Source organism: Alnus glutinosa, chromosome 14 (assembly GCF_958979055.1).
Source record: "Alnus glutinosa chromosome 14, dhAlnGlut1.1, whole genome shotgun sequence".
Lineage (NCBI taxonomy): Eukaryota > Viridiplantae > Streptophyta > Magnoliopsida > Fagales > Betulaceae > Alnus > Alnus glutinosa.
Genome location: NC_084899.1, coordinates 10,317,988 through 10,386,527, shown reverse-complemented (window position 1 = coordinate 10,386,527; position 68,540 = coordinate 10,317,988). Strand labels below are relative to the sequence as shown.

Genomic DNA, 68,540 nt, shown 5'->3' with positions numbered 1-68,540 from the left:
CAAAAATGACCCTAATTTTTTTTTTCTTTCAATTTGACAAAAATTTCTTTATAAATTCTGGAAAAAAAATTTAAAAAAAAGAAAAAAAGAAAAGAAGAAGTAGAAGAAAAAAAACCAGTTTTTAATTTATTTTTTTTTTAACTTTTTGTTATTTTAGATTTTTTTTCAATAATTTTTTAGTTTTTTTAAAAATATAATAATAATTTTATGTGAAGGGTATTTTTGTGATTAGAGGGAAAATTAACATGTTTCGGTAGTTTTTTTTTTTTTTTTGGGTGGGGACATTGACACAATTAGTAGTTTGGGAGGATATTGATAATGAGATGATAGTTTGCGAGGGGTTATGTGTATTTTTCCATTTAAATTTTTTATGAAAAGGTTATAGGCTCTAAAATTAAATTTATACTGCAAGGAATCTCTTATGGATTTTTTTTAGTATACATATCATCTCACTAGTTTGTCAATGGTTTCAATTTGGTTTTGTTATTGAATGACCGAGTTCTGAACATAATAGAGTAACGAAAAAACCCTATTACAGATTTTTGAATTAATCAACATGAAGACAAGTAGAATAGATATCATGTTCCAGCCAGAATGTTTTTATCGATTTCTATAGTTTTATGCTTTCTTGAAGAACAACTTTGTAGATACTATGTTAAATACTTCAAGGAAAAAAAGAATTAGAATAAATACCATGCCTAACTCGTTGCTTAAGAAAATCAATAGCTTTAAGAATAGATATCATGCCCTTGTGGCTGATAAATATTAAGCATCATGTTATAATTGTAGTATTGTGCATAATGTGAATCTTATTTGAGTATGATTAGCGGTGGATATCGAAGCCTTACCTTTTTCTTTTAATCATTTCAATTTAATATTTTATCTCATCTTATTCAAGATTTTTATTAAGGAAAATGTCTTTAAGCATAGTTTATATCAATCCTTATGGGAATGATCTGTATTTGCATTCTATACTATTGTTTTGATCTTGTGCACTTGAGTAAAATGTACAATTATTTACCTATTTATTTAGGTAGATATTTACACGACAGATGCTTAGGGAGATCAATAGCCTAAAGAGTAGATGTCATGCCCTTACGTTAGCAAACATTAAGAATCATGTTATGGTTGTAGTATTGTGCATGTTGTGATTCTTAATTAAGTATGATTAGTGGTGAATATTAAAGCCCTACCTTTTCTTCTTATTATTTCAAATCAATATTTTATCTCATCTCATTCAAGATATTTATTTAACAAATTCTCTTTAATTATAATTTATATCAATTCTCATGGGAATGATTTCATACTTGCTTTCTATACTATAGTTTTAATCTTGTGCATTAGCGAGTCAAACGTACATTTATTTACCTATTTATTTAAGTAGATATTTGAACAAGAAGTTTTTTGCGCTATTGCCGGAGATTGTGTTGGATTATGTTTAGAAGTTTTTCCTTTTATTTATCTATTTTTGCTTAAATTCAAAAATAGTCTAATATTTTTATTTTATTTTTCTGCAGAACTTTGATTCTGGTCTACAATAGTGCGATCAAGCGCACATCCATATACGCTCGCGCGCACCCCATCCACACAGCAGCACTAAAGTTGTTGTCCACTACGACAATATTTTATGCATATGCAAGGTCGTCGATTTCATAATTTAGACATCATTCCATACGATCCAAAGATCAAACACACTATTCGACAACCTCGAAGACAAAGAGACAACTCTGAAACAGAAAACATATTCGAAGTAAAGGAAAGATGGCAGAAGCACGTGTAGAGAATCAGCCCGAGCAAAAAGCCGATGAAGAGTTCCTTCATACCACAGAATCTAAATCAACCACTGTTCATTGCTTTTCTAGCCAAATGTGCAAAGCAATTTTAAAAAGTCTTTTCACTTGCTTAATATGTTTCCACACTATAAAGGCACACTTACAAAGGATCCTTATCTACATATTCGGGACTTCTCTGACCTTTGCAAAACGCAAAACATCCATGGCTTAAACGCGGAAGGAATCAGGTTAATTCTCTTTCCTTTTTCATTAAAAGATAATGCTAAGCTATGGTTGAATTCTTTGGCTGCGGGGTCTATTCACAATTATGAGGAGTTGGACACAAAGTTCTTGAAAAATTTCTTCCCAACCCAAAAGACTAGGTAATTAAGGAGAGAGATTCAAACCTTCCAACAAAAAGATGGAGATCTATTCTTTGAGGTGTGGGAGCACTTCAATGAGATACTTCTAAAATGCCCACATTATAACCTATCTCAAGATGATCAAGTACAAGCCTTTTATGAAGGTTTAAATAATTCTAACAAAATTCTTGTAGATTTAGCTTGTGGAGGCATGCTAATGGAGGAGAATAGTGAGGAGGCCATAGAACTATTTGAGACTTTAAGTGAAAACTCCCAACAATTCTCATCTCGAGGGAGGCAATGACTCAAAGAAAATGGCGTATATGAAGTGAAAATATGGTGGAGTTCAAACTTATATGGCTACCATGGAGAGAAAGCTGGATATGCTAGTGAAAGCCATAACTATTCATAACATCTCTCCCATTCAACAGATTGCACAAGTTGAGATATGTGCTATATGTTCCCATTCTGACCACACCACTAAGACTTGCCCTATGTTTTCATTTATAGATCAGGAGCAAGCAAACTATGTGGCCAGAATAACTATCTTCTGAAAAACAATCCATACTCCAACACTTACAATCTAAGGTGGCTAAACCACATCAATCTTTCATGGAGTAACAATCAGAATGTGCAGAATCCGCAAGGGCAGCAAAGAAATTTTCAGTATGGAATTGACTATCAAGCTCCACCACAAGCAGTCCAACCAAATCCAGAGCCAAAGAAAAATGACCTCGAATGTGCTATACTCCAATTTTTTACAGTGCAACAACAGACCAATGCTCAGACTAGTCAAACCATTCAAAGATTGGAGGCCATTACAAGTCAAGCTATTCAAAGACTGGAGGCACAAGTGGGGTATGTGACGTCCCACATTGCTTGTGTATGGGAATGAAGATGTGCTTATATGTATATTCGCACACTTCTTGACACAACGCGTTTTAAAGCGGTGATGGTCATAAACCTATTAGAACTCTGCAGTTAAGCGTGCTTCTGCGAGAGCGTTACCGAGATGGATGACCTCCTAGGAAGTCTCGTTTTGGGGAGCCAAAAGCAGACAATATTGTGTCATTGGAGGCGCGTCATTACAAATGGTATCAAAACCATTGCCCAGCCTGAGATGGGGGGAGTGTGCACAAGCTTATGAGGGTTGCTAGTGGGCACTCGTTGGGACGCCAAGAATGGGGTGATCTCATGAGGGTCGCCAGCGAGGACGCTGGGTCCCAAGAGTGGGTGATTGTGACGTCTCACATCTCCTAGGTATGGGAATGAAGATGTGCTTATATGTATATCCGCACCCTTCTTAACACAACTCGTTTTAAAGTCGTAATGGCCATGAACCTATCAGAACTCCGCAGTTAAGCGTACTTCTGCGAGAGTAGTACCGAGATGGGTGACCTCCTAAGAAGTCTAGTTCAAGGGAGCCACAAGCAGACAATATTGTGTTATTGTGGATGAGTCGTTACTGGTAGATGGCCAAAGAACTAAGTAATAGAAAGATGGGCGAATTTCCATTCCAAACAATACCCACCATGAACTTTTTGTAATTATAGGGTGGGCCGTTACAGGGCAGATTCTGTTAACTTAGTGGATGGAAAACGGATTCAGGGAATGATTTGTAATTATAGTTTACCACAAGGACCCTCCATGAACTTTTTGTACCACGGGGAGTGATTCGTAATTTAGGCCAGCCACCAAGGACCATTGGTGCAATTATCCTTTTTTTTTTTCTTTATTTCTTTCTTCTAGAACAGCATAAATCTAAAGTCTACTTTTAATAGGAGTGTTATATATTACAATTTTTATTTTGCATAAACTCTACTTATAATTTTTTTTTTTATCATTTTTATAATTAAAAATAGATGATGTAGTTTTTTCAATGGTCAAAATCTAATTTTAAGTGTTTTATAAAAAAAAAAATAAATAAATAAAGTTAAATGTTAACCATTGAAAAAATTATAGATTCCTTAAATAATTAAACACTATCTATTTGATGTCTCTTTAAAAAGAGGACGTCCCCTTCCTAAATTTCATTGTCTATTATTATATGTATCGGTTTACTGAATTTGGCTGCACTGTAGTTGTCAAAAAAAAAAAAAAAAGGCTGCGGTGTAAAAAAGATTATAATTTATAGAATTTGAAACTTTTTTTAACGGTTTATATCTAATTTTAAATTTGAGAAAAGTACAAACTACCATCTCATTGTCAATGTCCCCGAAACTACCAATTGTGTTGATGTCTCACGGCAAACTATTAAAAAATGTTAATGTCCCCCCTAATGACAAAAATGAGCCCTAATTTTTTTTTTTCAATAAGACAAATTTCTTTATAAATTCAGGAAAAAAAAAACTAAAACTAAAAATCAATAAAAAAAAAAATTATAAAAATAATGAAAAAAAAAAGAGAAGAAAATTATAAAAATAACTAAAAAATATAAAAACAATTAAAAAAAAAAAGATGAAGAAGAAGAAGAAGAAAAAGAAAAACCAGTTTTTATTTATTTTTTTTATAACTTTTTGTTATTTTAGATTTTTTTTAATAATTTGTTAGTTTTTTTTTAAAAAAATTAAATAATTTTATGAAGGGTATTTTTGCCATTAGAGGGGAAATTAACATGTTTTGGTAATTGTTTTTTTTTTTGGAGGGGAGGGGAGGGGGGCGGAGACATTGACAATGAGATGGTAGTTTACGGGGGTTATGTATACTTTTCCATTTAAATTTTGGGTTAAATACACCTTTGGTCCATGAGTTTTGACAACTTTATTTTTTAGTCTCTGAGTTTCAATTTGTATCACAGATGGTACATCAATTTTAGGAAAAGACCAAATTGGTACTTCAATCAAATTTTCCATCTCAAAACTAACAGCTCGCCACATGTCAACTTCTGAGGTTGACATGTAGCACTACATAAAAAAAAATTAAAAATTAAAAAAAAAATTGAAAAAATAAAAAAAATAAAGGGATGGCTTTTGGCCAAAATGGGAGTGGCCAGCCACCCCCTTGTTTTTTAATTTTTTAATTATTTTTTAAATATTTTTAATTTTTAATTTTTTTTATATAGTGCCACATGTCAACCTCAGAGGTTAACACGTGGCGGACCGTTAGTTTTTAGACGGAAAACTTAATTGAGGTACTAATTTGGTCTTTTCCCAAAATTAAGGTATCATCTGTAATGCGAATTGAAACTTAGTAACTAAAAAATAAAGTTGTCAAAACTTAGGGACCAAAAAGGTGTTTATCCCTTAAATTTTTTATGAAAAGGTTAAAGGCTCTAAAATTAAATTTATGCTACAAGGAATCTATTATGGGATTTTTTAGTATAGATTCCATCTCACTAGTTTGTCAATGGTTTCAATTTGGTTCTCGTGTTATTAAATGAAAGAGTCCTAGACATAATAGAGTAACGAAAAAAATTCCGTCATAGGTTTTTAGATTAATCAACATGAAGACAAGTGAAATAGATATCATGTTCCAGCCTGAATGTGTTTATAGATTTACATAGTTTTATGCTTACTTAAAGAACAACTTAGTAGATATCATACTAAATCCTTCAAGGAATAAAAGAGTTAAAGTAAATACCATGCCTAACTCGTTGCTTAGGAAAATCAATAGCTTTAAGAGTAGATATCATGCCCTTATGGGTGATAAACATTAAGCATCATGTTATGATTGTAGTATTGTGCATATTGTCATTCTTATTTGAGTATGATTAACGGTGTATATTGAAGCCCTACCTTTTTCTTATTATTTCAATTTAATATTTTATCTCTTCTTATTCAAGATCTTTATTAAGGAAAATGTCTTTAAGCATAGTCTATACCAATCATCGTGGGAATGATCTAGTATTTGCCTTCTATACTATTGTTTTGATCTTGTGCACTTGCGAGTAAATCATACATTATTTAACTATTTATTTATGTAGATATTTGCACAACAAGTTTTTGGCGCCGTTGCCGGGGATTTTGTTGGACCATGTTTAGAAGTTTTTCCTTTTATTTATCTATTTTTGAATTCAAAAATAGTCTAATCTATTTTTTTATTTTATTTTTTTGGATTTTCTGCAAAACTTTGATTCTAGTCTATAGTAGGGCGATTGAGCGCACATCCATATACACTCGAGCACACCTCTTCCACACATCAGCACTGAAGCTACTGTCCGCTACTACAATATTTTCTGCATATGCAAGGTCGTTGATCTCAGAATTTAGATATCATTCCATACGATCCAGAGATCGAACGCATTATTCGACAATCTCGAAGACAAATAGACAACTCCGAAACAGAAAACATATTTGAAGTAGAGGAAAGATGGCAGAAGAACGTGTAAAAAATCAGCCTGAGCGAAAGCCTGAAGAGTTCCTTCATACCACAGAATCTAAACTAGACATTGTGCATTGCTTTCTAGCCAAATGTGCAAATCAATTTTAATTTGTCTTTTCACTTGCTTAATATGGTTCCAGACTATAGAGGCACACCTATAGAGGATCCTTATCTACATATTCGAGACTTCTTTGACCCTTACAAAACGCAAAACATCAATGGCTTAAACGCGGAAGGAATCAGGTTAATTCTCTTTCCTTTTTCATTGAAAGATAATGCTAAGCTATGGTTAAATTCTTTGGTTGTGAGGTCTTTTCACAATTGGGAGGAGTTGGCCACAAAGTTCTTGAAAAGGTTCTTCCCAGCCCAAAAGACTAGGAGATTGAGGAGAGAGATTCAAACCTTCCAACAAAAAGATGAAGACTTATTCTTTGAGGTGTGGGAGCACTTCAATGAGATATGATTAGTGCCAAATATTGTATATTTGGACCCCTTAATTTGTACTTGTTAGGCCTTTAGCTTTGTTATTTTCTTATGTATTTTGTAGGTTTGGTGTTTTAGCATCTTGCAGGTCATTAATGCTCCGTTTGTTTCGGCATAAAATGATTTCTGGAAAATGATTTCGGCATTTTCCGGTATTTGGTAGGGGCGAAAATAATGGTCAACGAAAATCATTTTCGGTTTGACCGTAAAAGCTTCTTTAATTTTCGGAAAACGATTTACGATTTTTAAAATCGTAAATCGTTTTCCAAAATGAAACTCTTCGTCCTTACACGCATGTTTGATATCCGATCGTCAGAATTTAACAATTATCGGTCATCGGAATTCGGTCGGCGTCGGAGTCCAACAACATCCGGTCGTCGGAATCCAGTCGGCGCCGGAGTCCGAGAACATCCGGTCGCCGGAATCCGGCCACGGGATGACCAAATTCCGGCCGGAATTTACCGGTTTCCGGCCAAGCCAGCCGGATCTGGTCAAAACGGCTGGGATCCGGCCGGATCTGGCCAAAACAGCCAGGATCCGACCATTGATCCAGCCGGATCTGGCCAAAATGGCCGGGATCCGGCCGGATATGACCGGATCCGGCCATTTATCCGGCCGGATCCGGAAGATTCCTGCCGAAATCCGGTTAATTTTTCGCCGGAATCCGGCAATCGGACGTTGCCGGATTCCGGCGACATTTGCCAAACTCTGATTTTTTCATTTCGTAATTTTTTTCGTGCGAACTAAACACCGAAAAATATTTTCAAGAAAATCATTTCTTTTTTAAATAATTTCGTCGAAATCATTTTACGACGGAAATGATTTTACGTTGAAACAAACGGAGCATAAGTGAAAAATGGAGGTTTTGATACAAAAAGGCTGAAAATTCGAATTTTCTGGAAATGAGCTCAAGCTCAGCACTATTGGGCTCTAGCGCACGTGCCCCTCAACAGCTCTCAGCCCGTTACGATGTGTAGCAAAGGAGCCTTTCAAGCGAATGGGCTTAAGCTCAACCCTGTTGTGCTCGAGCGCATCGAGCACAGCAGCCATCTGCGCACAAGGATGCACCGTAGAGACATACAAGCCGAGTGGGCTCGAGCGCACTTTGCAGAACTAGCCAAAAAGCAGACTCGTACCATAACTCCAATCAGACCATTTCTCATGCCAAAAACACATGTTTCTCTGATTTTTGCAGCAGGTCACGCTGCATTTGTGTTTTTGGTTGTCTCTTGCAAGAGAAGAACCCTATAGAGAGGTAAGGGAGTCTTTTTACATGGCCATCAAAACCTTAATGCTCCTCTATAAAGCCATAGCATTCCTCCTTGTAAACCAACGAATTAAAGCAATAGCTAGGCCATTTTCTCTGCTGTTGTAGCTTAGTTTCAGAAGCTCTTTTCATTTTGTAACCCTTTTCTTTTTAGTGTCCTTTAATTTCATGTTATTTCTTCAAGTTTTTGTGGTGTTTTTAGTCATGGGAGGCTAGAACTCTCAACTAAGGTTGAGAATGAAACCTCACCATTGATAACACTCACACTCTTATTATGTTATTTGTACATTCCAACTTTTATTGAAATACTATTCAAGTTTTATTCTCTTTATTGCTTATACCTTAGAGTGAATGTGCATTTATTGAAGTAGTAGGGCATTTATGTGTTTCAACCGATGGATACATCGAGTTATTGGATTGAAAGAGGGTATCCATTGTGATTTGTTCTTTGAATGGATACAATGAATGATTTGATTTTCAATGGGTACTCTTTGTGATTTATCTTTGAGTTGGATTCATTAAATAGTTCTAACATATATGGTTAAGTACTTGAATAACAATGCAAAGCTTAAATGTTCTTTTGGTGTTTAAATGGAAAACAAGAGTGTGTGTTGTTGGATTTGGTTTGGTGGATTCTTAAGCCTTAGTTCTTTTTATATTTTGTTTTTTCATCATCTTCAACTTAGTTGTTATTTTGCATGTTTGAACCTCAACATTTGGAACTAAGTTAAAATGAGATTAGTTAAACAAGAAATTGATTTTTTACTATTTCTCTGTGGGATTGACCTTGCCTTACAATACCCTTTATTGCAAACAATTCGTGCACTTACGAGTTAATAAAATTTGCACAACAAAATACTTCTAAAATGCCCACATCATAACCTATCTCGGATGATTAGGTACAAGCCTTTTATGAAAGTTTAAATGATTCTAATAAAACTCTTGTAGATTCAGCTTGTGGAGGCATGCTAATGGAGAAGAATAGCGAGGAGGCCATAGAACTATTTGTGACTTTAAGCGAGAACTCTCAACAATTCTCATCTCGAGGGAGGCAATGACTCAAAAGAAATGGCGTATATGAAATGAGTATAAATGGTGGAGTTCAAACTCATATGGCTACCATGGAAAGAAAGTTGGATATGCTAATGAAAGCCATGACTACTCATAACATCTCTCACATTTAACAAATTGCACAAATTGAGGTATGTGCTATATGTTCCCATTCTGACCACACCACTGAGACTTGCCCTATGTCTTCATTTATAGATTAGGAGCAAGCGAACTATGTGGGCCAGAATAACTATTCTCCGAAAAAACAATCCATACTCCAACACTTACAATGCAGGGTGGCGAAACCACCACAATCTTTCATAGAGTAACAATCAGAATGTGCATAATCCACAATGGCAGCAAAGAAATTTCCAACATGGAATTGACTATCAAGCTCCACCACAAGCGGTCCAATCAAATCCAGAGCCAAAGAAGAATGACCTCGAAGGTGCTATACTCTAATTTTTTTATTGTGCAACAACAAACCAATGCTCAGACTAGTCAAACCATTCAAAGATTAGAGGCCACTACAAATCAAGCTATTCAAAGACTGGAGGCACAAGTGGGGTATGTGACGTCCCACATCGCCTGGGTATGGGAATTGAGATGTGCTTATATGTATATTCGCACTCTTCTTAATACAACTCGTCTTAAAGCCGTAATGGCCATGAACCTATAAGAATTCCGCAGTTAAGCGTGCTTCTACGAGAGTAGTACCGGGATGGATGACCTCCTGGGAAGTCTCATTCCTGGGAGCCAATAGCGGATAATATTGTGTCATTGAGGGTAGATCGTTACAAATGGTAACAGAGCCATTGCCCAGCTTGAAATGGGGGGAGCGTGCACAAGCCTATGAGGGTCGCTAGTGGGCACTCGCTAGAACTCCAAGAATGGGGTGATCTCATGAGGGTCGCTAGTGGGGACGCTAGGTCCCAAGAAGGGATAATTGTGACGTCCCACATTGCCTGGGTATGAAAATAGAGATGTACTTATATGTATATGCGCACCCTTCTTGACACAACGCGTTTTAAAGTCGTGATGGCCATGAACCTATCAAAACTCCACAATTAAGCGTGCTTCTGCTAGAGTAGTACCGGGATGGGTGACCTTTTGGGAAGTTTGGTTCAAATGAGCCAAAAGCAGACAATATTATGTCATTGAGGGTGGGCCATTACATGGTAGATGGCCAAAGAACTAAGCGAGAGAAAGAGGGCGAATTTATATCCCAAACAATACCCAATCCAAGAGGTCACGAGCAACTCATGACTCTGACAACCCTTAGAAGTGGGAAGACCATTGATAACAAGGTGGGAACTGATGAGACAATACCAGCATCTCCTGGAAAGTTTGGTTCAGGGGAGCCAAAAGCAAACAATATTGTGTCATTGGAGGTAGGCTGTTACAGGGTAGATGGCCAAAGAACTAAGTGAGAGAAAGAGGGGCTAATTTCCATCCCAAACAATACCCAATCCAAGAGGTCACGAGCAACTCATGACTCTGACAACCCTCATAAGTGGGAAGACCATTGATAACAAGGTGGGAACTGATGAGACAATACCAGCATCTCCAACTAAAGCCACAACTTCCAAGATAAGTGAAAAGGAGAAGGTGAATGCATAGCAACGCCAAATAAAGAAAAGCAACTTCTGGATATTTTTGAGACTTTGAGAAAAGTTGAAATAAACATTCCTTTATTAGATGCAATTCAACAAATTCCTTCTTATGCTAAATTTTTAAAGGACTGTTGCACTCATAAAAGGAAGTTTCAGGATCATGAAAAAGTTGCTTTAATAGAAGAGGTAAGTGCGTTGCTATTGAGAAAGTTGCCACCAAAGCTGAAAGATCCAAGTGATTTCACTATTCTTTGCAGGATTGGTGACCAACTTTTTGATCTTGCATTGCTAGATTTGAGAGCAAGTATCAATTTGTTGTCATACACTGCATATGAGACATTGGGTTTGAGGGAGTTCCAACCAACCTCAATCACCTTACAATTGGCAGACATAAGCATTAAAAGACCAAGAGGTATCTTAGAAGATGTCCTGGTAAAGGTAAATCAATTTATCTTACCTGCTGATTTCATTGTGCTAGATATGGAAGAATTCCCTATGCCATTGCCTTTACCTATTATTTTGGGAAGAACCTTTATGAGAACTGTAGATACTAACATTTGTGTGAAAAATGGTACTGTGAGTATGAAGGGAATGGGGAGAAAATAGAGTTCAAAGTTTTTAATGCATTAAAATTACCTCAAGATACTCTTGATTGCTTTAATGTCTGTATAATTTAAAATGTTGTGGGAGAAGTTTTTTAGGTCCATCATATTGATCCAATAGAGGCCACTCTCACTCACAGTTTCACGAGGCAAGACATTGAGCCAGCTTTTGAGGATATTACTGATGACACCATTGAAGCTGTGCAATTCCTTGAAGCCTCTCCACCTCATCCAAATGAGTCTCCACCTCCCTTCGAAATGCTTGTGCCAACTAATACTACTCTTGTTCCATCTATTGTCCAGACACTAGTTTTAGAGTTGAAGCAGCTTCCAGCCCTTTGAAATATGCCTACCTAGGAGACAATCAGACACTACCGATGATAATTGCTTTAGAATTAAGTTTGGGGGAAAAAGGAGAAGCTTTTGAGTGTTCTCTGAGATCATAAAATTGCACTAGGGTGGACTATTGCAAACATCAAAGGTATAAGCCCATCCAAATGCATGCACAAAATTCTCCTTGAGGATGAAGCAAAGCCAACCAGGGATTGTATTGATTATCGAAGGCTCAATAAGGAGACCCAAAAATGGGATCTAGGCTCAACACTTACCATGGTGGTCAAAAACTACACGTCCTGCACTCGAGCACGATTCAATCTAGGCTCGAGCTCATCTGCCTCGATCAGTGGTACTGAGGCCACATAATGCACTGAAACTACCATATCCTTTAAAATTTTCTGTTGGTTTTTTATTTTTGTTTTACTTTCTATTTTCTATTTTGTTTTCATATTTGTAGTTTTCCTTTGTTTTGCTTTCACAGTTTTGTTTGTCAGGAAAAGTATGTTTGCATTCAAGTTTGGGGATATGCTACAAGCCATACCTAGTCCAACCAGTTTTCTAATCTCTCTGGTATGGTCTTTCTATTTTCTCTACATATTGAGGACAATATGTAATTCAAGTTTGGGGGTATGGGAAACACACACACACACTTTGTCCAATATTTTTTAAATTGCATTTTCATGTTATTTTTAAGACTTTTGTTGATCTAAAAACTGTGATTTGAATTTCATTGGTGAGCTTAGAATGTTGAAAACATTATCATTTAAAAAAGATTCTAAAGTCCTACTACTTACTTTTGGCATCTAAGGATTCACTTGTTTCAATTTAAACTATAACGAACACATTAACACATAGTTTGTGAGGTATGACAGGTGAACCTTGATTGTGTATGTTTCAATGTCTTGGGTGAAGCTGGGTAACTTGTTGAATGCATAACTTGGATCACCATTTTTGAAGCTTTCACTGAGTAACTTAACTTCTTGCCTTACTAAGCAAAGAATGTTCACGTCAAAAGGTGAAAATTTTAGATTGGTTAAAGTCATGACTAGTTTAATTTTGTTGCCTTTTTTACTCAAGTTAGTAAGTTCATAAGGGGGTTTTTACACCTAGTACCTTACCTTAAAACTATCTGGTTTGGGAAGCAATGGACTAACACTCGCTACATGGGTCAATTAGAAAGCTTAAAGGAACTAAATATTGCACAACCTAACTAAAAAGAAAAAGGGAAAAAATAAAGAAAAAAATGATCTCATTGTTATGCAATGGTTGTTAAATCCGATGGGGACCTTAATAAACTTTGAGATATTAAGTTAGAGCACGTTAGAATTAATTTGAAGCCTTATGATAATGTGCTAGTTCACCTTACACTGAATTGAACTTGTGATATCTCAGCCAGTCATTTGTAAGTGATTAGACTTTGGAATTCCATTTCATTTTGAAGATGGAGTTTATCCTTTTAAGCTTTCTAATGAATGAGAATCATAATTTTGGTGATACTTCACTCATTTTGGATAACATGATTTGCATAATGTTTGTGGGTATCATTCTTGGCAAACCCTCATGATAATTCACTCGTCCACTAGGGAGTCCTAGGGTTTTAAAAGGCTTATTGCATATGCTAAATGCAATCGTGTTTCCCGCAACAGAGGAGATAGAGTACTTATTGTTTTAGTTTTTATTTTTAGTTTTGTATTGCTAAGAGACTAGCAATATGTAAGTTTGAGGTTGTGATAAGTGTTGAATGTTACACATTCATACCTCTTAATTCACATATTATAATATCTTTGTTTTGTTATAGTTTGATGTTTTGTGTTGTTTTTGTGTTTTCTTGCATTTTACAGGTTTCAGAAGAGATCCTATCAAATTCCAAGCTTAGAACAAGTCTGCTAGAATATTGAAGTTGACAAACTCACTTTTAGAAAGATCCAACTCCAAATCAATTTTGAATTGTTTGCTGCAAAAATGAGAAATCAGCAAAAATCTGTTATTTTTGGAAAAATTCTAGAATGAGCATATCTCTATATTTTAACCATAAATTTTTTGCTCAACTATCAAAGTGCAGTGAAATTAGTAGTGTTGGACAGCTAATAAAAAAAAAAAAAGACAAAAATGTCTGAAATAGGTTTTTCCTAATTCAGATGTTTACTATGACAAAATTGCCCTACAATATAGGACCAAAAATTTGGATGAATTTGGAATCATTTTCCTTCTTGGATTGGATTTTTAGTCTCCTACTAGGACTAGGAGACTAACTTCGAATATTTCTGGGATTTCTTAGGCTTCGAGGGTTCTCACAATCCCTATAAATAGGCATCTAAACATTGAAGACAAACGCACAAGGTATGGGAAGGATCAAAGGCTACTTCAAGAAGGGTTTTTTCTAGTTTTTCTCTTTTTCCTTGTTATTTTCTTATGAGGATGATTTTCATCCAAATTCTATGTAGCTAATACTTTAGTTAGGCCTCGATTGAAACCCTAATTATGTTTGTTTAAGTTTTCAATTTACCTTGCTACAATTCATATGTTGATGCTTAATTTGATTACTTTCGGTTTTATTAAATTCCTTACATGTATGTGTTTGATCATCATATGCATGTGGTATGGATTTGTTATTTATGTCAATTTGGATGGTTGAGTCAAGGGCATAATAGAATAATGAAAGAACCCCATTACAGGTTCTTGGATTAATCAACATGAAAACCGGATGTAGATGCCATGCTCTAGGCTTCATGTGTTTGTCGATTTCCATAGTTGTATGCTTTTTAAAGAACAACTTAATAGATGCAATGTTAAATCCTTTGAAAAAATAAAAATAAAAAAGAATTATAATAGATGCCATACCTAATTCGTTGCTTAGGGAGATCAATAGCCTAAGGAGTAGATGACATGCCCTTAGGCTGGCAAACATTAAGTATCGTGTTATGATTGTAGTATTGTGCATGTTATGAATCTTAATTGAGTATGATTAGCGGTGGATATCGAAGCCCTACCCTTTCTTCTTATTATTTCAAATCAATATTTTATCTCATCTCATTCAAGATATTTATTTAGGAAATTTTCTTTAAGCATAATTTATATCAATCCTCGTGGGAATGATCTCATACTTGCTTTCTATACTATTGTTTTGATCTTGTACACTTGTGAGTAAAACTTACATTTATTTACCTATTTATTTAGGTAAATATTTGTACAACAGCTCCTTCTCTCTCTCTCTCTCTCTCTCTCTCTCTCTCTCTCTCCAAATCACTCTCTCACTCGTACAAAGTCTTTGGGATTAGAGGAAACTAAATTTGAGCTTAAAGGGTCGTGGGAGGGGTATTTATAGGGGACCAAGGGGCTGAGGATAAGGATAAGCTAATTTACACACTACTACCACTTGCCTTACATTCAAGGTGTACCATCGGACGTTCAATGTACTTTAGGCAAACGTTTGATGTATTGTTTGGACATAAGCCTACACGCCTGGTTTGTACTTTCCCGACGTACGGTCGATTGTATGTTCTGCACTACCCGACATACGGTCGAACGTTCTACATATACTGTCGAATGTTCGGATCTAGGGTTACTGGTGTTGTGCAAATATCTACCTAAATAAATAGGCAAATACTTGTACGTTTTACTTGCAAGTGCATAAGATCAAAACAATAGTATAGCAGGCAAATACGAGATCATTCCCACGAGGATTGGTATAAATTGTATTTAAAGCGAAATTCCTAAAAGCGATATGTTGAATAAGACTGGATAAAAGATTGAATTAAAAATACTATGAAGAAAAGGTAGGGCTTCGATATCCACCGCTAATCATACTCAAATAAGATTCGCAATATACACAATACTACAATCATAACATGATGCTTAATGCTTACCAGCCACAAGGGAATGGTATCTTCTCCTAAAACTATTGATTTCCCTAAACAACGAGTTAGGCATGGTATCTACTCTAACTCTTTTCTTCCTTGAAGGATTTAGCATGGTATCTACTAAGTTGTTCTTCAAGAAAGCATAAATCTATGGAAATCGGTAAACACACTCAGATTGGAATATGGTATCTATTCCAATTGTCTTTATGTTGATTAATCCAAGAACCCGTGTCGGGGTTCTTCCGTTACTCTATTATACCCAGGACTCGGTCATCCAAATTGACATAAATAACAAATCCATACCACAAGAATATGCTAGCTAAACATAAACATGTGAGGAATTCAATAAACTAGAATTAATCAAGTTAAGCATCAATATATAAATTGTAGCAAGGCAAATTGAAAAACTTAAAAAGACATGATTAGGGCTTCAATCGAGCCCTAACTAAAGTATTAGTTACAACTAATATAAACTAAAATTATATACATACAGAAAATAAATAAAGGAAGAAAATAAAAACTAGAAAGAACCTCCTTGATGTAGTCTTTGATTCTTCCTCAAAGCTTCTGTGTCTTTCTTCAAAGGCTAGAGTCCTATTTATAGGGATTAGAGAAGCTTTAGAAGCTCTAGAATTCCTATTACAATTCTAAGTAGGTTTTCTAGTCCAAAAAGAATAATTACAAGTCTTCTCATTTTCTGAAATTTCTATCCAAGTAGGAAAAGGATTCCAAAATTCGTACAAATTTGCGGTCTTTTATTTCGGGGCAATTTTGGCATGGAAAACGTCTGAATTAGGAAAAACCTATTTCTAACATATTTGTTGCCTTTCTTATTAGCTTTCCAACGCTATCAATTTTGTTGCAATCTGATACTTGAGCCGAAATTTATGATTAAATTACTGAGACGTGCTCATTCTGGATTCTTTCCAAAGATAACGAATTTTTGCCAACTTCTCTTTCCTTAAATTCAAAATTGATTTGGAGTTTGAATCTATCCAAAAGTGAGTTTGCTGACTTCATTATAATCTTGGAATTTGATCGGTTTTTCTTCTAAAACCTGTAAAATACAAGAAAACACAAAAACAACACAAAACATCAAATTATAACAAAACTAAAAACTTAACATATGTAAATTAAGGGGCTTGAATGTGTAACATTCAGCACTTATCAACTGGCAAACGCGCCGCATTAGGATTTGACTCGAACGTTTAGCTATCCCACTTCGAACGTTCGTCCATGAACAAAAGTAAAATTCTCACTTCCAACAATCTCTAATGAACTTTATCAAACCCATTAGCCATTTCAAAGCTCAATTAACCCTATATAATATTTTGGAGTATTACAGTAAACATGCTTACTACATTAAAGGAAACAAGATTAAGGCATAAGCTTTACCTCTCTTAAAGGTATGGACCTCAACCTTAAAAAAAAAATCCCTCTCTCTCTCTCTCTGTGCCCTCTAGTGTTTTTGACTGAGGGGAAAAAATGAGGGTCAAGGGTCATCTTTAACCCTTAAATAGGCTCACTCTTACACGCAGATTGCACTAATCGATTGTTTATACAATTGTTCAATCATTTTGTTTAAAGTCATACCGATTAATCATTTTAGGCAACGATCGATCGTTAGGGTTTTAATCATTACCGAACGATCGTTATGTAGACCAATTGATCGTTTTTGTACAGAATTTCCTAAGTGTCCATAACTCCCTTTTTTCTCCCATTCTAAGTCTTAGTACCAACCCCACACATACTTAAGCCAAATCACAACACTCTTAACCCTAATCTTAGAGTAGGGTGTTACACTTCTGGTCAGATCGTGATTCCCAGAGATCCACCTCAAGGTATGTCTTTACCTTGGGTGGTGGAGCCATTAAATGGATGAGTGTCAAGCAATCTTGCATTGTTGATTCCAACATGTAAGTTAAATATGTTGCAGCCTGTGAAGCGGCAATGAAAGTTATACTAGTTCTTGATGGATCTTAGTGTTATGAGGATGGAGCAGTCAATTATTACGTTGTTTGGTGACAACAGTAAAGCTGTTAGGGGTGGGCACAATCTGTCCATACCCGCATACCCGCCCCGCAAGTACCAATTTTGTGGTACAAAAATTATGACACAGGCTTACAAATGTTGAAACCGAGTAGTACAGTGCAGGGTGCAGGAATGGGTTTTTCCAAAGCCGCCCTGCCCCAATGATGGTGGTGGTATATTTGCATATTTTTCCCAACCGAGAAGAACCCAACTCATATTCCTCGCTACAGTTTCTTAAATCTAGTTTATATGCATTATCAAAAAACTAGGTTTCTTGGAATACCTCACAAGAAGGTAGAAGCAGATTTTTTGTCGCAACTTCTAGAACTAGAACTAGTAGTATTACTACTAGAGCTGCTAGTAATTGTGGAAATGGTGGCATCTACGTTAACCTGTTGTTCTTTGGCTTCTTTTTTGTTTTGTCCCTAATCTAATATGCACTTCTTCATGTTACTCAGACGGCGCATCCTGAAAATCAAGATGCCTGAATTGTGATCTTTCATCTTTCAAATTCCAATTTTCATCACCTTCTTTCTTATACGGTTTAGGGTTTCAAATGGGTTCTTCAAAAGAAGTTTCACCGTCGGCACAGGTTTCTCTCTCTCTTAGTCTCAAAAGTTCCAATTTCCATCCCCTTATTTCTCTCTCTCTCTCTCTCTCTCTCTCTCTCTCTCTCTCTCTCTCTCTATGTCGGTCCAAGTTTCTCTCTCTTCGTTGGTACAGGTTTCTAAGGTTTAACAGAGACTGTTTCTAACGATCCGAACTTGACCCCAAACGTGACCCCGCCCCACCAAACCCGAAACCTTGCGGAAAGAAGGGGTATGTTGGGGGTAACGGGCTTGAATTTTCCAACCCGATGACCCCAGGGCAGGTTGGGACCCGTGCCCACCCTTAAAAGCGGTTGCATAATCCAAATAATCGAGAAACCATAAGAGAGAGAAACACATAAAGCATAAGTATCATTTCATTAGAGAGATAATCTCACAAGGAGATATAGTTGTGGCAAAGATCACCTCGATTGAGAATTTGGCGGACCCTTTCACTAAGACCTTGCCTCAGAAGACTTTCAAGTCTCACTTAGAGAGAATGAGCTTCAAATGTATGCTAAATTGGAATTGAGGGAAAGTGGAAGATTGTTAGGTTTATGCCACAGAGTCCAATTATTTTGTATGCCATTTTAATTTTATTAAATAAAATTGTTTATTTGTTAATTTATTTCAAAAAAACATTAGGCATATTACTATTTACATGTATGCATCTATTGATTATTTATTTATTATATACATGTAAGTCCATAAGTTAAATTGAACTTTAAAGTGTGTTAATGAGATTATCACACGGAATATTTTAAACCATAAACCTTATAACATATAAATTGAAGTTCAAAGTTGGTAATTGAATTAGGCATTCCATTTGATAAGATTATAGTATGTCAATCATGATGATCTTTTTTGATCATGTGAAGTGAAGATTTCTAATTGACAGGTTTGTACAGATACAATGCATTGAACAGACCACGTGAGTTATTATTCTTTTATAACTATTGTCAAAAGAATAAGGGAAAATATAAAAAAAATCCCATAAATTAACAACTGATTTTAAAATATCCCCCTGAATTAACAACCGATTGACGGATTCTTTTAGTGTGCCACGTCAACACCAATAAAATGACGACACATGTCACTGTTAATAAATAAATATATATTTATTAAAAGTTTTAAAAAATATATTTTAAAAGAAAGGAATTTTTAAAAAAATTTAAGTTTTTAATAATTTCTTTAACTTTTTAGTTTTATATTAATTATTTTTAAAAAAAAAAATAGTTTTTTTTATTTTTATTTTAGTTTTTAAGAGAATAAGGGTATTATAGGAATATAATAAAAAAAAGTGGCATTTTTGGCACACTTTGATAGTTTGATGGGTCACATTAATACACTTGAAAATTCAGGGGGCTATTTTAAAATCAGTTGTCAGTTCAGGGGCTTTTTTATATTTTTTCCAAAGAATAACTTGAACTCACAACTAGTTATATCATTGACTCTCAATCTTGAGATGGATATGAACTCAAATGTGAAATGAATATCACTTTGATACATTTAGGAGTGAGATCTTTCACGATCAAAATATATGTGTGTTGGGTGATCACATATAGCATTGTGGAAATACTACTCATAAGATGAAATCCATAATCCTTTCATTTAATCAATATAAAATATCCCCATGAAATATATTTAATGGAATTGATTATTCTAAATCTAATACGGAAATAATAATTAAAGAATTAAATTGGATACTCAAGGATAAGAGGTTGTAAATTAAAGCGACAATTATTTTATAACTTTAATTTGACTTCGAATTATTTCATTGAGGAGTCAAATGCAAATATATGAAGTCGTTGGGAGTATTTGAATAATTCGAAAATAAATACCAACTTTTAATTACAATTATTTAGTGGAATTAATTGTAATTTATAATAACCTATCACAAGTCATGAGATGACAAAGAAATTATTATTATTTTAAAAAAAAAAAAAAAAAAAAAAAAAAAAGGAAAAATTAATTTATTTATTTTAAAAAAAAATTATAAGGGTATTTTTGTTTTATTAAAAAAAAAAATTATGTGGTCATTTTTGTCTTTTTGCTGGCCTTGGTGTATACATTGACAATGTTTTGGTAATTTGAGGAAGACATTGTCTCAATTGAAAGTTTGGAGATACTGTCAATTGGGTGGTAGTTTGAGAGGGGTATGTGAACTTTTTCCTTTCATTTCCTTTCTAGGTTCCTCCCCAAGCTGACTATTATCCATATTGGGTTTGACCTAATGCACAGCACTCTAACCCTAAGTGGTCGTGTATGTAGAACGTGGCTAAGCTTTTTCCAAAGCTTTACTTCTCATAAGTTGCATGAGCCTATAAATAAGGAGCTTATGTAGGCATAAGGTGCACACAACTTTAGAGCTCATAGTCTTGGTCTTTTAATCAGCTATTAGGAAGAAAATTTAGAAGTCTCAAACCCTAACCCTACACGTGCATGGTATGAAAGAGAGAAAAATCAAATCAGCGTCCATCTCCAAGTGGTAACGGATTGCTATGTGAGTATGCCTCTCATGTGTGTGTGTGTGTCTATATATATATATATGTATATATAGATATATCCATGCCATTTTCTCTTGAAACTAATTCGGGATTTTTCCGCTATATTTTATACACATAATCCCAACAGTCTTCTAAACAACCAGTTTTGAACTCTCTTATTTAAACGCATCATCTTTCTTGTCTATAATAACTACTATCTTAAGTCAATGTAAAACAATAAAGTGATTAATTGCTAAGGTCGTTTTCTTTTTGGCAAGGCACCAAGCAATGAGTAAAATATCCTCAAAGCATGAGATTTGGGTTTGAAAATGATTTAGGAGAACCCTTTAATCAAATGCTATTTGTTATCAATCACAGTGTCCTAAGCCTTTAAGCTTTAGGGTTTATGGTTAGTTTAAGATCTATAAATTATATATGAAGTTAATTAGATTGTGATGCAAACATGAAATTACGCTCAAGTTGCTGTGTTTAGACTTATTATTAGGCTTGGCTACTTAGACATGAAGCATGAAATTACGCTCAAGTTGCTGTCTTTAGACTTGTTTTTAGGCTTGGCTACTTAGAGTTTTTCATGTGAGAGGCTCACATTTAACATCAGATTTAGACAAGTTTTGTATAGTTTTGAAGATCAAGGCATATGAGTATGTGGTTAAAAAAAAAAATTAGATTAAGAAGTTGTAGGTTTTTATGTGCAGGGAGCATATCAACTTATGTTACAAGGAGCTCTAGGAATTTTGAATAGTTCTTTGAACGAGTTACATTTACGAACCGTCAATGCTAATATTGGCATGTTTGGGACGTTGACCCAGCTACTTATTATTTGAAGAAACACTCCACTTCAATTGGAATAGAAAGGGAATAAAGAAGATATTAAAATGAAATAGAAAAAGATTGAGAGAGTTTCAATAGAAAAAAATTGAGTTTTCTAATTAAAATTTGGCTAGATAGCTAGGAATGCTCTTAGTGAGCTCCTCTTCCTACTCCTCCTCTTCTTCTTCTTCTTCTTCTTCTTCTTCTTCTTTTTTGCACTTTAACCCCTCTCCACTAATTAAGTCAAATTTTGCATGCCTTTTAGACCTTTAAAAATCATCAAAGTTGGATTGCTTTCAAAAACTCCAACGTCCCATTATTGCCAATAGGTGGGCTTTCCCTTGGGCCTGAAGACCAATTTTCGGCTCATTAGTCACTCCTCCCATATTTAAATACGAAAGGCCCACTTTCTTACTTAGCCCAATACTAACTCTTAGCCCATTTTTCACTTTAGCCCTATTTTATTGCAATCAAATGCAAAAATATAAATCCAATAATCCACCTTAGCTTATTAATAAAAAATTTAACAACTTTAAATCCTCCTAAATTTAAGGGTTTGTTTAAGTTTGAGATTTTAAATTGTGCGATTTGAAAATGTAATTTTTAAAAACGCAGTTAAGCATTTGACAAAATCGCAGTTTGGCTTTTAAAATTGCAAGTTAGTATTTAAAATTTTGCGTTTTCAAAAAAGCAACACATTGCCTGCGATTTGAAAAATTAGTTTTCTACGTTTTAAAAACACAATTTCCAAACGATTCATTTTTTGCGATTTGGTTTAAAATCGTTTTTTTTTTTTTTTTCTACGAAATCGCAATTCTAAATGCATCCTATATGAAGACCTGCTAACAATTATCTCAATAAATCATAATTTCCTCCTAATAATCCTTGTTCACTACCTAGGAAACTAAAATCATCAAACATAATAATATTATCCTAAAAAATTCACAATTTTCAACCCTACAATCCTTATTAATTTAATCAAAGACCTTATAATTAATTAGACCCAATCCAAAGATAATTATCACAATAATATGTGTACTTGATCCAAATCTGCAAGCGTTTGATGATATATATGTTGGGTTTTGATGATTTTGAGTGTAACTCGTGCGGCAATAGCGTTGTCATTTGCAGAAAGATATATAGTTGAATTTTGAAATTACATATTGGTGGTTTTCTTAGGGTTTAAGCAATTCATGGCATGAAGGGGATGATTGATGATTGCGGTGGTTCTCCATAATGGCTATTCGATTTTAAACAAATTTTTAATAGAAACCTGATTTATCACCGACTGTTGAAATTAATTGCAAATGCAAGAAACAAATTTATATACTTTGAGTCGAAATTAATTTTTAGAAAGAAAATATCGTTGAAAATAATTTTTTGCTTTTGGCTTGTATGGAAAATCAGTAACCATGGACAATGATTAGTGACTTCCAACAAGGGAAAAAACTGCCGGCGACTTTCGTCGAACACCGGTAGTGGATTTCTGGCAAACTTTGGTGTCGCAGCTCGCAATGGCCAGAGGATTCAAAGATCAGTAGCTGTTTGTGGCGACTTTTGGAGGCGATTTTTGGAGAATTTCGACAGTAACGGAGATTGAATTTCGAGAGAGCGCATGCAAAAAAAAAAAAGTTTAAACTCGAAAAATTGTTTAAAGTGTTAAAAAACAAAAATCATTTGACCGAAATTAAAGAAGGTTTTTCTATTCTACTAAAAATATTTTCGATTTGATCACAATTTTCAATCGTACTAAATACCAAAAAATTTTAAAAACCGTTTTGCAGAAAACATTTTTTTAGGTCGAAACAAACAAATATGAGTTAATAATATTTGTAAAACCTTTCTTAGTTTATTCAATTTGTGTGATTCTTTCTTGTGAACCAAATCTCTCGTGTCTCTCAATATATTCTCTTTATAGGCAAGGTTCTCCACTTGTCCCTCAAATCTCTTTCCTTTTACCTCTCCATCGGCCTATTTAATTAATTTCTCAAATATCTCTTCTTAAAGGAAAGGTGAATATATATCACTCCAGATCGAGCCCTTTTTTATCCCATTTACCCCCTCCAATCTCCATGCTTTATCAAACCACACTTAATTGTTAGATGAAAATGCATTCAAAAGGGGTTTAAAGTGAGACCTGTTGGGGAGGGACACGTATAAGCTTGAGTTGTCTCTGTCTCAAAAGAAAAACAACAAGATTTGAAGGCTGAAGCAAAACAAAAGAAGACACCACCATTCTGTTACTGTTTTTTTCTGTGTCATAAAAAGAGAGAACATATACGCAGGGATATTCATTATTCACAGCCTCTATCTGTCTTTAGCTTTTGCATTAAACGCATTTTTTCTCGATGGGTTTTGTTTCTTAAAATTAAATACAAAAACAAAATTTATTAAAGAGAAAAACACCAAAAAGAATGGGATACGTGGTATGTTATGTTGTAGGGGGATCAGCTTTTGATGAATGACAACCTCGCTCGCTGTTGGATCACTTTCAATTTTCAAACGGGCAGTCCCAAAGTCATCATACCCTTAGTGGAGGGTTCCACATGTTCAACGGCTCAGATGGGGAGATACAGCTGGACAAATGACAACGAGCATGAATGCTCAATGGATCCTAGGTGTGCAATACATAATCAACGTTTTTATTTGTCACTTTTTTTCCCTAGTTGGCCCCGATACTCACACTATTCAAGTACAAGTAGGCCCCCCCCCCCCCCCCCCCTTCACACGAATCATTCCCACTACCCACCAACAACAAATTAACAGAAATGCCATTCCTCAATCAAATTGAAAAATTCTCAAAAGAAAAGGCCGGCAAATACGGGGCGGGTATGATTGATTTCCACACAACGCCGTTACAAAGGTAAAGAGGAAAGTGTTTACAGATTGGAAATTGGTTAGTCATGGGGTCCCACGTAATGGAGTAGTGATTAGCTGGCAAATATTTTGAAACCTTTGACAGACAGTGACACTCTGCTCCTCCCCTACACTCTTTAAAACTCCCATATCCCACGACCATTTTCCCACAACCCACCATCTTCTCTCTCTCTCCCTCTAGCAGTTCAGTTCAAGTCTTCTACTAGAGTAGAAACTGAAGAATCATTGTTGATAACAAGAACAACATATTCAGGCATGGCTGAGGAAGTGCAAAAGCAAGCCCAAGAAGAAGTGGTGGTGGTCACTGATGTTCCACAGCCTGAGAAACCTACTCCGGCAGTAGAGAAAGGCCTACCGACGGAGGAGCCCACAAAGCCCAAGCCCATTCAAGAAGAAGAAGAGCCTGCTGTGGTGGAGGCTGAGATTTCAAAATCCGGGGCTGACAGTGATGAGAAGATCCCTCAGTCCGGTTCATTCAAGGAAGAGAGCACCAGAGTTGCTGATCTTCCCGACACCGAGAAGAAAGCGCTTGAAGAGCTTAAACTGCTTATCCAAGATGCGCTTAGCAAGCATGAGTTCACCAGTCTGCAGGCTTCGCCGCCCAAAGAAGAAGAACAAAAGCCAGCGGCCGCTGAAGAAATTCCATCCAAAGTGATTGCTGACGATGATCCTCCGGTGGCGGCGGAAGAACCCACAAAGGCGGAATCCGAAGCTTCAGTAGAAATGAAGGCGGAGGCAGACGATGAAGCCGCAGAACAAACAACAACAACAACAGAAACCGTGGTGGTTACGGCGGTTATTGAAGAGAAGGTGGCCTGTAATGCTGTGGATGATGACGGCGCAAAGACTGTGGAAGCCATAGAGGAGACCATTGTGGCGGTCTCTTCTTCAGTCTTGCAAGACCAGCCTCCTCCGCCTCCAGCAACAGATCATGAGGAGGATCAGAAGGCTGCCTCTGCTTCACCTCTGGAGGCGGAAGAAGAAGATGCCAAAGCCGACTCTTCCGCTCCTCTGCCTCCGGAGGAGGTATCCATCTGGGGAATACCACTCCTGGCCGATGAGAGGAGCGATGTGATTCTCTTGAAGTTTCTCCGCGCAAGAGACTTCAAGGTGAAGGACGCATTCACCATGATCAAGAACACGGTGCGCTGGAGGAAGGAGTTTGGAATCGACGAGTTGCTTGAAGAAGAAGAACTGGGTAGCGATTTACAGAAGGTGGTGTTCATGCACGGCTTTGACAAGGAAGGACACCCGGTTTGCTACAATGTGTACGGGGAATTCCAGAACAAGGTGCTGTACCAGAAAACATTTTCTGATGAAGAGAAGAGGCAGAAATTCTTGAGGTGGAGAATTCAATTCCTGGAAAGGAGTATCCGGAAATTGGATTTAAGCCCTGGTGGTATTTGCACAATTGTCCAGGTGAATGATTTGAAGAATTCTCCGGGGCCTGGTAAGTGGGAGCTTAGACAAGCAACCAAACAGGCCCTCCAATTGCTCCAAGACAATTATCCTGAATTCGTAGCCAAACAGGTGTTTATCAATGTCCCTTGGTGGTACCTGGCGGTGAGTAGAATGATAAGCCCATTCCTGACGCAGAGGACCAAAAGCAAGTTTGTGTTCGCCGGCCCTTCCAAGTCTGCGGGGACCCTTTTGAGGTTACTACTATTTTATATAACGAATCTTTCATCTCCCTCGATCTCCTCTTATTTTTATTCATCTGTGATATTTTTATTTACCGTTTGGTTAATTGGCTTTTGAAATGCAGGTACATAGCTGCCGAGCAGTTACCAGTCAAATATGGAGGACTGAGCAAAGACGGTGAATTTGGCACAACAGATGCTGTTATTGAGACTACTGTCCGGCCGGCAGCGAAGCACACGGTGGAATTTCCTGTTACTGAGGTGAATTTCTCTATTTCCTTAATGGTTGGGAGTAACAATTTTTGTTTGATTATTGGGTCGTGTCGGGCCATTGATACAAGTTTTATAGATCCAAAAGCTTATAGGTTAATAGGTGAGGTTTAACAATTTAAAATATTTAATTAAAATATGAGAAAAACAATTTATAACTTTTACTCGGATACCGTGTATTATTTATCATAAAAATCTAAACAAATAAAAATAAATAAATTTAATTATTTAATTTATATTTTAACCAGACTAATAATTTTAATTCCGAACCTGCATAAAGTGGGGTCAAGGATTGTGTTTGAGAATTAAGGAATAGAAAACTATATTCCATCATTTACATCTTTGTTTTTTTTGGTATATATATATATATATATATTTTTTGAATCTTTTCTTTGGATTCTCTGAACGGTCTGCAGTGACATTATTATACACCGTTGTGTGCATGATTTGCTTTTCCTCTGCTAGTACTATTTTTAACTAGGGACCAGCTGGGAACTTATATTTTGTAGCCTAGGTAAAATAAATAAGAATTAAGAATATGTTTTGATGAATAATATTATTATGCAGTCGTGCCATCTGACATGGGAGGTGCGAGTTGTGGGATGGGATGTGAGCTACGGTGCAGAGTTTGTGCCGAGTGCTGAAGAAAGTTACACCGTGATCATACAGAAGGCTAGAAAGGTTGCCTCATCGGCAGAACCAGTTGTTTGCAATAGTTTCAAAATTGGTGAACCTGGGAAGGTGGTGCTCACCATTGACAACCCCACCTCTAAGAAGAAGAAGCTCCTTTACCGCTTGAAGACCAAATCCTCCTCTGATTGAAAAAGGGAAAAAGAAAGCTTGAAGAATATATGGGGTTTGTTGATTATAGATAGGGAACCAAATATATTTGTTGAAAGTGGTTTGTGTATCTTTTCCTAAATACATTTAATTTGTGCTTCTTTATTAATTATGAATATGTTTTTTTTGAAAAGAAATTTAATTTGTAATTGGGGTTGGTATGTGAAATACTACTGATTTTGGGGAAGAACTAAAGTCCCAATGCCTGCATGGATGTTTCTTTGGGACCCGTGAAATACTCAATTGTCTTTTTCTTTTTCCAGCACTGATTTTCATCCTTAAACCAAACCCACTTTGCTTTGTATTTTTATATAATCCTTTTGATTATGCTTTAAACACATGAACTCCCCTTTTGGGGCTTTTTAGGCATGAAGATTGAAAAAGAGGCGTGATTTCTTTATCCTGTAAAAGCAGTGGATGATCATCATATAGACTACTACTACTACAACTTTACTGAAAGTGCATGGTTGTTTTCCTTTCTTTCTTTTACTTTGATAAAGAATGTGAATACGCTATAGCTTTGATCAAGATTGCCCCAACATATTATTATAAAAACCAATTTCGATCTCCAAACCCACCAGAATTGTACCTTAAAACTGTGGATGTCTGTCGCATTGGATGCCCCAGATGGTCCAACCCTGTCCCATGGCCCTTCTCTTTGGCTTGTTTTGTTTATGTCCAATGAAATGACAAAAGATCGTTCTCTGATCTGGCAAAACTGAAAGGGGGCATGCACACAAGTTCATAATGTGGTCGGGGGGTGGTAGAAAGAGCAGAAATGCAGCGGCTGCGGCTGCAAACAAGCATGTACATTCAGGTGAGGTGGGCATCATTATTTTGTGTTGTTGTGGTCCAAATTTGCAGTCCTCTCATGCCCCATGTGCTGTCTCATGCTTTGCCTCAACGTTCTTTCCATGCCCTACTTTCTCCTTATCCTCTATTAATCGCGCCGTTTCGAATTGCTAATAATTTTAAAAGAATTCATGTAAAATTTATTTGTCCAAATAAAGTAATGATGAAAAGAAGATTCATATTTTCCTTATGTCTTTTCAAAAAGGCTCAAGAAAACATAAATCTTCTTTATTGCCATTATTCAAATTACATTATTTATTTAAATTGCTAGTTATTTAAACTAATAATTATTTAAAACCCATAAGCATTAAACGGGGGCCACCTTTAATTCCTTTAGTTAAAGAAGTGTAGGTTCATCAACTAAAGAAAGTGGACTGTCCATCCCTGAACCCGGGCCTGTTGACGCCTTTCTTGTCGATTTCTTTGGACAGAGTGATAATGGTAAATGTGGGAAGAAGATCTTGAATTTAAAGCGTGGGAGATATGGTTCAGAACCCAACATTTTTCTTTTTCCAAATTTTTTTCTTTTTTTTTTTCCGAATTTAGTTCAACATAAAGGGCCCTTTGTCAGAAAATAATTTCGGCTGAAAAATCTTTTTAAAAATTGTTTATTTATCATTCTGAAAATAGTTTGAAAAATAACTTTTTGACTTGTGGCTCCTATGAAAAATTGTTAAATTTTTTTATGTTTTTATATAATTTGAGAAGTTGTGAAAAAAGAAAGACAACGAAAAGGAACTATGAAAGGAAAAGGAATTATGAAAGGAAAAGTGTATAAGAATAGAAGGTATTTGAGGTGAGATTGACACCTACTGCAATTGTTTGCCCATAATGCTTACAATTTGAGAAGATTTAAAAAATAAAAATAAATAAATTTTAAAAACAAAGGAAATATAGAAAATATTAAAAAAAAAACAAAATAAATAAAAGGGTTGCTCAACGGCCGGTCTATTAGTAAAATGGCAATGTTTTTTTCTCTCATATTCTTAATAACCAAACAGAAGGTTGGACAAAATGTTGCCTAAACAGTGACATATGTCATAAGATTAAACATTCGTGATGTAATCTTCGAACGTTTGGTGTACTATTTTATCGAATGTTCGGCATCCCTCGCCGAACGTTCAACTATGACAAAATAATAATAAAAAAATTCTTCCTTAACCAAACCTAATACCTTATTAACATTAATTAAGGGGGTAATTACCTTTTCTCCCCATGAACTACCAAAAAATGCGCGATGGCCCCATGAACTACCAACTCGACAAAAAAAAAAGCATTCAACCACCACAGTTACATGATTTGCCCATTTCTGTTAGCCTAACTCGTGAAAATACTTAAATACCCTCACTCAATTTCAAAAATGACCTAAATGCCCTCAACTTAAATAAAATAAAATAAAGGAGAAGGGGTGCTGCCGGAGGGGTGGCTGCGAGCCACCCCCAGAGGTGGGTCCGGCCACCTCTGGGGTGGCTCACGGCCACCTCGCAACCTGGGGGGCCGCGCGGCCACCCCAGTTTTTCTCTGGGGTGGCCACGAGCCACCTCGGCCTAAGGGGTGGCCATGCAGCCGCCCCAAAAAAAACCTAGAGTAGCCACACAGCCACCCCAAAAAAATTTTAGTTTAGGTATTTGAGTCTTTTTCACGAATTTGATTGATGGAATAGGGTTTCGGTATGTAAATAGTAGTTCAATGCTCTCTTTTGGTTGATGTGTCAGTTCGTGGTGATATATTGATAATGACCGGTAGTTGATGGGAGGGAAATGTAAGTACCACAAATTTTTAATTTCGCATTATATTGTCATACACCTATTCAACCCTCCTTCTAAGTGTTCTTTGGAGTTTGATTTATATTTTCATTCTTATTATTTGATTCACTAGTAAACATTTTTTGGTAAGTAATTTACTAATAGATATAGATTGTTGATCGGATGAGGATCTCATGCAATATTCAAACTGCCTATTGAGTATATTTAAACATATTTTCATATCAATTGCTTCTATTTTTTTAAAGATGATAGCTAGGATCAGTTTGGAATGGTTGTGTTTGAAAAAAAAAAATTAGAAATTCCCCTACTTCCAAAAACTAATAATGTGATTGCTTCTAAATGTGAAGCGTATCAAATCAGATTATTTGGCTAATTGCCTAGAAAAAAATAAATAAATCAGATATCTTTAGATTATGTTTGTTTGTGTTTTTGTTTTCTAATTTCATTCACACTTTAAATTAACAAACAACCAAAAACACAAAATATTTTCCGACACATATTTAGGTTAATGAATGATCCTAAGTGCATTTATTGAAAAATTCTTTTAAATACACTAATTTATGTTTTTTTTTTTAAAAAAAAAATCTTAATTGTAATTAATCGTGTTCTAATTTTAACTTCCTAGAACGTTTTGGAAATGAGTAGAAATAATATGAATAAGTTCATAGGTACTAGCGCCAACACACATTTGGTTTAGATCTTTCATTATGAAAGAAAGATGGCTACATATTAGCTGCTCTATACAATTTGTACTGATATTATTTGTACCAATTTACCATATGTGATTTTGGAATTTGTTTTTGTTTTTTGTGGCCCCTCTTCGTTCATTGTAGATGTCAAAATTGTCATCATCCTTGTCCGCTCACAACCACGGTGCGACGCGAACATGCTTTTGTGGTTTGACGTGTTATATGCAAACCTCGAGGACATAAGCAAACCTGGGAAGACGGTATTTTGGGAGCTCAAAATTTAGGTTGGGAACACATTGCAAGTTTTTTGTATGGGTTGACAATTCGATAGATGATCGTAGCCCTCAGCTCCTACTGGAGTTGAGGGCAAGGAATATCTGGTTGGAAAGAAAACTACGTAAAAAATAGGCAAATGAGAGGCTATTATATTTCCTTCTAACTGCATTATGTGGCATATGCTTTGGACTTGCAGTAATGCTGATGTGTCTTCTTGTTATATCACCTTGAGGTATTTATCAAGGGATTCTGCCCTTTTAGAGATAGGTTTCGAGGCATTTTCTGAATTTTGTATAATATTAACCATTTTGTAATGCAACTTTGTCTCTAATTTGCGCCGATGCTTTATATTATGTGTTATTGGACATTAAATATTCCTTTATAGCGTTTTGTTTCTATTATTTAGTTGGTTTTTTTTATGAGGCGAATTAGAGATGTATAAATTTGGTTAAAATATTGTTATAATTTCTTCAGTTTTTTATGACTTTTAAATTTTTTAATGCCATGTAATATGCTGAAAATAAAGTCATTTACTGTACAAACGACACAAATAGTGTAGTGTTGTTTCGACAGTAAAAGGACACTAAATTGTAGTTTCGGGAAAAAAAAAAAATTAAAAAGTTAAAGTTCTCTGTTTATTTATTATTTTATTGCTACCCTTGGGTAGCAAGAGAGTCCTGTGCAGTATAAAGAAAACTCATTCAGCTTTCACTCATTTTGTCACCTTGTACCAGTGAGTGATCTACTCCTTTGTTTGACCTTGTAGCCGAGCATTTAAAGACACGTGGATTTCACGAGACTTACTATTTAGTATATTTTGATTTTTTTTTTCCCTCCATCTTCTCATTTTAAAAATTAATTATTTAATTTGTATGATCTATACAAGACTCAAGTCCTACATAGGTTTTATAAATTAAATGATTGATTTTCAAAATAATAAGATAAAAAAAATAATACAAGAATGCATTTATTAAGTCCTTTTTCTCCTCTTTTTTTTTGTTGAGTTTTTTGTTTTAAAATTTTAGATTTCTTTTTTCTTTCCATTTTTACTTTTTTTTTTTTTTTTTTTTTTTTTTTTTTTTTTTTTTTTTTTTTTTTTTTCCAAGTATACTCAATTCAACTCATAATTTTAAAGAACACATATTCTCTGTATCTACATGTAGCTTTCTTCAATTTTATATTACATCAAAATAATTTTTTAACAAAAACTGTAATTACCACCATTAACAATAAAACCATATGCAACTAGTTCAAGATGAAAACGTAGAAAGCAAGGGTCCTACCAATAGAATCAAAACTGTCATTTCTTAAATACGATGAATTATACAACAATTGACATTTGAGCAAATTCCAAGTAATCCATCGGGAAAAGAAACAACAAATAAAGAACAAAGTTTGATTGCCAACACTCTGTTACAACAAATTTAAGGTTTACATCCCATTAAGCACCTGCCACATGTCATTGCTCATTGTATTTCGGCATGTCCACATGAATATTGAGCTTTCTTGTGATTGGTTAGGTCATTGTCCAAATGATACATACGTTACAACTAGTATATCAACCCATTGTGAGACATCAACCAAAGATTCCCCGTACATCTCTTCTAGAGCCTCTTTAAATAATGGATCAGTGTCTCCACAGTCCCTACGAATAAAGTTGTGAATGGTGCAACATGCAATGACAAATAAGCGTTGGTACGAGATCGGGTAAGGGGGCATATTGTTCATAGTAGGGAACCAATTCTTCATAATACCGAATATTCGTTCCACAAACGATCGCAGTGAGAAGTGTCTATAATTAAACACCTCTTGAACAGTTATAGGTTCACCTCAACTGCCACGAAAGTTATCTAAATGGTATCGTTCGTTAAGATACAGGGCTAGGAACCGCTTGTACTAGCCATATCCTGAATCCACCAAGTAAAAATAACCTACAAATTTAGAAATCGTATATGAATATTTCGTTGCATAAAGAAAACACATGATTGTTGTTGTAATAATACCTTTGGCTAGTGTTGGGAAGCGCATCTCGAAATCGTTAATACACTATGTAAAAAAAAAAAACGTGAGTCATGCACGCTGCCCTCCCAACCAGTGCAAACATACGTGAAACAAAGGTCTAGGTCTGTCACCAACATGGCATTCTGTGTGGTTGTTGATTTTCGACCTTGGTGAGGCACAAAGTTAACACTTGACGTTCCAGCGACATCCATATTGAGTACCCTAAATGAATAATAGCATCTGCATAAGTGTTTTAATAAGTGAACTATGGAAAGGGTGTCAATGAGTCATTAGTACAACTATTTTCGAAAAAAAATAGCACAATGTTTAAAATGGAGCATAAAAAGTAAATATCGTTAGTATGCAAACTTTTAGCGAACCAATGTAAAACGTGTTACTACTAAACCATTAGACATAATAAAATAAGGAAAAATTACACTTTACCCCCTGAAGTTTCACCCAAATTGTAATTTGCCTTCAAAGTGAAAAAAGTTGCAATCAACCCCAACAAAGTTTCAAAAATTTGCAATGTAGCCATTTTGTCAGCTTATTCCGTCTTCCCTGACGGAAAGTTCCACACGTGCGCTTTTTGGGCCAAACTTGACGGAAATGCCTCAAAATTCCACCCCTTGCCTTTTTGGAAAAAAAACACCAACTTAAAATTGCCGGCTTCTTCGCCATGCAATTTGCCGAATTTTGCATAACCACTTGGATCACTTTCGGCCCGTAACCAACCGCGCAAAGAAAGTTCACATAATTATCGTTGGTGATGTGGAACACCAACCCCGGGTCCATCGCACGGTTGTCCATGACACTAGCTCGTAATCAGATTCTCTTTCTTTGTTTGGTTGATTTTCTCTGCAGCAATGTTTTGTGGCTTTTCTTTGGTGTATTTTCTTCTTCAATGCAAGTTTCTTGAACTTTGAATCTCAAGTCTCAACCTTGTAATCTTTGAAACCTCAATCTTAGCCGTCCTTGCACCCAATTGCAAAAACCCCTTCCTAGCTATCTCTTCCCAGGACCCCTTCCATGACTCAAAAACCAGGCCTTTGACCACTCTCTGACTGTTTCGCCGAATTTCGCATAACCACTTGGATCACCTTCGGCCCGTAACCAATTGCGCAGAGAAAGTTCACATAATTATCGTTGGTGATATGGAACACCAACCCCGAGTCCATCGCACGGTTGTCAACGACACTAGCTCGTAATCAGATTCTCTTTCTTTGTTTGGTTGATTTTCTCTGCAGCAATGTTTTGTAGCTTTTCTTTGGTGTATTTTATTCTTCAATGCAAGTTTCTTGAACTTTGAATCTCAAGTCTCAACCTTGTAATCTCTGAAACCTCAATCTCAGCCGTCCTTGCACCCAATTGCAAAAACCCCTTCCTAGCTGTCTCTTCCCAGGACCCCTTCCATGACTCAAAAACCAGGCCTTTGACCACTCTCTGACTATTTCCTCTTTCGTAAAGGCACAACTAGGCAAAGAATACACAGGACTTGCCTGGATAAATCAGAGGGTACATTTTGCCATTGAGTGGCACTCCGGCATAGAGCGAAAGTTCAAGGGGAGGAATTTTGAGGGCATTTCAGTCAAGTTTGGTCTGAAAAGTGCACGTGTGGTGCACATGTGGAACTTTCTGTTAGGGAAGATAGAATAAGCTAACAGAATGGCTACATTGCAAATTTTTCAGGCTAATTTGGGGTTGATTGCAACTTTTTTTACTTTGGAGGCAAAATCGCAATTTGGATGAAACTCCCGGGGGGGGGGGGGGGGTAAAGTGTAATTTTTCCATAAAATAAATATCCTTACAACGATACAATCAATCTTAGAATATTACAAATTAATGGGGGTAAAAATAAAAGAAATAGTATAATAGTCAACATAAACACAATGATCTCAATCAGAACCGGAGTAAATGAAAGACATGAGCCAATGGCGTCGCACCGCATCCATCATTTTGAGGACTATCTGTTGGGACTGGTGTCAAAAACTCCAATTACATTAATGTTGTTTTTCTATAAATTGTATAATATTGAACATTGGATATATATTATTGCTTTACATGTACATATATGTTTGAATTATTCTTTATCGCTTTGTTCCATGACAAAAGATTTGGATTCCTTCTTGAAGTGAAGGTGTTCCCTCAATGCTACATGCAATCACCCAATACACAGAAATGTTGACCAGCAATTTGATCTCATTCTAGTACATCAAAATGACCTACATTTTATATCTGAATTCCTAATCTTCTTAAGATTTAAAGTAACTGTTATAAGTCGTAGTGTACGTACATTATTCTTAATTACATTGTTGAAAGAATGATGACTCACGTAATCTATTCGGTGCATGGCACTATCTTGCTCTTACATCAACATATAAACTCGAAACCCTTCCTGCTACTTTTAATCAAGATAAATCGTTAAGGTTGACATGTTATAGTTTAGATGAATTTCCCAGTTTCATTTATGACCACGAACAATCTTTTATAAATTACGAGAACCTATGACTATGATCTTCTATGTGGTAATCTCATTACTCACACCTTAGTTAAATACAATATAACTAGGAACCTTACATGTATATCATATGAAATCTTTGATGTAGATTTAATTAGATTGATTATCCTAAAGCTCGGGTTTGAGTGTTTTAGTGGTATTTACTGAAACTTTATTTTGTGTAAGGTGAGATGAAAAACTCACAAGGTACAAAATGATAGATCATGTAATTAAATCAGTAGTATTAAGGAAAAGAGGTAGTGAACTAAGTAACGGTGTATTGACTTTGGTTTGACTACTAAATGATTCCGTGGAGGGGTAATATGTAATAAATAAGTATGTCACGGGGATTGATTCAATAATTTGAAAATACATTTTAGAGCGTAGTCTCATTTGTTTAGTGGAATCAATTGTGATTAAATAGGGTCGTGTGATATTATCATAAATCTATTTAAAGCTAATTGTATTTTTCTCTTTAGGTCCCTCTTTGAGTTGATGTAAATTCACCATATGCTATGATCTTCGGTTACGTATTTATTTATTTTGAATTGTTTTTTTTGATAAAAAGATATGATCTTTTGTTACTCCAAGACACAACTCTTGACTACCTTGTTCATGTGGCAAGATGGTCCTTTAGCTAGCTTTAGATGTTCTTTTCCAAAAAAAAGAAAAAAGAAAAGTAAAAGTAAAAGTAAAAGTTGCCACGCGGGCAAAGGTGGTCAGAAGTTATGTCTTGAGGTATCAATGTATCATATCTCTTTGATAAAATATGGCAAAAGGAATATGATTCCTAAGTGGCTCATTACTTAGAGATGATTGGGCTTAAGAAGTAATTTCTTATGGGCTTCAGCAATTAAATAGCTATCAGCTTAAGGAATTCATTTCCTATAGGCTTAAGTATTTAAGAGTTATGGGCTATTGGAATTAATTCCAAAAGGCTTAAGAAAAGATTAAGGAGCATAGGGCTTAAGGGATAAAATTAGTAGCAATTGAGTTAGGATTAAAATCCTAATCCTAGATGCATAGGATGGACGTGCGGTGCATGACCAAGGGGAGTGTTTCACTCCCACTTGGTCTTGCACCCTACTGGGAAGGAAGGGACCTATGACTCAAATCCTATCTATGCTACCTAGATAGTAGAGATTGTAACTGTAGTTCTTCTATGACTCCAATCCTATCTATGCTACAACTCTTTCTTATCTCCTAACCCTATCATAAGTGTAAATCCAAGTCTATAAATAGAAGGTCATAGTTAAGTATTATTTACCAATTCACTGCTTCAAGTTGTGAGTCCACACTAAAGTCATATTCAACGTTAAAGAGAAGATTTGGAGGTTGAGTCAAGAACACGAAGAATTCTCTCTTCAATATTCAACATGCAAGGAGCAAATCAACCAAAGTCAACTGGCCCTAATAGCCTAGGAGAGGTCGATTTCAATTGTAAGTACCCTGAACATGCTAGTTTAATTAATCTAGCTTTGTTTATCTTGAAGAAATTTTTTCTAAGATCGGTATTCCACTACGCATATTTTGATTAGCGCATGATCCCCAATACTATCTTCACCAAATTTGGGTCGACCACTGCTTTACATGCTTCGATATGCGGATCCATAGGCAATGAGAGCTTAGTAGCTAGGACATTTATTACGTCCATTGCAGCGTTCACAAGGTCCGAGCCGATAGGGTGGTGAATGGAACCCGCATCCCCCATTGAACCTAAGGTCACGTTGGTCTTCAAACGATCGAAGATCTGCCTCATGTCGTAGAATTTGTTTGATATTTCATCAAAAACTGCATCCCTTTTGGATGAGAACTTGCTGGACCGCTCCGATTGGGCTGCCAAGGAAGCTTGCCTCTTTGATTTCTTTTTGTGGTTCTGTGCGGGCGGACACAGTGGCTATGTGAGATCTATGATTGTTGGGGGGAGATTCAAGTCAACACAATGTTCTTCATTGTCAGAGTTTGGAAGGTCTTGTGTGCTAGCATGGCAGTACTGACCCGTTGCAGTTGTGCCCATAAAGATGAGGCACAAGTTTAAGTAGTTTGTGAGTGCGCCGTTTTGAAATCTGCAAAACATATGTGGGTCATAGTGCTGCAAAACATTATAAACGTGGATGTGAATGAGTAAGTTCATAAACTACATAGTTAGTACGAAGAGAATGTTGCGAGGGTTACCAATTTCAGTTGTTGCCATTGACGTTCATGTAGCGAGACCGTATTTGTAACATCATCCCAACTGACCCCGGTAGCTATGTTGCTGCTAAGTAGTTCAATGAAATCCTTGTACGCTGTTTTTAGGTGGTCAACCTTCCTTGACACTTGATCTTTAATGTACTGCATGCCATCTTTAATACGGTTATTCAAATCCTTGGTGATGGTCTTGTAATGGTTTTTGAAAGGTGGTCGAACACCTTCTCTAATGAGATCCGTAAGAATGTAAACCGATATCAACTCATGATCGGCGGTCCAGTTTGCTTGATTGGATTGACGAGGTACTTGTGTAGGGGATGGGGTACATTCTGTGCGCTTTCGGTGAGACTTTCGTGGTGTGGTGAAAATTGACATCTATGAATACGGGTAAAAAGAATGTACAACAATATTCCGAAACATGTTATGGTATAAATCAAGAAACCTAATTACAATGTTCACATTAATGTAGTTGTAAATAAATGAACCAAAAACGGCCATTGAAAGATAGAAAAGCATCATACCTTTCACTTCGCTGGTTGTGGTCGTAGAAAGTACCCACCGTGCTATCAAATTAATTAGTTGTATCTGTTTCACATTTTCTTTTGTAGGTTTAATCGAAAAATACGCATATGATATAAATGTGGAAAAATGTAAATGCCAGGAATATCATAATCTAAAAAACATAGTAGAGAACATGCCAAAGACTTAAAGACCATAGGTTTCATTCAATTGTTTAAATATGATTTTGGTCGTAGAGTATTTTTTTTACTACTTTTTTATGCTTGGGTGTAATTTTGTTCACAACTCAAAATATTTCTACCCGCCCCAACATTTTTCAATCCAACTCAAAAAATTCCAACTTAAAAGAAAAGAAAAAAACCGAAAAGTTCTTATTGAAGCAAATTAGAGCTTGTATAAATATAGTTAATTGTTAATCCAAGAGGAAATGTAAGTATACAATCAAATAGAACAAAGCTTCATGATAAAACATGCTACATTTGTTTCCCCTTATTTTCTCCTATTTTTAAAACCTTATGCTCCTATTTAACAAAAATCGCAACCCCAAAATAAATCATATGCTAATTCGATGAATAAAAGCTTCAATATAACATTCCCAACCATACCTTTCCCCCAAAATAACAAATATGTGTTTTCCCAAAATATGAAATGGGTCAATTCGTTCAAAAAAAAAAAAAAAATCGTCAAAACTTTTTTTATTTTCCTAAGCTTCCATTTGTTGTTTCATGCCTACCATTTATGTAAGCTATTTTTCTCTCTTCCCTTCTCTTTATTGTCTTCTTAGGAAAAAAAAAAAAAAAAACAGAAAAAAAAACTATTATGGTCTCGGTGTCTAATGTCGTTAGATTGATTTTCAAGCAGAAAATCGTGGTGTCCTTTTTAGTTTTGATGTTGACAAAAGTAACAGGATTGATTCAGGATTCTTCTCTACTTTTTTAAAAAACAAATCATATTTTATTTAACTTTTTTAAATTTTTTTAAATTTTATCTCACAAAATCAAACCTTAAAATTTGCACAATAAATTAAAATTAAATTCGAACTTAAGAAAATTCAATTCCCAAACACCATCAAACGTCTAGTTTCAGCTTCCCGTTTAATATTGACCTCTTTAACCGACATATGCTGGTGAGTGATGCAAGCGTTTTGGCAACAGCTTTCGGCACACAGCATTTTGGTTTGATTTCTTAAAGCACTTTGGTCCCATCTTTATTTAAACGGAGCGTTTTAGTGTTATCTTAAACGAGCGTTTGGACCATCGTCTTCCTTTTTTTTTTTTTTTTTTTCCATTCATGTTCTTCATCTAACCCAAATTCTTGAAACAACGAGAAAAAAACTAAATACAGATTAGACGTCAGCATGAAGGCGTCTAGTTTAAAATCCAGTTGTCCAAAAATATATTTGCCCTTGATAAGTAATTGAGGGTGGGCAACTTTTAATGGGCTTAAGGCAAATTTTTGGGGGGGGGGGGGGGGAGGGGGCATTTGCCCCCACTCGACCCCCTTCCATTTGAAAAGTCATTACTTTGCTAGTGGGTAGGAGACAGTGGCAAGAGGAGAGTTGGTTTGAATGAGTCTTACCTTGAGCAAAGAAAAGTTCCAGGAAGCAAGAGGGACATTGGGCAGGGCGTGATATTTGCGGGAGGAGTCGGTGCACAGCAGATTTGAATCGGCTAGCCTTGAGCAGTGTTTGTGTCACAAATATTGGGCAATGTGGAGACGTGCTCGAGTAGACGGAAGCAGAAGTAAAAGTAGATACCTGGCATGAAGTTGGGATACAGCTAAGCAAAACACACCGTTTTGTATTTTGGAAGTGTAATTGTGCACTTCAATTTTTCTTTCTTTCATGGAGTTACCGTAAGTGAAGGTGACAAATTGCTGAAGTCACGACAGTAATTTTCCTTTTTACCCCATCTTGTGGGCAAGGTGCTTTGAATGGGTGGGTAATGTAAGGGATATAATTGTAATAATAAGACTTTAGACTTTTGTTAGTTAAATAGTTGAGCTTTTGTTAGTTAGTTAGCAGATGTAGGTTGAGAGTATAAAAAGCCCAATGTATGGGAAAGAAAGGTTATCGAAAGTGTTGAAGTGTTTTCTTAGAATTGTAGTTCTTGGAGCCTTTGGGTTGAGCTCGAATCACCCATTCTTGGAGCCCGACTAAGCTTGAATTAGTCAACCTTTTATCAATTTCAGTATTCAGTTTATCCATTCTATTCTTTCATTCTACAAATCCATTAATATCCATTCCAATTTCATATCCATTTCCATCTAAATCATAGAAATATCCTATAAATAAGAAAGTTCATTACACCTTGTTTCAGTTTTCTCAAATACCAAACGGCGGATAACAAAAAAACAAAAAGTTTCCGAACACATTTTCTTTCATCTAATCTCCCGGCTAAGTTAACATGGAAAATTTTCATGCTTTTATCACGTTTGATATATTTTTTTTTATTCAAGTTCCACATCAGATTCTCACAAACCTTATTTACCATCTGATTATCATAAAAACACGAAATAAACGGCGATCTGGTAGTTGGAGCAGTCTTTGTATTTGTCGTCGACCGACGGAGTCGAGAGGTACAACTGTAGGCAAGAATCATTGGTCTCTGCAAGTTACTTCGATGAAGCAGCCTTCCTTCAGATTGTGGAACTTACTGCTGTAATGTTGAGAGTTGATCCATTTTATAGAGGAAACCGGTATTGAGAGTTGGAGATCAAGCAAGATTCGTACGGTTTGTGGAGGAGGGGTTGAGAAGATGGCTGAATAGGAGCCTCTCCTATGAATCGTATGGCCTGTATGTGCAGGATTGAGTAGTGAAGGATTGAAGAGACAGAGAATGTTGAATAGATGAGATTATTTTTGAAAGTAGGAGGGTGAAGAATTGATGGAGAGAAAGCCTTACAAAAAGAGTCGGGTGCCATTGATGCAGCAACACATGAAGGACTGATCATTTTTTGCTCTGCTTTTTCCTCCTCGTTAGGAAGGTTGTGGGAAACCCATAAGATTTGTGCTAGAGGATTTCGAATCCGGTTGCAGGGAGAGATCATTCAAAGGGCATTAGTGTCAAAATTTCGGCACATATATTATTCTTGGGCATTTAAGCTCATTCTAAAAAAAAAAAAAAAAAAAAACAATTTAAAAATGTGTACCGTCACATCAATGCAATGGAAGAAAGTGTAACGACTAGCGTGTATATGTATATATTATCCCCGCAGGGACATCTCTGTAATATCGTCAACAAATAGGGGCAAGCATATATCCCACGCACCTTGGCTAAAGTTCTCACTCCCGCCCCCAAGTCTCTTTTCGAATTGAGTAAAATGCTTCTTCAACAATAATTGTACATTTCCCCCTTTTGAATCAAAAAAAGAAAAAAAAAAATTTGTACATTTCCCCCTTCCCCCTCTCTCTCTCTCTCTCTCTCTCCGGCACTCTTTCTTTACCGGTGCCGTCTCCACCGGCCCGCATCTCTCTCTCTCTCTCGTTCGTTCTTCACCGGCGGTAAACTCTCTCTCTCCGGCGGGCCGTTCATCTTTACCGGCGGCGTCTCCATCGGCGAGGTCCTTTCCCCCCAACTCAGCCAGCCGCATCTCTCTGATTGCCGTCTCCACCGGCGACGGAACGAAGGTTAGGTTTTCTGATTTTTTTTTCCCTGTTTTTTTTACATAAGGCACGATCTTTTTTTTTTTTTTTTTTTTTTTTTTAACATTTTCTTTGTTCTGGGTTCGATTTAGTTCGTGGGTGGAAGATGAAAGAGGGCGGCGTTGGGTGATTAAGTAGGTTATTTTTTATGTAAAAAATGTAATTCTCAACTGTGAGGTCGAGGCATAGCTTATTAAGGCTCAAATTTCTTTCCAAATTTTATACAGCATTTTAATGATGAAAGCAAAGAGTATAATGATATATAAAGGATTAAAACAATGAACTGCTTAGTGAATTACCTTTATTTGAGCTAAAAATATAAAAGCCTAAGAATGCTTGACATCTAATTATAGGAAGATGTATCTGTAAGTGCTCGCACATGTATCCCCAATAACAAAATAAATATGATGAAACACCACCCACGTAGAGAAATGTTTCCCTGTTACCCTGAAGACCATTTCTATCCAATTGTTTAACAGCAACAACCTGCAAAAGACAAGAAACTAATTTGAGGAAAAAGATACACACAAACCATTTTCTCCATTCATTAATCTCCTAGACATGTAAGATGGACTTGCAATTCCTCACATTTAAAGAAAGTAGACAATATCAGAAAGAAATAAGAAGCCGCTAGAGTGGGGGCATGTTAGTAGGATCTCAGTGTTTCAATCACAACACTATTATAATCTTAGCATAATATAGTTGACCATTGATCTGACTCCTTTGAGAGAGACTCAAGGATTTTCTTTCAATTTTCGCAATTTACATATATAGCTAATCCTATCATTTATTACAAATCGACTACGATTCCTTGTTTGAATTATGCAGTAATCCGAGGAGGCTAGGTGGAAAAACTGTTACCGCAGGGACACCTCTGTAAAATCGTCAACAAATCAGGGGCAAGCATACATCCCTCACACCTTGGCCACAGTACTCACTCCCGCCCTCGGTCTCTTTTTGAATTACATTCCCACACACTCTCTCTCTCTCTCTCTCTCTCTCTCTCTCTCTCTCTCTCTCTCTCTCTCTCTCTCTCTCTCTCTCTCTCTCAGTTCGGTTCGTTTGGTTCCTCTTCGAACTTGGAAACAAAAATGGTAGCCGAACCCCGGTGCTCTGATCCGGTGGATCCGCTTTCGGCCTATTCGGGTCTCACCCTTTTCCCCAGGACCTTCGGGCTCGCACCCGACCTGTCGAAGCCGTACGACCCTGACGCCGGCCTCAACGCCATCCACAACCACCTCAAGTCCTTGGTACTCTCTCTCTCACTTAATTTTTAGGGACTTTTTCAGTTCACAGGTTTAAACTTTAGTCATTGAATTTATTCTCTGTTCGGTTGCTCAGAGAATTTAGGGTAAGAAAATATGCTGGCGGTTTGGATTTGGTTTTAATTTTGTTGATTTTGGTGTGGCTAATTTTATTTTGGGATTTTTTAAGTTGTATTTTGAGTTGAATAAAGGCAATGCTTCTTTGGTTGCTGAGAAAATGGAGTGGAAAAAATTAGGATATGTACTAAATTTGACACTAATGCAACTCCTTTGAATTTAGGTTTCTTCAAATTCTAAAGCGTGTAAAATTTTCACAGAGCATAATTTTTGAGAAGAATGTACTGAAATGAAAGAGAGTGAGCTTGTGAGACTTTGTGTTTGTTTGTTTATTTGTTCGTTTCTTAATTATTTACAGTCTGAGAATGCTAGAAGCTGTACTAGTTGAGTGGAGAGAGGCTAAAACAACTATTTAGCTCAGTTAAGTTGAGTTTTCTTTCTTTCTTTCTTTCTTTCTTCTTCTTCTTCTTCTTCTTCTTCTTCTTCTTCTTCTTCTTTTTTTTTTTTTTTTTTTTTTTTTTTTTTTTTTTTTTTTTTTTTTCAGAAAGGGGAAGAAGTTGAATAGTTAAGACTCACAGTTTCATTTTTCTTTTTGCTTTGTGGTTTCTCTTAAGTCAATTAAGAATTTTTTTTTTATAAGTAAATTTAGATTTATAGAAAGCGTAAGGCGCCCTTTAGTACACTGAAAGTATACAAAAGGAAATACCTAACTAGGTATAGAAAAATGAACAAGGAAATCAGCAAAGCTAATAGCTAGTGGGGACAAAAACGCCACCGTCTAAAGATATAGTGTATGAAAAAACAAAGCTAAAATATCTTCCATAAAACTCTCCAAATCCTCGAAACATCTAAGATTTCTTTCTCTCCAAACACACCAAAAGATGCAATCAAACGAAGGATCATCATTGTTATATCGTTTTGGTGTGGAATCAAATTTTTGGTTTCTCACCCCCCTCCCAACTCACCATCTCTCTCTCTCTCTCTCTCTCTCTCTCTCTCTCTCTCTCTATATATATATATATATATATATATTCATTTCTTTTCTCTTGGTGAAATAAATATGGATTAGTTGAGTTGAATTTATAGATCTTATTTATTGTGCTCTCTCTACTGTCTTACTGCTACAGAAAGTTTTTGCACCAGGGGGTGCGTAAATTTAAATTTTACATCTGATTCATATGCCAAGCTCGTTTCTTTTATTCTCTGTTTGGTTACTTGAGGAAAAGGAAAGATTCGAGACTATGAAAATGACCACTAAAATTGGTTAGTGCTAGAATTGTTTAGTCAGGGAGAGGTGAAAATCAATTTGGGTAAGGATTTGGAGCAAGGGCCTTCATTAGCTTTCAGTTTGACTTGAAAATTGAATCTTTCTTGCCAGTCAAAGTAGTAAGTTGTAGGAGCATTGCTACACCCACAAATTCAAAGCAGGTTTATTTCAGGGCAGCATATGTTTTTTTTTGAGGATGATGTGGCATACATCAGTTTAATCACGCTAAAATGGTTATTTTTCATGGTTTTCCTGCACTTTCAGGCCTTACAATGTCCTAATAAATTTCTTGAGGAGGCGAAAATGGTTTTAGATGGTAGTTCAGAACTTGCAAACTATCTGGCAATTAAAGAGAAAAAAGTTGGTGCTGTAGAGGATAAGGAAAGTCTCCAAGAAAGAAGGCCAGCCTTGGGCCGTAAGCGGGCTCGGTTTTTTTTAAAGCCTAATTTAATGTAAGCTTATATTTGATGTCTTCCTTTTTTTTTTTCTCAAGTAAACAAGTGGTTACTTTGACTGAGATTTATCGATTGAACTAAGTCATCTTCATTGCACAGTCAGCCTGCTGTGAGTTTGGAACCAAGTTTGGACATTGAACAACTTAAAGACCCGGAGGAATTCTTCTTGGCCTATGAACGGCTTGAAAGTAAGTTACAGTCCCTTTGTCTTCTGGAATCCATGCTGCAATCATTTTGGTAAGACTTGTTTTACTGTATGATTGGTGCTTAGATGCCAAAAGAGAATTACAGAAGCAGACTGGTGGTGTTTCAATGGATTTAAATCAGCATAATACATCCACAACTGCACGACAACGTCGACCAGGGATTCTAGGGTATGATCTGCATTTTGTATCATCTATCCCCATTATGCTTTTTTATTTTTTATTTTTATTATTATTATTATTTTTTTATCTTATCTCATGTTTTTTGGTTATTTGGAATAACCTTATTATTTTGACCCAGGCGATCGGTTAGATACAAGCATCGCTATTCATCAGTGATTTCTGAAAATAATGAGAATATTTTATCTTCTCAAGAGACATTTGATTCAAGCATTGTCAGCCCAACTAATGGCATCTCACATCGCAAAACTGATCACGATTTAGCATCAAAGGAGAGGGATTTAGCTGGTAGGTGGAAGCTATAGAAGAGTAAAGAATAATCAATCAACTCTAAAAAAAATTTATTTCACTATCCCTTAGCTCTTTTTCACTCAATACCAGTATCCATTTTTCTTTTCGTTTTTTTTTTCCTTAATAGATATCTGACATCTTGATTAATTGCTTGCTAAATAGGTTCAATGGACAATCCAGAGAACAAAGTTAGTGAAATCTTAGATGAATTGCTATCTGGCAATTTTGAAGATCTGGAAGGGGATAGAGCAGTCAGTATTTTACAAAAGCGCTTGCAGATCAAACCCATTGATTTGGAGAAGTTAAACCTTCCAGAATTGCGAGATATCCAAAAGATTGATTCAAAATCTTCAAGACGAAACATGCCAAAGCCTCGGAGAGCTTTAGCGGACATTGATAATATGTTAAAAGGGATTAGCAGTAAATCACTTGTGAAGCTCATACCAGAGGCAGAAAGCTCTTTTCGTCATATATCTTCACCCACACCCCCAAGAAGTCCGTTTCCTTCATTATCTGTGTTACAGAGGCAAAATTTACGGCCAAAGCCATCAAATGATCCATTTCCAATTCCTGTTTTTGGCCACTCACCAGCAAAAAATTCCTCTTCGACTGAATGCAAGCTGAAAGAGTCTGATCTGGATCATACAGGAATGCAATTGAGCAATTGTGATGAGTTGAAGTCACCCTTAGTTGAGGAAGATGGCATTGATAATCTGTTAAAAGGGATTAGCAGTAAAACACCTGTGAAGCTCATACAGGAGGGAAAAAGCTCTTTTCATCATATAGCTTCACCAACACCCCAAAGAAGTCCTTTTGCTTCATTATCTTTGTTACAGAGGCAAATTTTGCGGTCAAAGCCATCAAATGATCCATTTTTAATTCCTGATTTTGGCCGCTTACCAACAAAAAATTCCTCCCCGATTGAATGCATGCTGAAAGAGTCTGACCTGGATCATACAGGAATGCAGTTGAGCAATTGTGATGAGTTGAAGTCACCCTTAGTTGAGGAAGATGACATTACAGCTGCTAAGACAGGTTCACCAGACGTGGCTATTGGAGATGTTACTTGTACATCTGAGGCAATTGTGCATGATAATTCGAGTAAACTTTCTTTTCGTGGTGATGTTGACTCAAGTGGAACTCATGTTGAAATGGAGGACAATGTTGAAGGCAGTAATATGGATGATGAAGCTATAGATGAGCAATTAAGTAGGCATGATGCTGATATTGATGCTCAGGAAAATGGATCCAATAAATTGGAGGACAAGGTGAATCTTCCTTTTGGTTTGTTTATATTTAGTTGTTTACTAGAGTTTTATAACTTTTGAATTTTAATGTTATGTTTGATACTGTGACACAATTCAGGTAGAAGACATGCTACAGGAACCAGTGGAAGCAGTGGCTTCTCCAGAACGTAATGTTAACATGGTGGACTCAACTGGGGAAAATTCGAACTACATTCGGGCTCCAGTGGGTATGATCTTATTTGTCTACTTGTTCATCATGAGAAGTACTTGCTTGATCCTGATGACTTAATGTCGGATTTTGAGTAGATTTCGGATCTGTTTATTTACCCAATGGCTACATGGAGTTAATTGGTCATTTTTTGGTTCTGTAGAAAGAGGATAAAACATTCTGTAGACTAGTTAGAAGCAATGCAATGAATATCTAAGCTAGATAAACTAACTTCTTATTTCTTCTTAAAGATGCAAGAGACTCTTCGCATCAACATGGACTTTATGTGAACCCTTTTGTACTTCTATCCACCCCAACCAAGAAGTTAATCAAGCTTGTCTTGCAGTATAGTCACAATATGGAGATCAAGTTATAGAGACATTGTGTCGAACATATGCTCAAATAATAGGGATCTCAAAAATAGATGCTTCATACCTGTTTTTTGGACATGCATGGACGCATTTAGGCTATTATATTTATTGTGTTGGAGAAATATATGAAGTTTATATCTTCTAGGTAGTTTGTTCGTGTATGTGTCTGTTTTCTTAACAGCTTAGGCTTCATGGAATAGGGTGGTGTAAAGAATGATTTAATGTAATGGCTTTCCATATGACCTTCCAAAACAGAAGAAAAACAACTACCTACTTCTCTACATACCCAAAGTGTAAAATGTAAAATGAAGAATTTCAATCAATTTGGAGGATATGCATTTGCAAGAGAAATACTCTGGCTTGTGTCCTTCAATGTTTTCTCTTACTTTACATTGTAAATGATGGACATCCTTGCTTGTCTTGTTTTTTTTTTTTTGGATTATGGTTGTTTTAATAGACTCTGATACCTTTGTTATTACAATCTCTCTAAACTTGAATTCACAATTGTCTTCTCTTTTTGTTCTTATTCTTTTATGGTTAATTTTTACTAAACGGACTTTATAAGAAGTAGCTCTTTTTTTTTAATCACAATTCATGTCTTACTGCTTAAATGTATGTTGGTTGTAGATATGGCATTTTGTCATGCCACCATATAGGGAACTGGGCTATTAAAGGGCCAACCAGTTAGTTTTTAGGTTTTCCGAGGTGTTTTAACAACAATTTGCCTACCTCTTGTTGATCTTCTAATGCCTTTACTGTGTCATTTGCTAGAATGAATATATTTCTCACTTGACAAGTGTGTACCTAGTCATGTCAAGAGACACACACAACATCCTTTTTAATACCCCTCCTTTCTCTTTGTGTGTCCATTCTTTGAAATCATGGTCAGAGTACTCTTATGTGCCATCGGAATGAGGTTTAGTTGCCTAGAGTTCCTTATGTGTCTCAGTTCCAACATTGAATGTGTAGTGGGACTTGCAATTCCATTTATTTGCCTACAGTTGCAGCCTGCTGGTTGCTAATAATAGGTCTGCTGCCAATAGCTTATCATGCTTGTTCAGAATAATTTACAGTGCACTAGACCGGTCACTTATTCCATGTGCCCTCGAACGGTAGTGCCTCTTTGCCATAATCCCTAGGAAGATGTTATACACCCATAGATTATCTCACAATCAGTGCATGCTATCAGTGCATGCACCATGCTCCCTCCCATATGAAGTCCTTGGTTACCGATTCAAATCTAAGGTCGTATTATGGTCCCTACTATTTTTGAGGATCTCATGCTTGATCTCTTTAAACAATTTCATGCCAAATCCTTGGTAAATGGGCTTTCTGTGTTTCAGGGTTTGCCTTGTGCATGTCATCAACTTGAAGTCTAATATTTTAATTAGTGATGACTAACTTGACTTACCTTTAGATTGTCAAAGTGGTTGTTCGTTTAATCCAAATTATGTATTACAAATTTGTGTTTGTTATATCTGTACATATAATCACCCAGTTCATCCAAGTTGAGGTAAATGGAAACTGCTAATAGGTACCTGATGAATTATCATTGAACTATTTCATAAAATAAGTTCTTTTGTGCTTACGTTCTCATACATGATGAGCTTGCATCTGAAGTTTTATAATCTTTCCACTAGAATTCTTGGTTTTAACAATTGTACATTTGAGTAAAGATTATGCTTTAGATGGTTTCAACTTAGTGTATTCGGTGAATTTTCTTATTTTCACGATCAGATCAATCAAGTCCTGCTGTGGTTGAAGACCATTCAGTGCATAGACTCTCCCAAGCCCCAGATAATGTCCCAGAACAGCATATAGAGGTTACTATCTTTCCCTTATTGTCCTTTTCACTCGTGCTTTCGTTTTATTTGCTGCTTGTCATCAATAAGTTGTCTTTGCCATATCTGAATGTGACTAAAAGACCGTATGTTGCTTGTAATTTTTAATCCCTTTGTGGAAGGACTCGATATACTTGAATTGGGGTGATGTGTATGTGATGCTTTTGATGGCTGAAAGTATTTCGCCTACCAATATGTGTAAGGGTGAAATGCGCCTAGGATGTTGAGTGTTATTTATTCAGATGTTCCTGGTAATGGTCAAGGGATTGTACAAATATGCGCATAGAAGATATTGTTAGGATGTTTGTTACCTTATGAACATTAGATCCTCTAACCTCTGTGTTTACTCTCTGAGTCCAGATAATTTCAATTAATTTATTTTATTAAATTTTATGCTTTTTATGTACCATAAAAGAGTTTGATGCTTTTTTATGCATAAATCCAGATGTTTGTCTCGTGTATATTTATTATATGAGATTTAGTCCCCAAAGTGTCTAATCTTATTTTTATTTTTCTTTTTCTGGGCAATATTTGTGGCCTGCACACCCCACCCCATCCTGTTTCCCTTCTGGTTCACGGCCTAGGGGCTCCCTTCAGTGTTTTTCAGTTAACTGTTCTACATATCCAAAGAAAGAATGATTTGCTTTTTGATGGTTAGTTCTGCTTTTAGTATGTGGTTATGATTGAACTTGGTTTCTATTCTCTCGTGAAACAGAAAATCCAGGGAAGTATCGAGGTGTCATTGAACGAGCAAATCAAAGCAAAATCACGTCTGCACAGAGAGCGCAAGAGTAAAGAACGTTCTCATAGGCAAAGCCTTGCAGGTGTCCATTTGTATCAATCTCAACCATGTTAACTAAGACTTTTTTGGTTGTTTTGTTGGAATGACTGGCTGTTGTTGTCTTTCTAGGAGCTGGTTTATTGTGGAAATCTGGGGTAAGGCGAAGCACCAGGATCAGGACAAGACCTTTGGAGTATTGGAAAGGCGAAAGGTTACTATATGGTCGCATCCACCAGAGTGAGTATTCTCTTTCGTGGACATTTTTAGATAAGGGATTTGTTGTGCATATGACACTTTGTCATATTGATCCTTGAACTTAAAAAGTGATAAGTAGTCAGACTGCTTTCTGGTTCCATTTCTATATGAATTATTCTTAAGAGATACGCGTTAAGTTTTTTTTGATAGCTTAAGTTTGCCTAACACTAAACTAGGTTTTATGAGAATAAAATTGTGGCATTGGCAACCAAAAATCTTTGTGCCAGTTTATGAGTTGGGAGTTCAAAATAGAAGATTGTTGCAGCTAAGCTTTTGTTTTGTTATCATTGATCTAGTTCTATACACTTGTACTAATTGCGAGGAGGTATAGTGTTCTACCAATCTCTGGAGACATGTATCCTGAATATTGAGAGTAATTCTATGTGTTACTCCCATGTCTCTCAAAAATTGATGTGGCTTTTATGGTTTTTAAAATCACCATTCCATGATTTATCATAAATTCAATAGTGATTTTAAAAGTCATATCAGTTTTGGGGGACACATGAGGGATATGAAGGTGACATGTACCATTACTCGAATATTGAAGTAAAATTTAGAATGAATCTTTTGCTTACTGATATGAATAATGCTTGTAGTTACTGTTTTCAATTTTACATAGAATCAAGTGTTTGAGAAGGTTAGAATGAAAATTTTATGTGATGATTGTTTTTCCTTATTATAATATATGTTTGTGTGATAATTAGGAATTTTTATAAATAATCACCACCTGTGTGTGATAAGTTATTTGTACACTGCACCAGTCACGTCACCAGTATGTTTGATAACCTAAGAATTTGTTGACTGACGTTCTTAAATTGTGTTTGAGCCATTGAATTCTTAATGGCAACTCACAATGTAAGAATGGTTGGAGGTTGTGGTTATGGGTTTAAGACCCATCACCCAGTTAAATTATTCATAAAAAGAAAAAGAAGAGTTTATCATTGTGTTTAGAGAGTTTTTGCATTTAAACAATTTGTACGGAGCAGCTAAATGTGAGGCAACAAAATTTGTTTAAGTACTCTTTTTTTTTACATCCTTTTCCATTGATATTTAATTGTTATGACTTGGTACACTAGTTTAAGAATATGTATTGATGTGTCTCCAAGAGATAGCTTAATCGGCTAGAGACCACGCCTCATGAAGCGGAGGTCACTAGTTCGAATCCCCCTCACCCTCTTGTGTGGACATGTCAAAAAAAGAAAAGAAAAAAGAATATGTATTGATGTAATCCCATTTTCCCATATAAGTAATATAGTTTTGTTGTATTATACTTTTTTCAGGTTTGACAACAGTTATTGGGTTGAAGTATGTTTCTCCAACAAAGGGTGATGATGGAAAACCCACTCTCAGGGTGAAATCTTACATCGCTGATGAATACAAAGAGCTTGTCGAGCTTGCAGCTCTACATTGAGATGACTGGAATGTTAAGAAATATTAGGTACTCCCAACATGTTTTCTTGTATGTTATGTCTCCTGATACCCTTTTTATCTACTTGTCATTGATTTGTGGAAAGAAGGCTTGTCTGTAACTAGTTACAGTTCTAAAGGTGGTAAATAATCATATACTTTTCGTGGACAGTTAGCTTCTATACCAAAAATTTCATTGGTATATGGAAACCTTGCATATGTTCATTGGAAAGCTTTATTATTCTTTAATTTCCCATTTTTTCAGCAAATAGAAGATGTGGGTCATTTGAATCATGAAAAAGAAGAGTTGAAATTTTTAGAGGAAAGAATGAATGATTTATGCGTCTTCTATTCGGTTAGGACAAGATCGCGTTTATCATCAGTGAATTGAAGAAGTCATTTGAATCATGAAAAAAGAAGTGTAATTTTCAAAGCCTGCATAACTTATTTCATGTCAAGTATTGGTTAGGGTTTGAATTAGTTGGCGGTTGGTTTAATGTTAAGAGAATCCATGTGTTGCCAATTTTTGTCGGACAAAGATATCTTCCAAACTAGGTTGGAAGAAATTTTTTAACTCAACCCATTAAAATGCCATGTGTCTTTTTGCATGTGAGAATCACTTTTTTTTTTTTTTAATCAATTGCAGTTGGAACTTTAAAGAGCACATGTATAGAGAATCTCATCCGAATGCCAACAATCAAGCCACATGTGAATACTTTCACTAATTTCTATTCTGAATTTGATGAAGTTCCTTTTAAGTCCCAAACCTCATTTTTCTGGAACGCACAACACTTTCCATGCCACTTTAGCTCTAGCAGTAGATACCTCAATCCAATACCACAAGAAACTGTTGAACTTCTACTCTATTGATCGAATGAATTTTTTAGGAAGAATTAAAATGCTCGACCAATAAATCTGAATGCCATACAAAACATAATTCAATAGTTGCAATTTCCCACCAAATGACAACTTCTTTGCCAACCAAGAGTCAATACGATTTGTGATTTTCTCCAATACCAAAACACAATGTGTTGTTGCCACAAAAAAAAAATAACGTGAAAGGGAAAATAATATTTGGTCTTTAGATTTATTTAGATTTTAGATTTTAATAGTTAATGTATTTTGCAATTCAATAATGGGCTTGGCCTAAAGCCAATCAAATTAGGATTAGGGTTGATTTTTAGTGTCTATTTAAATGATCTTTGTACTCATATGCAGACAAGTTATAATGAATGAAAAATTGATGTTTTGTTTGAAATGTGATTTTCTCTCTTTTATTTATTTATTTTTGGTAAAAAAAAAAAAAAAAAAAAAATACAATTTAGCTCTCCAAACTACCATTTTTTCTCTGAATGGCCCCCCAAATTACCAAGGCTTGCACTCTGATCCCTCAAACTACCAAAACCTTTGAAAAATGTCCATTTTGGCAAAATATCTCTATAATACCCCTACCACGTGTCATTTTTCAATTAAAAAAAATAATAAAATAATTAAAAAAAAAATTCAGATGGTGGTAGTTTTGATTACATGATTGAAACTTTCAGTGTAATGAAGGCCACTTTTTTTTATCAAATCCTTTAGCAACTAAGGGAACTTTTAATCTTTTTATGGAGCCATCATCATGTTGTTTTATCTTGTAAACCTACTTATTCCGAATGACATTTTGATGTAAGAGACGATAACATAAATTCCATTGGCCATAAGAGTATCAAATTCTTTAGACATAGCAGTTCTGCAACGAGAATCAATAGCAGCCTTAGTATAACAAGTGGGTCCGACTAGAGACAGAGAAGTATGGAGTGCAACAAGTGGATGCCGAGTTGTATAGTAAAGTTGGTAATCTGAGAAGTCTTTAAGTTTCAGGGATCCTGTGCGAGACCTTGTGACCATACTGTGATGTGGTGGAGAAATGTTGGAAGATGGGGAAACAGAGAGAGGCAGGGAGATAGGATGATGGACAATTGGAGAGATAGGGAGTGCTACATCCGAAGTTGGTATGTCAGGATTTGAGGAGTTTTATAAAATTGGAGAAGTAAGGGTGGAGGGGATACCTCAGGAGAGTCCAAGGAAGAAGCAGCGGAGGAAGTAGCAGTAGGAACCAAGAGAGTAGCATTCGGTTGAGTAGCAGAACAGGGCTCGAAAAATGTAGTGGTTGGAGGCATGAGAAAAGGTACATCAACAGAGGCATTGATCTTAGAAAGCAGTTGCTGCATGGCATGATCTTTTGCAGGAAATGAGCTCTCATCAAACACAACATTCCTAGAAAGATAGACCCTATTTGTGACAGTATCAAGACATCTATAGCTTGCATGACTCTATCCTAAAAAGATGTGGGGTTTAGATCTAAATTCTAATTTATGAGCTGTATAAGGACGAAGTAAGGGGAAACATTTACAATCAAATACTCGTAGAGATTTGTAGTCCGGATCAGTTTTGAAAAGTTTTTGAAATGCAGATGAAATTTGTAAAATAGCATTAGGAAGAAGATTGATGATAAAAGTGGAAGCAAGGAAGGCATCAGCCCAAAATTTGTTGGAAAGACCTGAGTGAGCAAGTAGAGTTAAACTAGTCTTTAAGAGGTGTCTTAGTTTTCGCTCGGCGATACCATTTTGTTGAGATGTGTATGGACATGATTTTCGATGGAATATACCATGCCGGGAGAGAAAAGCTTGAAACTAAATGGAAGTATATTCACCTCCTCCATCAGATTGGAGACTTTTGATTTTGCAAGTAAACTGATTCTCAACAAGGACCGTAAATTTAACAAAACACTCATAGACATTTGATTTATTATGAAGGGGATAAAACCAGGTATGGAGAGAGAAATCATCTACAAAATTGAGATAGTATTTATAGCTACTTAATGAGGAGACCGGAGATGTCCAGAGATCCGTGTGTATAAGTTCTAATGGTGTACAAGTAATACGAGTAGAAGAGGAAAAGGGTAATGTCTTGCCTTTACCAAGTTTACGGGAATCACAAAAAAAAAACTTTTTATTTGATAATTCACCACTTAGAACAGGAAGTGATGATTTTTTATTGCATTAGACACTGTTACAAAAGAAGAGTGTCCTAATTTAAAGTGCCACAGAGAGGGTGTGGTCTTTAAACCTAAGAAAGTAGTAAAACAATAGTTGAGTTTGAAGAGAGACTTTTGAAACTGTAAGGGATACAAGCTGTTTTCACTTCTACCTTCCAACAGGATCGCCCACGTCTGATTGTCCTTCACATAAAAATGAGAGTCTGTTAGAATAAATAAACAAGCATTATCTTTGCAGAATTTTTAAATAGAGAGTAAGTTGGTAGAAACAGTAGGACAATGTAAAATGTCTTTGAGTTTAAATGGAGGAGTGGAATAGGGAGAAGTAGTAGATAGAAGAGTAGATGAACCAGTATTTTCAATAACAAGTCCTCCATTCCCCACGGCTACTGAATCAGAACCCTTGGAAAGGCTACTGAATTTGTAGATTCTCGATCTCATTGGTAATGTGGGCATTAGCCCCACTATCGGCACACCATTGCTGATCCTCAAGAGCTGTGTTGTGCTGAGCCACCATTGCAGCCAGTTGTGGTGGGGGATGGCGCCCCTGATTTGCGTAGTTCATCCTGTGAAAAGTTATGCTTCATTATTTGATAAGCTAATATCTTCTGGTATGCTGTTGGTGACCGTCGCTCCTGGTATGTAGTTGGTATGCTGTTGGAGAGTTATGCTTGATGAAGACGTGGATGTAGAGGAGAAGTCTTTAGAATGAGGTTCATTAACAAGGCACAGATCGATTGCAACTTGAGCACAGAATCTGGTCCCATGCATGCCCTAACCACATCAACTCTACCAGCCCACTGGCCAACTGCTGCAACTCAATCATATCAAAGAAGCCGTGGACACCCAGCTCGACTGCCTCTGCGGCCTCTGTAGCAGCCCTGGTTTGCTTTAGTCTTTCGGCATCAACATTGATTAGGCTCTCCATCTCTCTCGGGCCTGTCATGTCAACAGTCACTACAAAAAAAATTGCAATTCGCCTCTTGCAATTTGCCACGTGTATGGGGCTCATCCATGTGACAAACTGTTCGCCACGTGTCATTTGCGACGTGTGGACAACGTGGTAGATCCGGTTGTTGCGAAATGTGCAATTCACAACGTGGCCACGTTGTCCACGTCGCCACTGTGCCGCATGGCATAGTGGCCACGTCGCGCCACGTGTACAAACCATGTGGCCCACGCGTTAGCCACCTGGACCGAATCCACGTGGCACATTGGTCACGTGGATTATTGTCCACGTGGCCACAGTCGGCAACGTGGTTTGCAACGACGTGGTCGACTGTGGCCACGCGTACAATGCCACGTGGCCAACTGTCAGCCACATGTCTGAAAACCACGTGGCCGACTATGGCCACGTGGACCATAATCCACGTGTCCAAGACCATGTGGCCAATTGGTTTTCAGACATGTGGCAAACTTGCCCTGTATCATCTGCCACATGGCAAAATGCAATTTTTTTTCACAAGAAAAAAAATAAAAACCACAATATACAAACCCTAAACCCTAAACCCTTAAACCCTAAACCCCTAAATCCTTAAACCCTAAACCCTTAACCCTTAAACCCTAAACCCTTAAACCCTAAACCCGTAAACCCGTAAACCCTTAAACCTAAACCCTAAATCCATTTTTCTTTCCCCAAATATCACGAAAATATTAGGAGAACATTTTAAATTTACCATAAACACAAAATCAAATTAAGCAGATCAATAATTCTAAATCCAAAAATACCATAGATTAGGTACTAATAAACGTTATTGTCATTAACAAAACAAAGTTATAAAAACCCTACAAGTCTGAAGGTTGTCGTTCTTGGGGATCACAAATTCCCGTATCAAGCGTGGACTCGCCAACAAGCAATTGCTGCGCAAGGGGCGGTGTAACAGGCAATGGTGTCCCAATGGAAGAGTGCTGGCCCAGCGGTGAGGGACAGTACTGTTGTCCATGAGGCGACAACAGACTGATCGTCGTCACATTAACTGCAAGAAATAAAAACATTAAAAAATTTGAGTATATGCATATCAAGTCCATATCATTGATTAAAAATAAACAGTTTACACAATTGTAATCATACTTGCAGATGCATTACTAACGGACAATGTACCACCTCCGTTTGGAGGTGGAGACTGCTGAGCACCAGGGCTAGTATGTGATACTCCCATGGAGGTGAGCACGGCCTCGAAGTGTCGCATATGCTGCTCTAATGTCTCGAAATGTCACATGTGCTGCTCCAAAGCCTTATTCCTCTCGGTTTGAGCCCGTAGCAATGTCTCCATTGTCGCAATCCTCCCCTCATGTATGGAGTAGCCCCGAGATGTACACTGAGATGGTCCTCCTTGTGAGCGAGCCCGGTATGAGAAAGACGTCCCCCGTACGGGAGTAAAGTTCAGCTCAACCTGCCGAACCTTCCCCGCGTATTCAGGCCTCCCCAACGCCTGTTCGTACGCGTCGTTTGGTGCCCAATGCACCATGTCTTCTGACACGCTCTGAGTAACGGCAGGATCATTCGATAAACTCTGTGTCATCATCTCCTGTATGTTGTCAATATATAATACACATGTAGTCAATATATATGTTATCACACGCATAACTTAGAAATATTAAAGAAATAGATCAGTAGCATACACATAGGACCTGTGTATGTTCGTTCGGGTGAGTCTCGTCCTTCCTAGTGTGCGTCTTGACGAACGACTCCACTCGAGTGGGGGCCGTGCCAAAGGTGGTTGCCTGTCGCTATCCAAATAAAATAAATAACAAAAAGTAATATTATTTTAAAAAAACAATTAGATACAAATATTATAACATCTACATATATATGTCCATACCTCATCATGATTAAATGTGGCATAGCTTTTGGATTCCAAGAAATGGGGGAGGTCGTTCTACTCCCGCATCCGTTTCATCCGTTCACAGGTCGCCTACGCAGTGAACATTTCATAATATTTAAGCATTGACACACTTAAATGAGACATAAAATTAATTGAACAGTTATTGAAAATACACATAATAGTAATACAATCAAAGACCTACGTACCCCTTTTTGTTCAATACACTAATCCCTCAACAGGTGCTCTACATCTGTCTTGTCATACTTCTCAAAAACTTTGTCCGGCACTCTTGTACGTATACTTTTGGGCGTGTCACCTTCTCGAATATGTAGCTCTTATATTTTTTTTCAATTTCAACCATTCGTTAAGATTTTTCATTAGATCTTGTAAAAAATTTCAAAATATCCTTGTTTTCAATTTTTTTTTTTTGTGTAAATTTCGTTAAATCCTAAATCAACGCCTAAATCTTTGCATTTCTTTTTTCTTTTTTTTCCTAAATAAGTAGGGATGATTTGGAAATTTTGACACCCCTCCGTTAGGATTTAACGAAAAATCCTAACGGATGGTTGAAATTGAAAAAAATTGAAAGATAAATACATTAAATTGACACTTTCTAAAGTTTAAGGATACATTACAAAAGTGAAGAAAGATCATGAGTCATAAATGAAAATTTTCTTTAAAACTAGATAGGAAATAGATTCAAAATTATGCAACAAAGCATGTGAATTATTTAGAAAATTGTCCTTGAATAGTCATGACATGAGGCACGAAATTAACTTAATTGTAGCTGGCCGGATATTGGTATGGCTTGAATTGGAAGGCATGACAAACCGATTTAAGAAAGAAGAAGAAGAAGTTAGTAGCATTGATAACATGTATTACTGCTAATCTGCCATTACTATTACTCTTACATAATCTTGTAAGGCAAGTCCATTAAATCATTATTTATATTGTTTGTGAGGCCATAAATAAAATTAGTATTAATTAGTTATGGGATAAAATATCAAGATGTATATATAGTACGTACACAAGTTAATATAAACCCTAACCCTATGTATGCTATGTATAACTTCAACCTAGGGTTACTTTTTAATAAATAGTATATGTACAATATTATGGATATAGTATTGCATGGAAGTTAATTGGCATATGTTCTTAGAGGAATATATATGACATGGATGTAAATCCTAACCCTAAGTATATATACTATATATAGCACTAAATTAGGGTTAGAGTTCAATATATAAAATATACCATTAATACATGTATTAAGATAAACAAGGATTTAATTAGTATTAATTAGTTATGGGATAAAATATCAAAATGTATATATAGTACGTACACAAGTTAATGTAAACCCTAACCCTACGTATGCTGTATATAGCTTCGACCTAGGGTTACTTGTTAATAAATAGTATATGTACAATATTATGGATATAGTATTGCATGGAAGTTAATTGGCTTATATTCTTAAAGGAATATATATGACATGGATGTAAACCCTAACCCTAAGTATATATACTATATATAGCACTAAACTAGGGTTAGAGTTCAATATATAAAATATACCATTAACACATGTATTAGGATAAACAAGGACTTAATTAGTATTAATTAATTATGGGATAAAATACCAAGATATATAGTACGTACACAAGTTAATGTAAACCCTAACCCTAAGTATGTTCTATATAGCTTCAACCTAGAGTTATTTTTTAATAAATGGTATATGTACAATATTATGGATATAATACTGCATGGAAGTTAATTGTCATATATTCTTAAAGGAATATATATGACACGGATGTAAACCCTAACCCTAAGTATATATACTATATATAGCACTAAACTAGGGTTAGGGTTCAATATATATAATATACCGTTAACACATGTATTAAGATAAACAAGGACTTATACGAGATTTGACTAAATGTGGAGAATTGAAATAAACTATATAGTATTAATTAGTTATGGGATAAAATACTAAGATGTATATATAGTACGTACACAAGTTAATGTAAAACCTAACCTTACGTATGTTATATATAGCTTCAACCTAGGGATATTTTTTAATAAATAGTATATGTACAATATTATGGATATAGTATTGCATGGAAGTTAATTGGCATATATTCTTAAAAGAATATATATGACACAAATGTAAACTCTAACCTTAAGTATATATACTATATATAGCACTAAATTAAAGTTAGGGTTCAATATATAAAATATACCGTTAACACATGTATTAAGATAAACAAGGACTTATATGAGATTTGCTAAATGTGTAGAGTTGAAATAAACTATATAGTATTAATTAGTTATGGGATAAAATACCAATATGTATATATAGTATGTACACAAGTTAATGTAAACCCTAACCCTACGTATGTTATATATAGCTTCAACCTAGGGATATTTTTTAATAAATAGTATATGTACAATATTATGGATATAGTATTGCATGGAAGTTAACTGGCATATATTCTTAAAGGAATATATATGACACAGATGTAAATCCTAGCCCTAAGTATATATACTATATATAGCACTAAACTAGGGTTATGGTTCAATATATAAAATATACCGTTAACACATGTATATACTATACAATTACTTATACAAGATTTGTGTACTACACAACCCTAACCCTAAGTCTATGTTTTATATGTGTACTACACAACCCTAACTATACGTGTGTATATATATATATATATATATATACTATAAATAGCACTAAACTAGGGTTAATGCTATATATACATTATGTATATATATACTAAAAAATATGTATATAGTATTAATTAAAATAAGTATATATTCTTAATGTAGATATACCATATATATCTATATTGTATATATTACAAAAATATAAACTTTAGACTAGCCATATGTATATATGCATGCTATATAAATACTAAAGTAGAGTTAATTAAGGTTCAAATCGTAGAATATACCAAAATATGCATGTAGTATTAATTAAAAGTTGTATTTATTTTTTAAAACATTTATTTTACATGTAAATATATATCTATTTTTTTTTAGGTTTTATTTTTAAAATTTATTTTTTAGGTTTTAATTTTTAATAAAATAACAAAAATATTATTTTAAGCAAAAATGCTAACGTGGCACTAACGGTCTACAGTAAACTTGGACGGCAAATTCACTGAAGGATCTATTGCGAATAATCAAAAACTTATACATCTAATTTTCAAAATTAAAAAATGAGAGTGAATTCAAATTGCGCGTTTACTCAGGGGTTTATCATACATTTACCCTTGTCAAAATTACAAACTACTTAGAGCATTCTTAGTATACTCATCAAATTTTACTCGCCAAAAAAGCCAAAATTCACTTTCTTCTATTTTAGTCACCAACTTTTTTTAAAGCACTCCAGCAGCCTCACAATTTTAACTATCCACTATCATTATTCAATTTAAATAATCTTTTTCAAAAGGGAGGTCGTGTGTGATAGGTGAGAGAGAAATTAAAAAAAAAAAAAAAAAGAGAGAAAAATTTAATAGTTTTTTTTTATTGTTTTGGTAAGTGAACGGTGCTCACTGTTGTTGGCGAGTAGTGTTCATATACCAAATTGTTTTCACCAAATTGAAGAGATTGCTAAGAACTCATTTTGGACAATTTCAACAAATTAGCTTACAAAAATATCTAATTTGATGAGTCTAATAATAATGGTCTTATTAAAAAAAAAAAAGCATTTACCTCTAATTTTTGTTTTCATAACAAATCAAAAAGATAATAATACAAGCGTCTATTAAATATTAGTCAAGTAGTGAATAATATTCCTAAAGATACCGGCAACTCGAAAATGAATCAACAGGTCGTTCCTGTGGTCTCTATCAAATTTTCCACGGGGAGGACGCACGCAATGATCGAAGTGGAACAACATCTTCGAAAACCCACGTACTGACAAGTTGCCCCAAAACTACGTACTTCCAAAACTCAGCTGCTTATAACAAGAAGTACATCAGCAGATCGAGTCTCCAATTTGCTTCTTCACTTTTCTTCGTATGGTATTTCTTGTAATCAATGGAGCTGCTTTCAGATCTACCCGACGATGTCGTCCGAGATTGCTTGATTCGTGTATCCTACGACCAGTTTCCCACCATTGCATCGGTGTGTAAAGGTTGGATGGTCCAGGTTCAGCTTCCGGAGTTTCATCGCTTAAGGAAGGCCGCTGGCCATGCCCAAAAGCTCATTGTCATGGTCCAATCCACCGCCCAACCGGACCGGAATCTCGGACTGGCAAAATATTCTGTTCACCCGGTTCACCGCCTCACTCTTCATGAACCGGATACAGGTGCTTGGTGGGAAATGTCGTTGCCTCAGGATCCGGGGATGTATGACGGGTTGCCGATGTTTTGCCGTTTGGCGGGCTTCGGGTCATTTTTGGTGGTGATGGGCGGGTGGGACCCGGTCACGTGGAAGGTCTCCAATTCGGTGTTCATCTACCATTTTCTTTCTGCCAGGTGGCGGCGTGGGGTTGATATGCCAGGTGGGCCCAGGACATTTTTCGGGTGTGCTTCAGATTGTGATGGTGGGATCGTTTTTGTCGCCGGTGGACATGATGACGAGAAGACGGCATTGAGGTCAGCGATGGCATATGACGTGGCAAAAGACGAGTGGGTTGTGTTGCCAGACATGGCAAGAGAGCGTGATGAGTGCAAGGCGATATTCCACGCTGGCAAGCTCCACGTCATTGGCGGCTATTGTACGGATATGCAAGGCCGGTTCGAGAGGAGCGCCGAGGCGTTTGATGTGGGCGCGTGGCAGTGGGACCATGTGGAGGAGGACTACTTGGAGGCTGGCACGTGTCCGTCGGCCTGTGTTGGTGTTGACGACGGGCATGTGTACATGTGTAGGGGAAGTGATGTGGTGGCATCACAGAAAGGTGGAAAGTGGGAAGCGGTGGCCAAGCTTCTTGCTGAGGTGTGCAATACGGCTAATACAGCCACGTGGGGATCCAAGCTGTTAGTGATGGGGTCTGCAGGATTTTGTCAGTCCTACGTGGCATACATGCTGGATTTGAGAAGTAAGACATGGACGAAGTTAGAGACCCCTTGGAGATATGTTCAATTAGGGTGTTACCTGGAGATTTAGGCGGCGTATGGATTTTTATTTATTTATTTAAGTCAAGTATTTTCTTTTTGGTTGAAAAGTTGTTTTGATGGGAGGTGGAAGGAGTTGAGGTGTTTTGAGAGATAAGTTGTTTGTTAATATTTTAATGGTCGTTACTTGTGTTTTTATTTTTAGCCATGGTTTTACTTGTGTTTTTAATTAATTATATGGCTAGTACACTATTTTTATATATATATATATATATATTTTTAAATAAAATGGTGCTTCCAAAGAAAATATATAATTAAAACGACACTATATTCTATGCTATGTTTGTTTTTAGGCTCATCCCTATTTTTTATGTCTTATGATATGTTTTGTCTTTCAATTATCCAGCGGCAAGAGTCAGGAACGACCATACCCAGGTGGCCAGGTGTGAGTTATTTTACTAGAAAAGATTGGACCATCCAAGCTGTTTGAAGGATATATTTTGATTTTAAATTACTTTTGTTCCATTTCTCTTTCTATTCATGTGCTGCTTGTGCATGCCATTATTAATTCCAACTTTAGTTTCAAAACATCTAATATTCTCTTAAACAAAAGGAGGAGCAGTTCAAAAGAGAAATAGGATACTTTTCATTTTAAATGAAGTGAATATTATTTATTTTATAATTAAGATTAAAATTAGCATATAAAATTTATATATATATATATATATTAACTTAAATAGCATAAAATTATATACAATAAATTATCTTCGTTTCAAGTGGGTCTTGTGCTTGCATACTTGTGTTGGCTATTATTACTACTTTTATATATAATATATATAAAAGTTATTACTATTTATATTATTTTGTGATATTTTTTCCTCTTTTGTGGAGAAACATTGTTACATATAGACGCACATAGGATAGACAGGTCATTGTATGATGAGGCTACTGATTTTGGGATAAGATATGTTTATAAATTTTGTTCAACTCTTGTATTATTATTATTATTATTATTATTTTTTACAAATGAGCTCTACATATTCAATATTCAGAAGACATAGCTAGATACAAAACAATAACACTCACATGTACCGATGCAGTGGTCGTACCTTGATCTCTAACGTGTAACCCAACACGAACGCTTCCCAACCAGGTTCACTTACCTGAAGGGGTCTTCAATGGAACTCCTTACCTTAGAGCCGACCTCTAAGATAGACTTCAGTTGTAGCACAACAACAGCACACTTGAACAGAGCTTCAGAGGAAATATCACGTCTCTGAGCAGTTGAGGAATTCAATACTGAATTCTTGCAGTTCTCAGTGCCCAGGGGCCTCTATTTATAGGCTGGGGGCTCAAATGAGCGTCAGGCAAAATATACCTAGGCACCGTCGGGACGGATGTCCACCGTCCGGACGGACAACTGTGCGAACAGATTTTCCGAAATTTCCGCGGAGAAATCTTTCCTGTTTAAGGACATAGTCCGGACAGGATGGCACATCGTCCGGACGGTCGCACGTCTGCTGCAAGTAATTTCCTTATAAGGCTCTCGAGCGTCTGGACCATGGAGGATGAGCGTTCGGACGGCTATTCTTCAACACCCAATATTCATATCGGTAATGCGCACGTCCGGACCATGATAGGAAGTCGTCCGGACGGTTGAAGTCGAATCGGCAATTTCCTTCTTTGATGCACGCGCGTTCGGACCACAGCTGTCAGACGTCCGAACGGTCATATTTGAATTGCGATTCTTGCCTTACGGAGACGCGCGTCCGGACGGTTGACTGATCTTCCCTTTCTTGGAACTTGGAAAGAAATCAGAAACTGATCGAGTACTGGGAGATGTCCGAACATGCTGTTGAAACGTCCGGACGGATGCAAGCTGGCACAGAAACTTCTCAATACAATATGGGGTCCGGACGGAATGAACACATCGTCCGGACGGATGATGCTGGTCTGTCTAGCGTCCGGACGGGATGACACGTCGTCCGGACGGATGGAACAGTGGACAAATGGGCGTCCGGACGAGATGGCTCGATTGTCCGGACGGCTGACAGGGAACTTGAATTTCTTCTGACTTGCAGAGTCTGAATAGTGGAATCTCTGTTTACAGCATCTTTACACTTAAGTGACTTTGTCCAAACACAGAATGAGGCCAAGCTACTAACATTTTTTACCTTCAAATTTTCAGGTTTTTTTATGAGAAGAAGAATGAGATTAATGTGTTTTTTACCTTCAATTTTCTAGGTTTTTTGGGTGGTTGACAAACACATGAGTCATATCATTCATGTAAGTGAAATTTTCATGTTAACTACGGTTTACCATCATGATGAGGTTAGTAGTGAAGTCAAATCCCCTATATATTCTTCATCTTATCTTACTTTTGCTTTAATGTTTTTATTTAGTTTCAATTGCAAAAGAAAATAAAAAAATCAAACATCTTTCTGAATTAGATTAAACTTAATCTTGATAACTTAACAACCAAAACCTACAGTCATTGAAGTTCAACACCCTCATATAGACCTATCCTACAAAGATTTATATTATTGCGAGTTGAGAGAGAAATAGACGCTTGCTTCTTGCTCATCCAAGCTACTAGATTGTTCCCCACATAGAAGCATCCTCCAGAGGTGCTTTTTCTATCATCAGCATTTCCAGCCCAATCTGCATCAGAGTATCTTGCAACAACAAGATTTGTTTCTCTAGAATACCATATACCATAAGAGAGGGTGTCATTTACATACCTGATGATACGCTTAACTGCAGTGAGATGGGATTCCTTAGGATTTGCTTGGAAACAAGCACAAACACACACACTGAAAGCAATGTCTGGTCGGCTGGCTGTAAGATACAGGAGGCTCCCTATCATACTCCTGTAAAGAGATGAATCAACAGATTTGCCTACAAGATCACTAATGATCTTGACACTGGTGCTCATGGGAGTGCGAGCACGACTTTTTCCATCTAACCCAAAACGTTTGACTAGATCCCTAGCATATTTAGACTGAGAAATGAAGATGCCTTCATCAGTTTGCTTAACTTGAAGGCCAAGGAAGTAGTTCAGCTCACAAATCATGTTCATCTCAAATTCCCGCTTCATTTCCTTAGAGAACTTATGGGCAAGAGAGTCTAAAGTAGCTCCAAAAATAATGTCATCAACATAAATTTGAGCGATGAGTTTGTGAGTACCTTGTTGCCTGATAAACAGAGTTCGATCAGCTTGTCCCCTTGTGAATCCCTTGGGCAGGAGATATGTGGTGAGACGCTCATACCATGCCCGAGGAGCCTACTTAAGCTCATATAGTGCCTTTTTCAGCTTGTACACATGATGGGGATGATGAGGGTCTTGAAAGCCCTTTGGCTATTCTACATAAACTTCTTCTTGCAGAACTCCATTTAAGAAGGCACTCTTTACATCCATCTGATATAACTTGAAGTCAAGATGACAAGCAATAGAGAGAAGGATTCTGATAGACTCTAACCTGGCAACAGGGTTAAAGGTTTCATCAAAGTCTACTCCCTCTATCTGAGTATATCGTTGTGCAACTAGACGGGCTTTATTTCGAACCACAGTACCATGTTCATCTGTTTTATTCTTGAAGATCCACTTGGTACCTGTTAGTATTTTGGCCTTATTCTGTGTTTGGACAAAATCACTTATGTGTAAAAGATGTGGCAAACAGGGATTTCACTTTTCAGAGTGAAGTAAGAAGAATTACAAATTTCCCTGTCAGCCGTCTGAACGATGTGTCATCCCGTCCGAACGCCCATCTGTCTACTGTTCCATCCGTCCGGACATCAGACAAACAAGCATCACCTGTCCGGACGACATGCTTCTTCCGTCCGGACACCTACTACGTATCGAGAAGCTTCTGTGCAAACTTGCTCCGTCCGGACGTTTCAGCAGCACGTCCGGACGCCTATCGGTTCTCGAACGGATCACTGATTCTTTCCAAGTTTCAAGAAAGGGAAGATCAATCAACCGTCTGGACGATGTGGTATATCGTCCGGACGCGAATCTCTGTAAGGCAAGAAACGCAGTTCAAAATGAACCGTCCGGACATCTGACAGCTGTGGTCCGGACGCTGGTGGATCATATATGGTAATTGCCGATTCGACTTCAACCGTCCGGACATCTCCCTCTTATGGTCCGGACGCCCGCGCATCAGATATGGAAATTGCGTGTTGAAGTTTAGCCGTCCAGACACTCCTGCCTCATGGTCTGAACGGGCGAAGCCTGTTATGGAAATTACTTGCAGCGGACGTACGTCCGTCCGGACAATCGAGCCATCCCGTCCGGGCGATGTTCTTATATAGGAAAGATTTCTCCGCAAAATCTCAGAAAATCCTGTCGCACCGTTGTCCGTCTGGACGGCTCCAAGACAAAATTTGCCTGATGACCATTCTGACCCCCAGCCTATAAATAGGGGTCCTTGGGCACTTAGAGCTGCAAGAATTCGGTGTGAATTCCATTAGAGCTCAGAGACGTGATATCTCATCTGAAGCCGTTTTTCAAGTGTGTTGTGCTGCAAACCGAAGTCTATCTTAGATGTCGGCTCTAAGGTAAGGAGTTCCATTAAAGACCCCTTTAGGTAGGTGAACCTGGTTGGGAAGTGTTTGTGTTGGGTTACACTTCAGAGATCAAGGTACGACCACTGCATCGGTACATGTGAGTATTACTGTCTTGTATCTAGCTTCGTCTTCTGAATAGTGGAATTCCTGGGTTTGGCTGCCCCGGAGTGGGTTTTCTCTTAACTAAGTTTCCACTTCGTCAACAAAAATATCTGTGTCATTTACTTTCTGCTGTGCTTTAATTTTTGTTGACACTTATGCACACACTTTACTTTTAGAAGTCATTTTAATTTTTCAATTGGTATCAAAGCTTGGTACACTCTAAGAAGATTAATTTCTTGAGTGTTCTTTATATTTGACTTCTATTATGTCTCAAACTCTTAATTCTGTTCCTGCCTTTGATGGCTCGAACTATGGCTATTGGAAGGCACGTATGCGTTTCTTTTTGAAATCTATTGACTGTTGGGTTATTGTTGAGACTGGTTGGACTAAACCAGAGGATACAACACCTGAACTAGTCCCTCAAAAGAACGCTCGTCTTTCAAATGACAAAGCCCTCCATGCTCTATGCCAAGCACTGTCTCCATCTGAATTCGCTAAAATTTCAAATTACGAATCAGCTAAAGCAGCATGGCAAATTTTGGAAACAACATATGAAGGCACAAAACTTGTAAAATCTGCCAAACTTCGGATGTTGATTTCAAAATTTGAAGAAATTAAGATGTTAGAGGAAGAGACATTTGGAGAGTTTTACTCCAAAATAAGTGACCTAAGGAACTCCATGGTGAGTTTTGGGAAACCTATCTCGGATGTAAAACTCATCCGAAAAATTTTCAGATATTTGCCCGAGCGTTTCAGGATTTAAAGTAACAACTATTGAGGAAAGCAAGGATCTTGAAGAAATGAAGATTGAAGAGCTGGTTAGATCTCTTCAAACATACGAGCTGTCTCTGCCCCCAGTCAAGAAATTAAAGACCATTGCTTTTAAGGCTTCCAAGAAGAAGGTAGAAGCCTCCTTTGAAGAAGAATCTGAGGATGAAGAAAAGGCTGTGGCAATGCTTGCCAAAAATTTCAGAAGACTAATGAAAGATGATCGGTTCAAGAAGAAGTTTTCTGAAAAAGCCAAGAAACCCCTCAGAGAAGCTGAACCAGAGGATGAGAAAGATCCCAGAGGACCCTGATGTTTTGAATGCTCAAGCTATGGACATATCCGGGCCGATTGCGGGAATCTCAAGAAGGGCAAGGGGAAGGCTTACAATGTGACTCTCAGTGATGAGTCCGAAGAAGATACTCCAGAGTCTGACAAATTTCTGGCTTTTGTGGCCCCTTATATTGAAGAAGAAGACTCATACTATTCGGAGCATAGTGAGAATGAGGTAGAGCTCAAGGAAGCATACAAAACTCTCTACAAAGAGTTTGAAAAGCTGAGGGAAGGCTGAAAGCAGCAAGTTAATGATCTGAATAGTCTGCATACTGAGAAGAGTTCACTGCTGCTCAAGATACAGGAGCTCGAGGAAAAGCTACTTGAGACACAGCTCCAGCTAGAGAGAGT

General features: G+C 36.5%; 3 protein-coding genes and 1 non-coding gene across 5 annotated transcripts; 3 read left to right on the top strand and 1 right to left on the bottom strand.

The window, feature by feature from the left end:
- Positions 1-2,156: 2,156 nt before the first annotated feature.
- On the bottom strand, positions 2,157-2,263 carry LOC133858185 (small nucleolar RNA R71). The gene has a single exon (XR_009898463.1). It is a non-coding gene; the product is annotated as a small nucleolar RNA R71 (small nucleolar RNA).
- Positions 2,264-24,611: 22,348 nt separating this feature from the next.
- Positions 24,612-27,489, top strand: LOC133857204 (patellin-3-like). The gene is made up of 3 exons (XM_062292381.1): positions 24,612-26,132; positions 26,243-26,378; positions 26,955-27,489. Exons 1-3 carry the CDS (start codon positions 24,733-24,735, stop codon positions 27,207-27,209), a joined length of 1,791 nt encoding a protein of 596 aa, XP_062148365.1. The 5' UTR covers positions 24,612-24,732; the 3' UTR covers positions 27,210-27,489.
- Positions 27,490-41,322: 13,833 nt separating this feature from the next.
- On the top strand, positions 41,323-51,682 carry LOC133856548 (centromere protein C-like). 2 transcript variants are annotated; one of them, XM_062291604.1, is made up of 13 exons: positions 41,323-41,645; positions 41,753-41,794; positions 42,489-42,910; positions 44,514-44,701; positions 44,804-44,892; positions 44,976-45,078; positions 45,209-45,375; positions 45,541-46,646; positions 46,744-46,852; positions 48,942-49,027; positions 49,761-49,869; positions 49,956-50,063; positions 51,362-51,682. In XM_062291604.1, the coding sequence occupies exons 3-13, from the start codon at positions 42,752-42,754 to the stop codon at positions 51,490-51,492; spliced, it is 2,355 nt and encodes a 784-aa protein (XP_062147588.1). In that variant the 5' UTR covers positions 41,323-41,645; positions 41,753-41,794; positions 42,489-42,751; the 3' UTR covers positions 51,493-51,682. The 2 variants fall into 2 exon arrangements, with proteins under 2 accessions (XP_062147588.1, XP_062147587.1); XM_062291603.1 differs by lacking the exon at positions 41,753-41,794.
- Positions 51,683-61,400: 9,718 nt separating this feature from the next.
- Positions 61,401-62,471, top strand: LOC133856899 (F-box/kelch-repeat protein At1g80440-like). The gene has a single exon (XM_062291947.1). It carries the CDS (start codon positions 61,401-61,403, stop codon positions 62,469-62,471), a length of 1,071 nt encoding a protein of 356 aa, XP_062147931.1.
- Positions 62,472-68,540: the final 6,069 nt, after the last annotated feature.

Excerpts from the sequence above, each read along its gene's own strand:
- LOC133857204 (XM_062292381.1), top strand. The coding sequence starts at position 24,733 with ATGGCTGAGGAAGTGCAAAAGCAAGCCCAAGAAGAAGTGGTGGTGGTC. Across the intron at positions 26,133-26,242 it reads TCTGCGGGGACCCTTTTGAG|GTACATAGCTGCCGAGCAGT; the intron begins GTTACTACTATT and ends TTTGAAATGCAG. Across the intron at positions 26,379-26,954 it reads TGGAATTTCCTGTTACTGAG|TCGTGCCATCTGACATGGGA; the intron begins GTGAATTTCTCT and ends ATTATTATGCAG.
- LOC133856899 (XM_062291947.1), top strand. The coding sequence starts at position 61,401 with ATGGAGCTGCTTTCAGATCTACCCGACGATGTCGTCCGAGATTGCTTG.
- LOC133856548 (XM_062291603.1), top strand. The coding sequence starts at position 42,752 with ATGGTAGCCGAACCCCGGTGCTCTGATCCGGTGGATCCGCTTTCGGCC. Across the intron at positions 44,702-44,803 it reads TTTTTAAAGCCTAATTTAAT|TCAGCCTGCTGTGAGTTTGG; the intron begins GTAAGCTTATAT and ends TTCATTGCACAG. Across the intron at positions 46,647-46,743 it reads CCAATAAATTGGAGGACAAG|GTAGAAGACATGCTACAGGA; the intron begins GTGAATCTTCCT and ends GACACAATTCAG.